Below are 72,089 nucleotides of genomic sequence, written 5' to 3' on the forward strand. Positions count from 1 at the left end.
CTTTATATTATTATTGTTAGGTCGGCTAGATTATATTGTGACTCCTTAGACTCCTATATATAGAAAGGAGGTTTTGTCATTTGAATCATCCAAGAATTGTTCATTTATGTAATGTAAAGGAGGTTTCCCCCTCGAAGAGGTTGAATTCTAAGGCGTTGATCTATCTTTTCTATCTTTTCTTGAGCTGGTTTCATAACATTTGGTATCAGAGCTTTGGATTCTAGGGTTTCGCTGCTCCAAACAGGTCATCGTGGAATTTTCGCTATAACTTTTTTTCTGTGACGTTTCAGAAGTCGCAAAAAAAACCCATTTGAGAAGAAATCGCGCTGAACCTTGGGTGTGAATTTCAGAGATTTTCGCGTGCTATTTGCGGAGATATGATTTGAGGAAGTTGGTCTTTTTGAAGACTCCTGAATTACATTTAAAACAGTTGACCTGGGGAAAATCATCATAACTTTCTCTCTGAGGATCAAATTGAAATTTCGTAAAAAGGTACAGAAAGAGAACAGACTGTAGTTTCTTTGTATATATTTTTTAGATCCAAAGGTTGAAATAGTGACACGTGGTACTTCATACAAGTTTAATCTTCTGGAAAGTTCTATAATCAGGTCATCTTGGGAGATTGTGTATAACTTTTTCTTAGAGAATCCAATTTGGATCAGACTAGTGGCATTGGAAAGAGGACACAGAGGGCTACTATAGCTCACAATTTTAGAACTTAAAGATCCAAAAGTACAGAATTACAGTCGTTTCAAGGTCGAGCTCCTAAAATCAAGAAAAAGCAAGATGAGGAAGTTTGATGGCAAGGATCCGATAAATTGGATACTTCAGATGGAGCAATATTTTGATCTACATGGTGTACAATTGTTACAAAAGGTATGTTCTGCATCTTCATATTTAGAACCAGATCAATTTTTATGGTACGAAGGGCTTTGTTCTCGTAAACAACTTGTTACGTGGTCAATTTTCACGGAGGAAATGATAGCACATTATGAGGATACAAAGAGCAACACCTTCTTTAGAGCAACACCACAACAATTGGAAAGAGTAAAAGGGCTTTGTGACATAGTGGAAAGCAAAATTATGGAAACCAGGAAGTGTACCCCTCACAACTATAAAGATGGAAGTGTTGTTTCTCCTAGCCTTCCACAACCTACAAGGGTTACACCACAACAATTGGAAGAAAAATGAGAAAAAGGGCTTTGTTACAATTGTGATAGAAAATGCACTAAAGGTCATAAGTGTGCTGAGAAGAAATTATTTTACATAGAATATGAAGAGGAGGAAGAAAAGGATCAAGAAATATCAAAAGAAGAAGATATACGCCAGGACCCCACCCCAGAGAAAGAAGAAATGAATCAAACCATATCTTGTAATTCATTGTTTGAAATTACCACTCAAACTATCAAGATAGAAGGACATATCAAGAAGAAAAATGTTCAAGAAGTGAAAGATCACATCAAGCATCAAGAAATGAATCCTACCATATCTTGTAAAGGATTGGAAGAAATTACCACTCCTCAAACTCTAGAGATAGAAGGACATATGAAGAAGAAAAAGGTTCAAGCAGTGAAAGATCACATCGGGCATTAACAACAAGTTCTCCAACTTTTAAAGGATAATGTCACTTCGGTGCAAAATCAAACGAAACAACAGGTAGATCAACATCGTAGTGAAAAATGTTTTGATGTAGGTGATTGGGTATTTTTACTGCTACATCTCAAGCAAGCTATTTATGAGAAGGAAATGTTTGCAATACTACATGCACATAAAAAATGGCGACCTTACAGAATGGGAAGACTCTTCAAGGATGAGGATGTGGAAGCATTGTTTTGTGCTATTTATATTATCCAACCAGATTGGATAAACGAAGCAAGGCAAGAATGGAAGAAGGATGAAGAAGTATGGCCACTTATTCAAAAGTTGCAAAAGATCCCAATTCAAACAATATTGCCAGAAATTGAAGAGGAAGGAAAAATCATATTAGAACCTGGAGCAGTCACAGAAACAAGAACTCGGCAGCTACGAAATCGATCAATTTCAGAGTATCTCATCAAGTGGAAGAACTTACCCGCTAAAGATTCCACATGGGAGGACAAGAATTTTATACAGAAGCATCAAGAACTACTCAAGCGTTGAGGACAACGCTTTTTGAAGGAGAGGGGCATGTTAGGCCCCTATACTACTAGTGTAACCCATTATTTATATTGTTGTGCCCCTATTACCCCCATATTGTTATTTCTGTGCCCCATAGAATCCATCTATTGTTATTTTTGTGGCTTTATATTATTATTGTTAGGTCGGCTGGATTATATTGTGACTCCTTAGACTCCTATATATAGAAAGGAGGTTTTGTCATTTGAATCATCCAAGAATTGTTCATTTATGTAATGTAAAGGAGGTTGCCCCCTCGAAGAGGCTGAATTCTAAGGCGTTGATCTATCTTTTCTATCTTTTCTTGAGCTGGTTTCATAACATTCATCATATCCTGGAAAAATCCAGTGGCAAGTACAAACAACGCCATTATTAGCATCGGGTTCCACATAAGTTTCAAGTGGGTGACAAGATGTGGTTTCATTTAAATAAGGAATGCCTTGTCGAATCCCATTGGAAGCTTTGAATACTTTGTTATGGTCCTTACACCCTCACAAAGGTTGTGGGTGACAATTCTTTTGAGCTAAGTACCCTCCCCCATTCCTTGGTCTACACCCAACATTCAATGTGGACCACCTTTGGCCATACTTTCCACCATTATTGGACACATTAGACATTATGGAGTAGCTAACACCAATAGAGCTTAATCCATATTGCATTGAACATTCCACAACTAATCATATCATGGAACCATAGACTAAGAACACTCACCAACAGAGGATGAAACTATATCAGATTATCGAAGTTGGTTAGCTCCTGCACTAAGGAAAGTGGTTCACTAGGGACCAACTTCAATAGATGTTTCCCCACCTCATGGAGGCACTCGATGCAATGGGGACCATTCTTCCAAAGGGGGGAGGATTGATCCAAGTGGATATTGGTAGCCACTGACCTATTCCACTTGGATCCCCAACACATTTTCCTTCTATTTTTCTATTTTCCAACATAGTTTCCTATTTCGGTAGTTTTCTATTTTTGGAAAATTTTCAGCTCCTCAACTTCTGGATTTTTTTGAGGCCCTAAACAATTTTTTTTTGGAAACAACCAAACATGAGACTTCGACCAATGTTTGTAGTTGAAATTTTTTTTCCTTATATATACCTTTCTAATGGGCTATCGTGCACACAAAACGAAGATCATATGACAAATTTACGACCCTGGGAAGTTGATGTTCCAACTAACCCCATCAGAGCCCATACCTTTTGGCGCTTCATCTCCTAGGGCTAGGTTTTTGGATGCTTATAGTTTCTCAATATTTATTCATGATAAAAAAGGTATATGAGCATCCTTATAACACAATTCAGAAGTCATGTAGTTATCACATCTCTTATCACAAATAAGATACAATCACTCGAGCTGGGTTGTTTCCTTTCTTCATGTAAACAATTTTCAACAATTTTTATTTATTAATTGAAGTTTTGTTTCACTATATCTTTTTGTTTTTATTTAAATATGTATTACATTTTGTTCCTTAATAAATCTATATAATATGGGACAAATCCCGAATCAAGGCTAAGAACATAACCCGTAATAGACTTTTGATCATTAGGGTCGCTAGCCCAATCTGAATCAGTGAAACGCAGCAATAAAGAAATCTTCCTTGAAATATAATGTATACCAAATTGAACTATACCTTGAATATATTGAAGGATCATCTTTGTTGCTTTCCAGGGACTTTCATGTGGTGTTTTCATATAGTTAGAAATAAGCCCAACAAAAAAGGAAATATCACCATAGGTATGAGTCAAGTATAAGAGGATACCAACTAATTAATGGTACAAAGTGACATCAACCTCGAGTGTAGTGTAGCTGGCAGTCAGTTTAACTCCAGAATGAAAACAAGAAGAAGATAATTTACAATATTCCATGTGATAATGGTGAATAACATCACATGCATAATGAGACTGGGAAAGAGACTTCCATCCCCAGTTTTCAATACTTAGAGGCCAAGGAAATAATGAAAACATATTAATTCTATCATTTCAACCTTATTCTTATGGATTTAATTCATTGGGTTAAAATATTAGGGTCACTAAAAATTAGGACAAGGTCGCCAACGTAAATAACAAGGATTATGAGATGCCTTCATACTTTCTTGGTGTATACGTTGGGGTCAAAATGACATCTAAAGAAGTTGATGTTAAGAAGAAATTTATCCATTTTTGCATACCAAGTTTGAGGAGATTCTTTAATACAATAGAGATATTTCTTAAGGTGGAAAATAAGACTCAAATAACTTTGAACATAGCTAGGATGTTTTTCCATGGAAATTTCTTCTTATAGTTCCCCATGCAGTAAGGTGGATTTAACATCCATCTGATGGACCTCCCATCCATGTGAGGCAACAAGGGCTAGAATAAGGGAGATGGAATTCATTTTGGAGACGGGCGCAAATGTTTCATTGTAGTCAAATCATTCAACTTAAGAGAATACTTTAGCAACTAACTACGACTTATGTCTTTGAACACTTCCATGTATTTCATACTTAGTTCTATATACCCATTTACATTTGACAAGTCTTCTTCCTTTTAGAAGAGGTACAAGTTACCAAGTGTCATTCACCATCAAGGAATGATACTCTTCATTCACTGTTGTTTCCCAAATTGGATGGCCTGAAGCTTCTACAAATGTTTCCTAATAATGAGTCCGAGAAACTTAAGTAACAAGAGATGAGGCTCACTGCAACTATGAATGAGTATGACATCGATCTATAGGATCATTGACAAGGTCACGAGCTAACTAACTTGTTGAATCAACCCATTTGGGAAGATATGGCATTGGTGAAATGTGAGTAGGTAGAGGTGGATTTTCATCTTTGATGTCATTATTTGAAGAAGAAACTAGAATAGGAAGACAAGGTGGCCTAAATGATGAATATGGATCACAAACCAAAGAGGAACAACTTTAAAATTAGTCTTGTATTTAAAGAAATTTTCATTAAATTTAACATCTCTTTTAGTGATTATTTCATTGGGGTGAAGTTGAAGAACTCCCTAACCTTTTACATCTTCATAATAAATAAATAAAAATACACTTCTCATATTCTAAGTTCAACATTTGGGACAAGTCATCTCAAAGGAAGGTGTAGCTATGGATCCTTAAAAGATTAAGGACATAATGGAGTGGTCGACTCCCCAAAATGTTATGGAGGTTAGATCCTTCATGGGATTGGTTTTAGTTACTGGTGGTTCATTTGATATTTTTTGAATATTGGGCATCCACACACAACCCTACAGTGGAAAGGCATTAAATTTAAATGGACATCACAGTATGCATCTAGTTTTGAAAAACTTAAGAAATTGCTCACATGTGCACCTATTTTGAGGATAGCAGACCCTAAAACATTATGGGAATATTGAGGTTAAAATTGGGCCTTAAAACAAAAAATGTACCAATAGAATTAACTTTAAAAGAACTAATAGGATTCAAGATGATGATGTCATCCCCAAGGGAGAATATTTTGGAGGGTAAAGAAGAGAAATACATTTTTTAATTGTATTTTTAGCTTATCTCCCTATAGGTTTACTCAAATGTGAAGTATACACACTTGTTAGATATAGAATTAAATTCTACATCCAATGACTAACTACCCTACATACTTCTGAGTAAAACCATATCAAAAAAATAAAATACATGAAAAAAGTGTGTTGAACATGTTTTTTCATGTATTTTCAATTATTCTTGGCGTGGGTTTACTCAAAAGTATGAAGAGTTGGTACTCATTTGATCTGGAATTTAATTCCGCATCCAACGAGTTTCTACACTTGAAATTTGAGTAAAATCACAAGCAAGTAAGTCAAAAATACGATGAGAAAAGTAGTGTCCTCTCTTTTTCTTTAAGAAATCATAATTCTTTATTTTATTATTTTCCTTAGGAGGCCCAATTTATACCTCATAATTCTCATAATGAGGAATTATTGCTTTATAAAAACGCCTATATGGAATGACTAGACAATGTCTTGATGCAAGGACCCTAAGTCTATTATGAATCAATAAAACTAAATGGGCATGAAAAGAACTATGTCACCCATGAATTGGAAATAACAACAATCATGCATTCCCTAAAGATGTGGAGGCACTACTTTCTTGTAAGAAAGTTTGTGCTAATGACAGATAATGTAGGGTTGAAATACTTGTTTGATTAGCCCAAAATAAATGCAAGACAAGCTATATGGATAGATCTAGTCAATGAGTTTTATTTTTAGATCAAGCATATTAAGGGTCGGGAGAACAAAGTGGTATATGACTTAGTAGAACTTTACAAGTGGCTCAGTTGAAATCCATGAGAACTTGTGAAGTTGACATCAAAGAAAGAGTCAAAGAGGCATTGACACATGATGAAAATTTCTAGCATGTGAAGGAATTCTTACAACAAGAACCAAAGGGAACAATCAACAAGGATTACAAACTCAGTGATGATGGTATGTCCTTGTTTAACTGTTGGAGCAAAATATTGAGGAGGCGTTTTGGGATTTGCACAGAGGGGCACCACACAGAAGGGGTCCATGTAGAAGGTTTAGGGAATGGTCAGTGTGTGGAATGCGGGAAAGACTTTAGAATATATTTTGGGTTTTGACCCATAGTATTAGGAATTTCCCATGGTAAAAGTAGGTTTCTATGTTATATTTGCACCCTAATGTAAAAATATAAATAGATAAAGCTACAATGTAATATGAGGTGAGATTTAGTAGTGTTTTTTTATGCATATACGAAGGTGGACTTAGAGATCAAATGTATGTTTCGTGCTATACCTTGATGAGTTAGGTTGGTGAGTCATAGAAGTTGAAATGTAATATTAAAGTATTTTTTGATGTTATACAAATATATGTTCATTTAATTGGTTGTTATTGTGTATTATGTTATGAATTATTTGATTTATCTATTATCTATCTATTTTCCTCTATTAATGATTTACTCACTGCATGAATTCATGATATACTTATTTTCTTTTTTGTATTGAGAATGATAGCAATAACATAGGCTCCATGTCTCCTTCACCACTGTATAACTATCTCAACTCCTGAATTCCCTCATATGATGCCTTAAGTGGGACTTCACCTACTTAGGGGTGATGCCCAAATGGTTGGTTTCTGAGGAGTTTTGTTGGATGTTTCATTTTAAGCCCAAGTTTTCCCTCTGTGCACCAGCAGATGGTTCCATTACTAGGAATGGGATATGTGATTGAAGGGGTAGTGGAGGCTAAATAAGAAATATATATAGTAGTGGATATAGACAAAGTGTCACTAATTTGTGGCATAACAAACTAGAAACTAATGAATTGATCCTCAAAAGTGGGTACCAAGTTATGTCTTTTACAAACTTGCATGATTTTTTTTGTTGAGTTTCTTGTGATTCTAGCTGAGTGGTTTCCAAGACTAACAAAGAACATCAAAAAATAGTGCATTGTGGTACCATATAATTGGAATCTATAACTGATCTGAAGAGTAAATTTGGTAGAGAATAAAGTCTCATGTGTAGTTAATTTCTGGTTGAATAATGTACTAAAGGGGTATATTGTTGAATTCATGATAAAATCTACTTAGTCGTATAGTGAAGCTGAGAATAATTTTTTAAAAGGACCATGTGGGAGATTTGTGAAAGTGATATTTATATGGATAAAGATGTTATATGATAGAGGAGTGATGACATTTGAATCTGATACAATGAGAGGCTATATTGTTTTGCCTGCAACGGGGAGATTGAGGGATAAATAGTGGATAGATTGAAGAAGTGAAAGCTAGGGATATAGGAGAGTAAATGAGGTGGACTAAGGATTCCAAGACATTAGAGGTATAAAAGAAGAGAGGGTACAAGAAGGCTTAAAGCACAAAAATCAATGTAGGAAGAGAACGCGACAAAATAACTTAGCATAGTATTGCACAATGGAGCAATATTTTGGCATTGTAGTGAAGTGAGAGAGAGGTTTGCATCAAAATCTATGAAAGATAGAAGTGCAACAGTAAGGGATAGAGAAGGAATGAGAAGGTAACGCAATAGTGAAAATTGGGAAGAAATCCAAGTTGACCACCCGTTTGATGAAGCTTCACACCTAGAGGATAACGATAGACTACACAAGGAAATATGAAACGACACAAAAATAGATCCTCAACTTAGTTTGGAATGAGAGGAACTAGTGTATTCCATTGACCCTGCTTAGGCAATACATATTGTCGAGCCCACAACCTTATGCGTGTTACTAAGTTAGGAAGTAAGATCACCTAGTAAGTTGTTGCAATTAAATTCAATTAGTAGTAGTTAAAATAGTGGAAATAGAGAGGTATGACCAAAGGTACTAGGAAATAATCCAAAAGTATCAAAAAACATATCTACATACAAAATAATGACAAACATTGAGCCTTCCATATGAATGTCAGTCTTTCATGGCACTGGATTGGAGGATCTTGAGAAGCACCTTTTTGTGTGTGAGGTAGTTTGGAATGTCAAGAAGGTACAAGATGAAAAAACAAATGTGGAACAAGTAGAGACCACTTTTAGGGATTACGAGTTAACCTAGTATATGAAATATAAGAACACTGTAGTAAGAGGACAAGGTAGAGGATTCGGGGAGATCAAGTAATCATTTTTAAAGGAATTCCATAATCTAAAATCAGTGTATCAATGTATGATAGAGATTATGGTAATTAAATAACATGTTGGTGAGACAATATGGGACTTTGATCAGAGGTTCAAAGTCTTGTTGGACTATTTTTCATTCCTGATCCTAGATGCACAACATTGTGAACGGTTTATTACAGGTCTATTGCCACATATATGTATTTTGTTAACTTAACAGAAGTTTTCGATGTAGTATGAAGCACTAGAGACTACCATGAAGCTAAATGCATCCCCTACAGGTAGTAAAGATAACATATTGAATGGCACAAATCTTGTCTGAATTAATAACATTGGAAATACAATTTTAAGACCTAGAAAAAATAAATAAGTGTACAGAATTATAGCACACTATATGTAGAAAGGCGGGACAACATAGAAATGAATACCAAACGATCACAAAATACATGGATATGATAGTTGTGAATCCATTGGCGCAAGGTAAGGGATTTTGGTGTGAGGTTTGTAGAGTTTAGTCACATATACCCATGTCTTTCCCAATGATGCAAACGTATCAAATCATAGTGATTTTATTATTATTATTATTATTATTATTATTATGGCAAGTCTATAGGGCATGACATACATACATGTTGTGCACTGCACTTATTGAGAGAGAACATTACTAATACATATAGGGTGTAGGAAGCTAAAGGTTCTAAAGTTTCTTTGCCAATGTATAACACACCTAAAGGATACAATTTAGGAAGAGAAAAGGGATATATGTAAAAGGTAAGAGATTTACAGGTAGAGGCAGAGGAGGATTTGGAAGAGGCTAAGGCCCAATCATTTTTTATAACTGCAAGAAGCTAGGACATTACACGTGGGACTTCCAAACGCCTACATGACCTCTACCTATTGTAAGAAATTGGACCATGTTACTAAGGATTGTCCTTAGTTTATTGGAAATTTGCGGGAAAATAAAGGACCAAATGTGTAGATGATAACCACTAAAGAGTGCATAGATTGACCATAAGTAGGAACACTTATGTGTAGAGGAGCAAGGATGGGAGAAAATGTCAGTGGACTAGTGAAGCAACCATACCAATGGGTGAGAAACAATGTGGAACCACCTCCCAAGTTCAATGCAGTGAGGGAAAATGAAACATACAAATAAATAAGAAGAGATTTGGTTATAATGAAATGGGGTTCATCAAGTTTTACTGCATATCAATAACAAACCATATTTTATATGCCACCAATCTATGACAAGTTTTCACCAAAAGGAGGAGAAGGAAAGGTAAGCATAATCAATAGTTTCTTGGATAGATGTTTATACTTAATAAAAGATAGATCTACTTTAGATAACCTACATATAATGATCGACCAATGTGCACAAGGGTAGGAAGGGCCTATAAAATCGGACCCCAAGTGAAAATTTAAGTGTGTTATGCAGGACAAGCAAACGAGCAGGGAGTTCAAAATCAATGCACATATTGGTGCATATGATATGGACTAGATTATCCTAGACCTGGGATCAGGTGTGAACATTTTTCCAAAGAAAACATGGGAGATGATGGCAAGCCTGAAGCTGATTTACTCACGTATTAAGCTAATAATGGATAATTAGTTGATAATATTCCTTATTGGCACGTTGGATTGATAGAGAAAAAAAAAATTTCTTATTTTGAGGTAATAGAGATTGTGGATGACACTAAAAATTATCCAAAATTACTTGGGATTGACTGGTCCTTTGACAATAAATTTATAATCAACCTTAATAAATGGTAGATGACTTTCAAATATGGAGACTTGAGAGTGACAGTGCCATTAGATCCAATGGAAGGAGATTGGTATGTGGGGCCAATGATATGATTTTATGAATGGAATGAAATTAAATACAAATTACTAACCAAAAACATAGAGATACAAAAAAATTTGACTTCAATTAAATAATGGAAAACTAGAAAATGTATACAAGTAGAATGAAGCAAACTAGCTTGAATGGTGGTAACTTATCTCCAAGAATACATGTGATGATTATGCACCTTCTTGAATGGTATTACAATGAGGCTATGAGGAATTTTTATCATGTATAATCAATAAGAAACCCTAAACATAAAATAACGTAGCCGTAGGAGATGAAGCACCAAAATTTTATGGGCCTTGATGGGGTAAGTTATGTTACAAATTTTATTCGACCCCCAATTGGGAACAAATATATGTTGATGAATCTACATTGAATGAATATATGAAGATGAATCTATCCTGAAGAGCTTGTAGGAGTTGTGGAAACTAGATGAACATCACTTCCTTGCAAATTTCCATCAGACTGTCAAAAAGGAGAGACAAAAGGCTTGGAATGATTGACATATTAATTAGAAAACATTTTCTATTGGGGATCATGTGTTACTCTATGAAAACAAATATCTGAAGCATCCTAGTAAGCTACAAATGCATTGCCTTGGCTTGTTTTATGTTGCAGAGATTCGGGAGCTGTCAAACATACTTAGTTGGATGGTATCCTTTTGCCTGGATGGGTGAAAGATGCATGCCTTAAGCCCTACGTTGGATCATAAGCTTTATTTTTAAGGCACTCTTTGAAAGGGGAGTATTAGTTAGGTTTTTAGGATAGTTGAGTCAATTTTTAGTTAGAGTCTATTTCTTTTGTCAATTGTATCAACCTTAGTTAGAGTCAGTCTAATTTGTTTATTGTGTTAATAAATGTTTTTGGTTGCGACCCACCACAAGAAATTATGGCCAGGGAGGTCTTGATATTTCCTGTAATTGTATTTACCATTAATACCTATATTTTCAACCATTAAGTTTGGTCTTGTCATAGTCGATTCATAATTTGATTTTCTCGTATTTCTATAAAATTTTAGTTAATTCTTGATTTTGTTTGTCAATAATTTAAGTCTTTCAGGAAATTTCAGGGATTTTTTCATAATTATGAGGGATTTCAGGTCCATAGAAAATTTATGGGGTAACAATTAAGTCATTTCAAGCTTTTGTCGTGCATTTTTATATAACCGTCACTATTTTTCCTTGGCATGTCATTCCACCTAATAATTTCTAGAGTTTCCATCCCATCTTCTGTGTTGACCTCCTCTTTATCTCCAACTTGTTGTCACCCCACTATTCACCTCATTTATAGTCATCGTTTCACTGCTATGGGTCAACCATCTAAAACTATTGTTTCTCTCTTTCCTATAGACTCTCGTATTCACACCACTGATGATCTCCTCGAGAAGTCTGATAAATCTACCCTAGTTGATAATGACCTATCAAACTATGTTCCCTTCCCTTCCCTCCACACATATGTATTCATGTAATCTAATTTTAGACTTGATGCCCACTCCTCTCTTAAAATAAAAACCAAATTCCATTTGTTGAATCAACCATCCTTGTTAATTTTGCATGAATTGCTATTTTTGGTACCATAGGAGAGGTCATGCAATGCACTAATTTCTTAATCAACCGACTTCATCAAGGTTTTTTGTTTTTGGATCAAGCATGCCCAATCTATGTCCATGATATTCACAAGCTCATAGGATTGTGTGCATATGGCTTCGATGTTGCTATAACATTCTAGAAGGTTTCGAAGTGAGGCAAGAAATTTGGCACAAATAACCTTTATACCAAATATAACACTCAACTAAAGGGCCAAGAAGTAGTCATTGACTTGATAATTAATCAACCCATCAAGCTCATCTATCATATTATTGTTAGCAAGCTAATGTGCCACTATACAAGAGGGGAATTCTTACTCGATGGCATCTCTGTTGTAGAGACCTGTGTGAAAGGAGAACTCAATTGGTATAGGTATCTACTTAACGAGTTATTTGAAGTTGGCAAATATGTTCATACATGGAAGAATTATTTTATTTTTTGGTATTTTCTTATTTGTCTTGATATATTTAAATGGTGCCCACTTGAATGAAGATATCTAACACTCGTTGCTAATTATGAGCTTCTCGCTTATGCTTATGCCCCATGGCACAATTCTAAGGATTCAATGAATTAAGACTTTAATGAGCTTACCTTTGAGAACGGGTATAACAAAATTGCCACCATCACCCAAAATGTCCCTAGAGTGCCCCTTCCACTGCTCGACCACTATTCTCATAAAATTTGGTTTGGGATTAGTCACGACAATTCTTATGTTCGACTGCGCACATCAATCTTGCAACCTTCCCAATGCAAAAATTACCATTCTATCTCATTGAGAACTCCTTCCATAATGAGTTCCTTTCAAGGCTTGGGATAATAGTTATGCAGTAATATGGTGAGGCTTTATATTCATTTGATGCTATTCACCTTAAGGACTCTACTAAGAATGGCCCATCTTCATCTCGAAAATGATTTGCTGATACTAATGAAGGCATCTAGCTGCCACTGAAGAAGGTCAAGGAATGTATCTCTTTGACAAATATGGCTTGCATAGAGGTAGGTTCCATAGTCTTTCAAGCTACTAATTTTCATGCTATTACACCTATGTTTGTTGTGCCACCAACCATTTCTTCTACTCTTCCACCATTTACCATGCCCACCCCACTTTCCCCTCACCAGCCCCATAAAGGTCCCAAACCAACCATGTATGGCCTCATTGATATCATAGAGTAGGGCATTACAGCTACCACTGATTGGGTTGTTCCATTTACTAAATAGAAACCCCCTTGAATACATTATACCCCTAATGCATCGTCAAAAAATTCTAAGGAAACCATTTTTTATCGACCTAATTCTGATGTCGATTTTGATGAAACTACTGAAATGGACATTGAACTAGCTGTTATTACTTCTATCATCCCTTTTTTGTCTACTTCCAATACTCCTCCTCCACAATCGTTATCTTTTGAACCGTTTGTTCCCACGTTGTCCATTCCCTCATCACCACCTAGTTCAATCCTCTCCACTGACTAGCTTGCTACCTTCATTAGTGACCCTGAGCATTGTCAGAAATTTCTTTCCCTCATTGCAAAGTAGCACAGCATCATGCCTCTTCTTCTAGAATCCATCATGTTAAAGCTTCGCCATAATATCTATAAGGAGCATGGATAGGAGTGAGAATATTATCCCCATGGTTAGTCAGAAAAATAACTTTCTAGTGGAAAACCAATGCAGGCTAGGTTTCCAATGTCGAATATCCTCATGATATATGAGCTTCATACATGGTCGCACCCAAAAATCTTTCAATTCATTCGCGCCTCTACCACACAACTTGAAGACCACCTAGTGTTTCCAGGAAAACTAGTGTCTTTTCGATCTGCTAGTCCCACTAGGATTGGCAACTATCCTAGAAACAAACAATCAAAGCAATTTCTAATTTCCTCTATGTATGATAGATAAGAGAGAAGCAAAGGGACCAACCTGGATCTTCCACTGGACTCCTTGCTTGATTTCTGCCCCCCTTGATAGAGCTTGCAACTCCTCTCCTACCTATCCCGCTTAGAGAATACCTGTAGAAACAAAGTAACAAAACACCATCAAAGCATCTCGATCTATTATATCATAAGCAATGCATAATCAAAAATACATTGAACATACAATAGCATTCACAAATAACAAGATTCACAAATACACGATTGTATGGAGGAAAACTCAAAGAACTTTATTAAAATAGAAGGGAGAATTACAACCCAGCTGTCTGATCCAAGATCATCCTCCTAGCATCAAAGCCCTCTTCACCTCATGAAAAGCAAAATCACCCAACAATACAATGCTCTTTCTCAAAGAAAAACTATCAGCACTTCCTTACAAATTACAAAATTCCAGCCTCTAGATCTCTTAGATGAGGGATCCATTTATAAATGTCTACAAGGGTGTGAGTCATCTCTGGGTTTTTTATTAGTGTCATTCCACTTGTTGTTCTCGGTTCCACTTGGAGATTTCTTGGATCTCTTACTCATCCCTGGGAAAATTCAAAGAGGCAAGTATCATATGAGAAGTTTCTGGAAGATTCCATGAGCATCCACTTAGCAAACTATCTTCGACATTTGTCCATCCTCACTCATCACAGCCCATAGAAGGCCTCTTCAGTATGCATTGCACCTGGCTAGTGTAGAAATCAGTATGCATCACACCTTGATAGTGAAGCAATCAGTATGGTCCAGTTTTGGCCAGTTTTGAGTGGTTTTTCAGGTGGAACTTTTGGGGAATGATGTAATCAGTTGACCATTATCCTTTAGGGTATGAAACAACACTTTTAGGGGTTAAAGAGCCCTTGGTTTATTGACATATAAGATTGGGGTTTCAGTGCCCAAATATGTCTATAACACCTAGTTCACATGGCATCACAGTGGACAAATATTTCTACTACATGTGATCAACTTTAGCCACATCTCGCCATGGTTACAAGTGAGCATGATTAGTTGTGGTTAGATTAGGCCTAGTTGGTTAGATATGAGCGCTAAATTTTAGTATATGTGGCCGATCCTTGCCAAGTTTGTTAATGAACGACCTAAAGAATTTGTCGCATGTTCCCCTGCTGAACTTTGTTTTGTTGAAGTGGCTTGTTTGAAGTTGGTTGTACAGAATAAAGAATTACAGGCTATTGTCAGTAAAAATTAACCCAACTTTCATGTTTCTGCAAGTGTGCTTTCCAATTTTTTTAGCTCCTCATATCCCAATATTTAAATTCCTGTCGCATTCAGGTTTCCAATGACCTATTTCCAGTGGCTTTATCCATTAATCCTCTGCAACTATTCTGCAGGATTGTTTTCCATATTTCACTAAAAAATGAAGGACCCAATGTTACACTAAAAAATGTCACCATGGCTATTTACAGTTAGTATGGCTCTATCAACAGTCATGCTATCCTCCTGGGCAAGTCTTATGCCTCTGCTCTCCATGTCAAACTCCAAAAAAGAGAGAAAGTCTTTGTAAATGTGTTTATCTCTGGGTATGCAGATTCTCTCGGCCTTACCTGCGTATACGCACCTAATGTTCACAAAATCTGCGTACTTGTACGCTCTGTATGTAAAGGGACAGGTGCGTACCCCTGTAAAGGTCAAAAGGCGCGAGTTTCATCTTTAAAAAGTTACTTGTGGTCATTTCTAGAGCATTCTAGAAGGTTGTTCGACATGTATTGAGCGCCTCCAAATGGTTCATGTACCCCTATGAAAGAGGAACTTATCCCATCAAGAGAGGAGCTATCCCATCCAAAGAGGGGATTATCCCATTGATGGTGGACCTGATTAACTTCCTCTTGAGCACTATAAATACAGGCATTGGGCCAGAAGGAGGGGAGGTTGAAAGCTAAACATTTCTAAGGGTAGATGTTGCAGGAATTAGGACTCCCATTTAGAAGCTTGTGAGGAGAGATTCCCATCCTTTCTTGTTTCATTTGGAAGTGGGTGAGCTTTGTCAAAGTAAAGGAGAACTCTTGATGGACCCTGGGAGGGACTTGCACAACACCAAGGCTCAGGTTGTAGTTGTTCCTTTTGTTTCCTATTAATGCAAATGAGTCCATTCTTCTCAATAACTTGTTATTTATGAGTTGTTTCATGTACTCCTTGGTCTATATGTTAAATATGTTTTATTTTATGAGATTATCAAGTGCTATTTAATCATTTGATTGTTAGTGAATGCAGGTTTCGAAGTGAAGGAGGAGCTCATCCGGATCAGCGAGACTGGACTACTACAACAGTGTTGGACTACAGGTAGGATCTAAACACTTGATTTCTTGTATGGTAAATGCATGTTTAGAGAAGGATTGCTCTTGTTTGTCTTGTTTGTCACTAGAGAGTCTTAGACTCCTAGGGAGGTTGGTTGTGTCCACACTATCGACTCTTTCCGCCTGACAAAATGGCGACTCCATTGGGGACTCGATTGATGTGAAAGTTTTTTTCTTTGTATGCAACTTTGATCTGAGAAAAGTCATTTATTTTCTGGTTTTTGGCTGTGTGACTTTGTATTTGGGTGGGCTAGCTTAGGGTTAAATTAGATTTAGTTTTTCTTGGTCTTTCCAGTAGTATGCACCCTCTGAGTATTGCACAGTGCGTACTTGTACGCACTGTTGCTGTGTGCATAGAGCGGGCCCGCACCTGGCTTAACAGGTTGCCTGCGTACCCTGCTAAAAATCAAGAATTTTCCATTTTTTACATTTTTCCTCTTAGATTTTGCTTTTTCTTAGTTTTTACTGCCCAGATCCATTAGTCTCCTGTCAAAGATTTTCACCTGAACTTGTTTCGATAGCATTGAGTGTTTTAGTGGATTTCATAGAAGTTTAAGCCCTAGGGTTCGATTTTTTAGTAGGTCCTGTAGTGAGTTTGGCGGTAGAAGTTGTCAAGCCTTAGATCTCTCTGGTTTTGTCAGCCTTCTTAGGAGTCGGACCTGTCATAAAAGTCTACCTGTGAGAGCGACTTACCTTTGAGTTGTCTCTTTGGCGAATTTCGAAGTGCTTGTTGATTGAGTATTGAATTCCATTTTACAAAAAGAACAAAAAGATTTGAGTTTTGTTTTGACTGGTTTTTTGATTCTGCATTAGCTGGTCCTTGGCTTGATTGTGGTCAAGTAAAACAACCTAGAATCATCCTTGTAGGCTTTTGCCTCGTTAGGTTTGCTTTAGAGTAAATTTCCTTTTGATTTGCTTGTGAGTCAATTTTTCATAGATTTTATAGATTTTGAGATTGTTTTTTGTTAAAATAGATTTATATGCTTAATTAAATAAGGAAAATACAAAAACATCTCCTTTGAAAAGTTTTGTTTCAAGTAGCTTTTGGAGTATTTTGAAAGAGAAAGAATTTTTCGTGCACGTAATGAGTGGTCATGTTTGTATGCTTGGAAAGATAAAGAGTTTTATTTCTCTGATTTTCGTTGCCAAGAGAGTTGTTTTTATATAAATTTGCATTCTCTAAACTTTCTTAGCTAAGAATTTCATTGAAAAAGAAAAGTAGTGTAAATCATCCTAAGTGCATCTTTGTAGTGGTTTGAGTCGAGTCTACACACCATTGGTTTCATTTCCGCTACCTTTTGTCTTTAAAGAAAACCATAAAAATTAACGCTTAAAGTAAAATCAACATAGTAACTTTTTCTTTTACTAGGGCTCTGAAGCACCAATATAGATCAGGCTAGTGTCTTGGAGTAGGAGAGTAATTAACTCTCCAAGACAGCAAAACCAAACAAGTAGCTTATCTTGTGGTAGGATAAATCCAACTGTTGCATTTATACTCTGGGAAAGCTCCTCTTAAAGGAGAAGCACGAGCTCGTGTCCGAACCAGTGAGGGGATCAATCCTCCCTCGTTGGGAACGACGCCAGACACGCACGTATTACAAACGGTAAACCTCGGATTAACCATTGTCGAGGAGCCAGGGGTCACTTATCGGTAAACCTTGGATTGTTGTCAAGGAGCCGGTAACGGGATTGAGCTTGATACTCTGCCCTTGCGTGCTGTCGGAGTTTAGACTGTTCCCCCAGGTGTATTTGCCGCTGTTGGTAACCTTAGTGGCCATAATCTTAGGATTCTACCCAAGGTGATGGTGGAGGGAAGATCCCATTGTACCTGGAGCAGACATCGGCTAGACTCACTTGGATTTTCCGGGGGGTTCACTTCACTCGAGACGGTTAAAGTGGAGGAACTTGTGCCAGTCTATTCATTAAGCAGGTTGCCGGGGTAACTGTTCCACCCTCCACTTCTGTACTGAATTCGGCGATGTTGGGTTTCATCTCCAACTAGTGTTTTCGGTCTGGAAGGCTACTGTTTGTGCATGGTTTGACGCCCTAGATTCTTTAGGCGTGTGATTCAAAATTTGTTTGGTTCTTTAGCGACTTTAGGTGGTTTGATTTAAGATTTTACTTTGTTTTCGTGTGTAGTAGTTAAAAGTTTTTAGCTGTGGCGGAATTACCGAGACAGTCCCGTAGACTTCGGGGCAAGTCACCTGAGATTGTTACCAGAACTGATTTGTTGAGGAAACTCCGTAGATCACGGGGTGGACCTCCTGAAGACGTCCCGGGTCAGTACGAAGGATTGAAGGTCCTTGTAACTCCTCCTAGTGGCAGTAGAGTAGGATCACCTAAAGAAGGAGAGTCTTCCCTGGTAGTCCATCCAGATTACCAAAGTCTAGAGACAGGTTATAATCTCGAAGTTGTTACAGTTTCCGAGCTTGCTGGTAGTTTTTCATCTACTAGTGATTTAGGTGAGGAACCTGAAATATCTGAGCCTGTTACTCCAACTTCTAGTGTTCCAGATTCACCAAGAGTAGAACGAGTTATCACCGAAAATCTTCCTACTGGTTTGATTGCCATTGAAGAACTTGCTCCAGAGGAAGAAATAGGCGTCTCTAACCTTGAAGATCAACTTACTATTGATCTAAGGGAGCGTGAATCTATCTTTTACAGTCCTCCTAGAAGTACTACTTGGTACCTTTCGTTAACTAACTATTTAGACAACTCAGGGTTAAGTTTTTCTCCACCTCGTACTCCTTTTCCACCTGGAGGTATCTATACTCCTGTAAATATGTCTGGTCAGTCGTCCGTGTTCACTCAATCTTCTGAATCTTTCTTACACGGCGGTCCTTCTGTTCCCACCGGGTATCAGTCACTTTATGGTACCTTTGCGTGGGCATCTCCTCAACCCGTTGATCATGGGTTATTAGCTGGAAACAATGGTAATAGACCGTTGGGTGTAGGGGACATTTACATGATGTCAGGATCAGTTCCCGTTTCTCAACCTCAAGGTGGCCAATTACAGCCTGGGGGGCAGCCTCAATTAACGCCTGGGGGGCAACCTCAAGGTACACAAATTGTGTCTGGGGGGCAACCTCAAGGCCAGTATGTACCTATGGTACAATACATGCCTCAAGGTCAACCCCAGCCTCAATATGTACCCCAGGGTCAACCTTAGTATCAATATCAACCTCAAGGGTATCAACCTCAAGGTCAAGGTCAACCCCAGTATCAGTATTTACCCCAAGGTTATCAACCTCAAGGTCAATACTCGAGTCAAGGTTATCAACCACCTCAGGGTCAGTCTTATGTTCAAGGTCCAGGAAATGTACCTTTCAATTATCAACCCTACCCTCAACCTGGTTACGGATCTCAGTATCCTCAACCTGTTACGGGTCAATACCTCGGAATGATAGTGTGGGATCCATCACAAGGTCAACAGGTGTTGTAGCCAAGTATACAGTTGTTACCTCAAACTAGATAACCCGTAGTTTCTGGTCCACCCCAGCAACAGCAACCTGTCCAGTCAAATGTTCAAACTTCTGTAACTTCGGTAGTTACTCAGCCGCCAATTGCACCTAGTACTCCATCTCAAACGGCTGCTACAACTACCGCAACATCTGCCGCGCTTACTTCTGGAGTATCGACAGCTCCTGTTTCTACTGTCTCTGTAACTACTCCTCAGACATCTTTACCCTTATCTGGATCTACGATTCAAACTACAGTTCAGATGCTTGTAGGTCAGCCTGGTATCAGTACGGTTGTCACTACTCAGCCACAATTTGTTCATCAACCGTACCAGGGACAGTACCAATATGGGCAAGCTGTCCAGCAGCCAGTTTACCAGTATCAACCGTATCCTGGGTACACTTATCAACAACCTCAACAACCCCAGTACGGTCCGGTTAATCCTGGTTTTCCAGGAGGATACAATATCCCGAATGCAATGCCTATTCCAAGTTATCCTAGATATCCCCCTCCTGGGGCTGGTGTCATGACTCAGAGTTTTAGGGATCCGAACCGGCAATTGCCGTTTATCGCAACTTTGGATTTACCAGACTTGTCGCGCCTAACGAACGATCCAATCAATTATCTTCCGTTCTGGCCACCAATGCCAAATAAGTTGCCCAGCGATATACCCAAGTTCAAAGGTAAGTCTGGAGAGGACCCGTCGAATCATGTGATGACTTACCACCTCTAGTGTGCTTCAAATTCTATCTTGGATGATTCGATCCGCTTACGTCTTTTCCAGCGTACACTCATTGGTCTCGCGGCCAAGTGGTACATTGAGTTACCACGGGCCTCTTTTTACAATTTTAGCCAGTTAGCTACCTCGTTCTTAACTCACTTTCAATTGCTGGTCAGATACGATAACGGCACGGAGTTATTAACTTCACTAAAACAATCGACGTCCACGTATATTTCCGATCACATTCATGAGTGGAGACGTCGAAGAAGGTTAGTGAAATTTTTTATTCCGGACCAAATCTTCGCTGAATGGTTTGTTAAATCATTATTACCGAAGATTACTAAAGATGTAGCTAAGGCCGGAGTAGTTACTGAGGAGCAAGTCATTGCTCAGGCGCAGTACCTTGACTTAGTTTATACTCAGTCGGGTACGTTACACAAGAAGATCCCAGATCTTCCAAAATCAAATCAAATCGTTGCTGCTCCTTCGGGATCTCATGTCGCTGATGGTATGATTGGTATGGTGGACACAAAGAGCAAGAATAAGTCTTCCAAGAATTCTACTACTCCTATAATCACCTTGCCTGATTCCCCGACAGGAGAGTCTTCTCCTGAACTTTCCGCCGATATTCACGCTGTAGAGTCATCTACGGCCAAATCAAAAAACGGTGGAAAGAAGAAAGGAAAGAAGAAGGCTAAAGCAGACAAGGCTCCGAAGGAGAAAACGGAAAAGTCGGAAACCAATGACGAAAAGCGCAAACCTCGATATCCTTGTATTATTTGTGAAGAGGATCATTTTACAAGAGATTGCCCTCATCGGGCCGAGGTTGTGAAAATAGTCAAAGGTTCTCCCACTCCTGCTGTGTTGAAAGATCCATTTCCAAAGCAGGAGAGTAAAATGATAGGTTCTTCCTCAACTGCCAGTGAAGAACCCATTTTGATGATGTCTCATGTGAGGATTGCGACTCGGTCGCAAGATTATGGTAGTAAGAATCCTGTTGATGGTAAGGAAGCAGAATCTTCTCATTCTAATCCATCAACCTCAGCTCCTGGTCCCGATCCACTACAGATCGAAAAACCTAACCCGGACTTAGTAATCAAACCGCCCGCCAAGGGTGTACTTCGAAGGTCTACTTTCAATCCACATGCAAGAGCGGCCTAGAATTACAACATTGTTGAGGACTTAGCTGTTTCACCCTCAGCAATGTCGGCTTTAGAAGTGCTGCAATCATGCCCAGCACAACGGAAATTACTTTTGTCGACTATCGGAGCTGTTGATGTTCAGGACTCGAATCTGATAATCTTCAATCTAGAAAATAGTACACCGCGCCTACCCCATCAAATGGCTTTCCAGATTCCAGTGATAGTAAAAAACAGGCCTATTCATCGGACTGTAATTGATGAGGGAGCTTCCACGTGTATTATGTCGATTCAGTGTTGGAGATCGCTTGGTTCTCCTTCGCTGAACCAATCCCCGACCATCCTTAAGGCCTTTGATGGCCGTGGGTTCCGTCCGTTTGGTATTCTACAAGAATTGCCTATAGGGGTAGAAGGTAAAACCGTTAGTCTGGATGTGGAGGTGGTTGATGCCCCTCTAGACTACAACCTTCTTTTGGGTCGAAGTTGGTCATATGCTATGACAGCGGTCATTTCATCGGTCTTCAGAGTAATAAAGTTTCCACATAACGGCAAGATCGTGACAATTGATCAGTTGACATACTTTTCATCCGACCCAGCCTCTTCAGAGAGTATCCAGCATGTCGGTAAGACGACAATCCCTTATAGGGACGTTGGCGTAGGTTTAGTTAAAGATTCCGGTTTACTGGGAACTTTTCCTTTCCCTCCAATCAACGCAGACCCTTCAATTGCATCAATTCATATGATTACATCAGACACCATTATTTACGACGATCCTTGGATTGTCCCATCTGAATCTGAGATAGACTCATTCGGTGATGCTATGCCTTTGAGTCCATATGAAATTGCTTATGAAGCCGTCGTGTCTTTTACCGACTCGCGTTCAACCCAAATCGACCAAATGAATGTGGTCAGTGAGGAATCACTTTTCACACCAACCTCAGAACGGATAGCATTTCCCGAAGTCGTGTCATCTGACGAACAACTTCGCGAAATCCTAAGTGTAGACGATCTACCATGGGAAGATCTCCATCATAGATCTTCATTTTTACCTGAGGGTGATGCTTTTGAAAATGATTTTTCATCTATTTTTACCGCTGAATATGTCAAAGACGCTCAGAATCCAACGAAACATCCTGATTCAGAGTTGAATTTAGGGAATATTTCTCGCACTATTCCCATTGACATTTCAGTGAAGCCCGGAATTAAGGAAAACATTCATATAGGTGCCTCATGTACAGAAAATGAAATTCAAACTTACAAGGCCCTATTCCAAGAATTCCGCGATGTGTTTGCCTGGTCTTACGAGGAAATGCCAAGAATCGATCCTGCCATTGTTGTTCATGAAATAAAGACCTACCCGGACGCTAAACCCGTCCGGAAACGGTTGCGTCAGATTCACCCTCGAAAAGCAGCTGCGATTAAAGCAGAAGTCGAAAAGCTATTGAAAGCAGGTTTCATTTATCCAATCCCGTTAACGGATTGGGTATCGAATATTGTTCCGGTTAACAAGAAACAAGGAACAATAAGAATTTGTATCGACTATAGGGATATAAATCGAGCTTGTCCAAAAGACAACTATCCTACGCCCTATATCGATCAAATAATTGATGATTGTGCCGGAAGTGAAATGTTTTCCTTTATGGATGGTTTTTCGGGCTATAATCAAATCAATATTCTACCCGCCGATCAACCAAAAACGGCATTCATTTGTCCATGGGGGACATTTGCTTACTGCAAATTACCTTTTGGGCTTAAGAATGCCGGAGCCACTTTTCAATGGGCGATGTCTTATGCATTTCATGACATCAAGCACATTGTGCAACCGTACCTCGATGATTTTCCTGCTCATTCTTTACATCGAGCTGATCACCTTGTCCACTTACGAGCAATCTTTATGAGGTGTCGGCATTATCGTATTCGGTTGAATCTGCACAAGTGTGTTTTCTGTATAGAAGCAGGTCGATTGCTGTTTGTTGTTTCAAAAGCCGGCATTCACGTCGATCCCTCGAAGGTCGAAGCCATCATCAAATTGCCTCCTCCTTCGAGTTTGCGCCAACTCCAAAGTTTGCAAGGGAAAGCAAACTTTTTACGCCGATTCATTCCAAACTACGCCGAGGTCACTAAGGGTTTTACACGGTTGTTGAAACAGAACGCTCAATTCTTTTGGGATGAGATTGCCCAACAATCTTTTGATGCACTTAAACACGCGTTGACCCATGCACCGTTGTTGCATCCTCCCAACTACAACCAGGACTACTTCTTATACCTCGCAGCTTCGCATTCCACTATTGGAATGGTGTTAGTCCAAGAAGATGAATTTGGAACGGAACATGTGATATATTATCTTAGTAGGACGTTAAACCCCACTGAGCTAAAATATTCGCATGTGGAGAAATTGGCCCTGGCAGCCGTTCAAGCTGTCCAGCGTTTTCGTCACTACATTCTTCTCCGTAAAACTACAGTTATTTCGGATTGCAACCCTATGATTTATATTTTGACTAAACAACTGCTAGGGGGCAAGTACTCTAAATGGATCGTTATCCTGCAAGAGTTCGACTTGGAGTTCGAGAAGTCCAAGTCTAAGAAATCCTTAGTTTTTGCGGAATTGATGTGTGATTTCCCGCGTGCTGACACAGAAACTGTGGCAGAGGAGTCCATTGCGGACGAATCTTTGTTTCTTATCAGTACTTTAGATCCGTGGTATGGGGATATAATCATCTATCTCCAAACCCAAACCTTTCGGCCTGAAACTTCAAAGTCGGAGCGTCGAAAAATTCGGTTTCAATCCCAACAATACAGAATTATTGGAGATACACTTTATCGCCGGGGGGCAGACTCGGTTTTTCGACGTTGTTTAACTCACGAAGAGGCTGAGAGGGTTTTGAATGATTTTCACTCTGGAGCGTGTGGTGGTCATATGTCTGGGTATGCCACAGCTCAGAAGGTGTTGCGTGCTGGCTATTTCTGGCCATCCATGTTTAAAGATTGTATCATTGCGGTCCGAAAATGCCACAACTGTCAAGTGTTCGATCGCAAGATGCGCGCACCACCTGCTCCTCTCCATCCTATAATTTCCGTTGGTCCTTTCGCCAAATGGGGTATCGATTTTATTACTTGTAACCCTCACTCAGCCGGGGGGCATGCGTATATCATCCTTGCGGTTGATTATTTTACTAAATGGGCCGAGGCGATGCCTACATTCGACGCAAGTGGCAAAACAGCTGCAGTTTTCGTATTCAATCACATTATAACTAGGTTTGGTGTCCCGCAAGCGATCATCACTGACCATGGGAGCCATTTTCGAAACATCATGATGACTGAGCTTACAAGCCAGCTTGGTTTGCGCCACGATAGCTCTACTCCTTATTATCCGCAAGCCAACGGTTTGGTTGAGTCTATCAACTAAGTTCTGGTTATCATGATCCGACGAATCATTGGCATTCATCGGTCGAATTGGCACAACATGTTATTTTCAGCGCTATGGGCATACCGAACTTCAGTGAAAACTTCAACAGGGTTCACTCCTTTCCAGCTAGTTTATGGCTTGGAAGCTGTGTTACCCATTGAATGCGAAATCCCATCACTTCAAATGGCTGTCGAATTACTCCCAACTACTTTCGAAGAGGAGAAACGTTTATTATACTTAGCTCAATTGGATGAGACTCGACGTGACGCTGCATTGGCAATCGAGACTCACGCGAAGCGAATGAAAGCTCAGTATGATAGAAATGTGACCCCTCGAAGTTTTTCGGAGGGAGACCTAGTGCTATTATATGATCAAGCTAACGATAAGCTAGGTGCTGGAAAATTCGTTCCTATGTGGCATGGACCCTACATTGTAAAGCGAAAGCTAGCAAAAGGGGCCTATGAGCTGGTAGATTTTGATGGGGACTCTTTGGGTAAACCCAGAAATGGACTTTACCTCAAGAGGTATTATGCTTAAATGATGGGTAATGAGAATTTTTAGTTAGGTTAGGTTTTCTTTCTAGCTAGTATGTTTGTTAGTTTAGATAGTGTGCTTAGCTTATAAAGTGTGTTTTTCGTCGTTATTCTGTCTTATCTTGGTTTTACTCTTGATATTGCAGATGTCGACGCCTCTCCAAACGTACATTGGATTTGCCGATGGTGCTTGTCGTAGTACACGGAATATCTCTTCCGCAGCTTGGGTTATCTATTCGCCCTCTGACGAGTTAGTTTCTATGCATGGGGTGAGCCTCAGTCAAACAACGAACAACATTGCAGAATACAGTGCAGTGGTTGAATTATTGTCTGAATCTATTTCATTTGGAATTCGACGTTTGATAGTGAGGTTAGATTCTGAACTCGTTGTATTACAGCTTAATAGAGTATATGCCATTAGAAATCCTGTATTATTAAGATTGTTTTTGAGAGTGCATCTCTTGGAACGTGAATTTGATTACATTGAATATCAGCATATTCCAAGATCTTTAAATACATTAGCAGATGCAATTGCTTCTCGAATGTTGGACAGACATTTGCGATAATCATGCAAGTAAATTTAAAAAACATTTCATCACATATGTTAAACAAGATAAGCCGGTAATAATGATATATATATATAGATAGGAGTGTGTCAAAAATATACATCGTCTTCGATCATAGGTTGAAAAACACCTTATGATCGGCAAAAATGATAAGTACAAAAAACCAAAAATGTCATATGTGTCTACAAAAGTGACTAGCCAATCACTGATGGTGCTCTCTATACGAGACCACTGCCCGCGCTACCCTACACAGGAACCTCCTGAAAGGTCCTGGGACTGCGACCACATAGCACTGAAGTCGAATAGGAATGTCATCTATGGTGGTCTCTGGTATATCCGCCGTCAGACGCTCTAGATCCTGTTCCAACTCGGCTAAGGTCTCTGCAGCCGCATCCTGTGGGGCTGGTGCTGGTACAGCTGGTACTCTTCTCTCAAAAGCCTGGAGATTGGCCGGACGCCGCGGACCTACATCTGCATTTTGGAAATTTTCCACTGTCAGTTTTGAGACGATATATAAAAAAAAAATATATAAATTAAAAACTTGTGAATAATGAAGTACCTCTGTCATCCCACTGTTCTCCCTGTGGAAGAACCATGTCCGGATCATTCCGAAAATCCATTCCGGCATAGGGAAAATCCTGAATAGCAAAGACCTGGCCCTCTAGCCAGTGAAAGTAACCATCAGGAAATCGAACAACTGCCGCGCCCTCATCAGGATGCTGGGCCATTACCGCGACCCATCTCGTCAACTTAGGCTCCCGAGGAGCCCCAACTGGGACAGTAAGATGCTGGGGGATCAGCATTGGAACTCTCTCTAGGGCAAAGCTCACAACCAAAGGCCCATATCCAAAGGTCTTCAATCATCCGGTCTTTGCCCTAGTCAGTTGGCCCTTCATATTGGCCAACACAGCATCGCACTAGTTGAAAATGGTGCCTTGGAAGCAATCTATCGCCATCCGCATTTGGGACCCGGTGGCATTGTGCAAGGCGGCTGCGCCGCAAAGTCTGGTAACAGTAAAGGCTATCACCATAAGTTCAGGTCGGGATATGTATTTGATTTCTATCCCCTTCTCCTGGTTTTGATTGTTGCACCACTCTAGCCGGAGGCTAGCAAGGGATTGGCCACCCGGCCTAGTCCCGGACAGAGTCAGTTGCTCGCCCCTATTAGGCAAGCCAGTGAGAAAATATATGTCGGAGGACTCTATCTCGAGCTGGTTCTCTCCGATGTAGAAGCATTGATCCTGAATGTTCCACCTTTCAACCAGCCACTCAAGGAATGCCACCTGGCCCCTCATGCCAGGTATGGCCCAGTATTTATACAGACCGCATGCTTTTAACGCATCAATAGAAGGTTGATGATTTATTGCGGCCAAATCAACGTCCTCGTGTTCTCTTTCTCTCCAATCTAGCATGGTGATTGCCCTACACACCAAAAAATAATAGTTAGAATTCATTAAATAAAATTTGGTTGGTTGAAATTGGAGTTTGGGGTTTCAAAGTGCGTGTTTCACGGGGTACGCACCCCGCGTTTAGGACACAGAGCGGCGGTACGCAGCTGGTCTGAAGGCAGGCTGCGTACCCCGACCTTTTCCCTATATACGAAAAAGGTCGGGGTACGCAGGTCGCCCATGGGGCACCTGCGTACCCTAAGAAACATATCCTAAAACCCTAAACCCCCTAAAAAATCAAACTAAAACTTGAAATGAAATTCTAAATGGATGAAATTGAAGAGGAGTATGTTGTGGAATACCTGAAAGAGACGGCGCTCGATTCTGACGGTCGGATTCTCCGCAATGTCCACGGGAAGTTTCTTGCCAAAAGCCCTTTTCTCAACCTCAACAGTAAAATGGTAAAAATGATATGGTAAAAAGTCTTTTTATAGGTTTTTTGGATGAATGAATGCTAAGTTTGTTTATTTTTCACCATGAAAGGATATTTTTCAATGTATTTTTGCCTATCTTAAACAGGTATGAGTAATGTGTTGTTTTTGTGCAGGACAAAAGGATTTAGAGGGAAAATTGTCATTTTTCACGAACCAAAACATTAGAGTCATCTTTTAAGCCCTTTTCTGACTCCTAAAATATGAAAATATTGCCGAGCGTTTCTTTTACACTCGTTAAAACGGAATTAAAAGACGGTCCCCTTATAGCCCTTTTCTGACCGTAAAAACAGGAAAAGATGGCTGGGTTTTTGTCGTTTCAAACTCGATACTGGAAATAAAACGACGTGTCCTTGATCGCTTTTTACTTTTCAGGTCAGTGACACTAATCATGAAAGTACTCCTTGGTCGCAAGATCAAGCGGTTCTCCCAGGTATTATTTTATACTTTTTCGGGCTTGGGGGACACAAATTTACGAAAAAGTTCAATCTGGAGTCTTCTTAAGTTTTTCAGACTCTCTAAATTTGAAAAACGCCGAGTTTCTCCTATACTGGGCTCGTTAAAATTTCACAGTAAAGGGCCTGTTCAATTACAAACAGGAACGAACCACTCCTTCCTAGGGTTCGAATCAAAACTAGGTTGGACTCATCCGAAGGATGAGCTTATAATCAAGCATATGTTATCCTCCTCAAGCTTGTAAAAAATAAAGAGGTACTTGCCAGAAATGGTGGGGGAAAAGAGAGAAGAATGAGCTTATTTGTTATCCTTTGTCTCAGAAGAAACCTTATTACCACTCTTGAACACGACACTTTTCATTCACCTGGGTTGGGAAATCCTTTACCTCACAGTTGATCAAATCACATTGAAAGTCTTCAGCCGGGTATCGGGGATTAACTTTGAGTCATTCGTTACCAAGCCATCTGTTGTGTCGTTATGTGTTCAAGAGGTCTGCAAATAAAACTTTCATCTGCAAAATACTTGTCATCCATTTTGACCATCCCTGAGTCAGTCCTTACAACAACATTTTCTCCAACTTGAACAATGATTTCGTGTTGTGGGCCTGCCTGCAACGGGTCGCTTTCTATCGACATCAGCACATTATCTAGAGAGATGACTTAGAAATCGTTAGTACCTTGAAATCTGCATGCATCAATGGCAGGTTTCTCGCCTTTGACGTCAGTTTACATCATTGACTTTCGATCGAAGGATTCCGTGAAATGTTCGACATCAACTCATTCATTCACATCTCATGGATTGTACTGGGTACTTTGAGAACCATTGACATTACTGGTGGTCTCTCTCACACTTGTTAACAGTTTACATTATCGACTGGTAATCAAGTGGTTTCTACCATGTCGACATCAACTCATTTATTCGCATGGCTAGAATCGTACCAATTCGGGAAGTAGAAATGAAGACCCTGGATCTAGTTCCCACCATCCAGGCTGCGAGGAATTTTGTATTCATTATATAGTAGACCAATTATAAACAGATGGCTGCGTCCATACTGTGTCTACGGAAGTCTATGATTATGATGTACTGCAAGATCATTCCTGTATCAGAGTAGTTAGTCTGTTAGTTAAAGTTTTGATCTGAGTATGGGAATGCCTACCTCAGCGATGATATAATCTTATACATGTATTTTGTGTTGAAAATTGCAGGTTCTGACCAGGCTCTCCATGAGATAATCCTTGAAATGATAAAGCGCTTCACCCTTCCTAGATAATACAAAACCCTAATCTACTACAGGCTTCGCACTTTAGGGGGCAATCTGTTACACTAAAAAATGTCACCATGGCTATTTACAGTTAGTATGGCTCTATCAACAGTCATGCTATCCTCCTGGGCAAGTCTTATGCCTCTGCTCTCCATGTCAAACTCCAAAAAAGAGAGAAAGTCTTTGTAAATGTGTTTATCTCTGGGTACGCAGATTCTCTCGGCCTTACCTGCATATACGCACCTAATGTTCACAAAAGCTGCGTACTTGTACGCTCTGTATGTAAAGGGACAGGTGCGTACCCCTGTAAAGGTCAAAAGGCGCGAGTTTCATCTTTAAAAAGTTACTTGTGGTCATTTCTAGAGCATTCTAGAAGGTTGTTCGACATGTATTGAGTGCCTCCAGATGGTTCATGTACCCCTATGAAAGAGGAACTTATCCCATCAAGAGAGGAGCTATCCCATCCAAAGAGGGGATTATCCCATTGATGGTGGACCTGATTAACTTCCTCTTGAGCACTATAAATACAGGCATTGGGCCAGAAGGAGGGGAGGTTGAAAGCTAAACATTTCTAAGGGTAGATGCTGCAGGAATTAGGACTCCCATTTAGAAGCTTGTGAGGAGAGATTCCCATCCTTTCTTGTTTCATTTGGAAGTGGGTGAGCTTTGTCAAAGTAAAGGAGAACTCTTGATGGACCTTGGGAGGGACTTTCACAACACCAAGGCTTAGGTTGTAATTGTTCCTTTTGTTTCCTATTAATGCAAATGAGTCCATTCTTCTCAATAACTTGCTATTTATGAGTTGTTTCATGTACTCCTTGGTCTATATGTTAAATATGTTTTATTTTATGAGATTATCAAGTGCTATTTAATCGTTTGATTGTTAGTGAATGCAGGTTTCGAAGTGAAGGAGGAGCTCATCCGGATCAGCAAGACTGGACTACTACAACAGCGTTGGACTACAGGTAGGATCTAAACACTTGATTTCTTGTATGGTAAATGCATGTTTAGAGAAGGATTGCTCTTGTTTGTCTTGTTTGTCACTAGAGAGTCTTAGACTCCTAGGGAGGTTGGTTGTGTCCGCACTATCAACTCTTTCCGCCTGACACCCAACACTACCCTTCTTGTATTTTATGTTAAAATGAAATTGTTGCAAGTATGTTGACCATTTCTAAAGATGGCTATTTTATAACAACCCTTGTGTCTACATAAAGTGAATAGGCCTTTGATTGGTGTGGATGATAATCTCCTTCCCTAGAATATAATGTTCCATTGCCAGTATACCTACACAATGGAATATGTCTCCTTATCGTATCTCCAGACAATATCAAAGAGTGTTTCACTACGTTATACTACCAGATGTCCTTGCTCAATGAGTACTACACCAATATCATAGTTGGAGACATCTTTCTTGATCTCAAATAGTTTTTACATGTTTGGAAGGGTGAGGACTAGTGTGGAGAAAAGGTAGTGTTTCAGCTCACTGAACATCTTCTGTTGCGATTTAGAGAAAATAAACTTTTCTTTTTCTCTTCCTTTGGTTACTTGACTTAAGGGCCAAGTCATATGAGAGAACCCTAGCACAAACCTTTGGTAGAAGTTAGCAAGGCCCAAGAAGATGCAACGCTATATTAAAGTCATCGAGGCCTTCCAATCCTAAATGACTTAGATATTGGCTAGCTCTAGATGCACTCCCTTCTCATCAATAATGTAGCCCAGGTAATGGACCTTGTCCATGTTGAAAGATTATTTTTTTGAGTTAACACATAGCTTGTACTATTGTAGAGTATGGAGGACCTATTCAGTATGTTGCAAGTGTTCTTACCAACTCTTGTTGAAGATAACGATATCATCTAGATATACAAACGTTGACATGTTTGTGAAAGGCCACAATATATCATCAATCATTCTCATGAAATTTGTTGAGGAATTTGTCAGACCAAAAGGCATGACCAACCATTCAAAAAGATCCTCCTTGGATTTGAAAGTAATATTCCACACATCAGTTGGTTCTATTGGGACTTGGTGGTAGCTAGACTTCAAATCAATCTTATTGAAATAGTTTCCCCCCTTGATCTAGTCAAGAAGGTCATCAATATGAGGAATCAAGTACTTATTCTTGACTATGATTTTGTTCAAGGTCCGATAACCAATGCAAAGCCATCAAGTCCCATCTTTCTTTTGCACAAGTAGAATTAGGCTTCCACAAGGTGAGGAAGTTGGTTGAATGTGCCATTTTTGGAGTAGTTATTAAATATGTCATTGATTTCCTCATTCTTCACGGAATAATGATGATAGATTGGCCCATTAGGTAGTGGTGTGCCAGGGGTCGGGTTGATTGAATGCTTCACCTAACAATTTAGAGGTACCCCCGTGGGTGAGGAGAAGATGCCTCTATACTCTTCCATGATCGTATTCAATTGTTGTTGCTTCTTGGAGGAGCCCTATGTGGAGCTTGTGGATGTGGCCACAATATTCCCATTAATTTGAAATAAAATTAGGAGGAAGACAAATTTCCCATTCCATGAGATGATCTTACTGCATTTCTTAGCAGAGATCAATGAAATGGAAGTAGGCAGGGTTACCTCTGATATTTTATATATTTTTCTAGAAAAATTAATAATAACACTACAAACTCTAGACTCATACACAACATGTCGTTTCCACAAATATTGTTGGCCTAACAAAACATCACAAACTTCAAGGGGAGAAACATCACACAATACCTCTTTCATGAAAGGCTTGATGTTGTATGGTAGGTGACATTATTAGATAGCGTGGAGATCTCTCCTTTGGTGGAGCCACCTGATGTTGTATGGATACGAGGGTGGAATTGTTGCCATGCCCAACCACATAACGAACTCTACTAAGACGAGGTTCTTTTGACTCTTGCTATTGATAATGAAATGCAGTGGAGAATTATTCACCCACATTTGTGAGTGGAAGAGGTTTTTACCTTCCTCTGAATCTTCAAGCTCACTTTGCTTGAACCTATAAGTGGTAACTGTGGCATTGGGTGTCACATCAATGATCGTTTTTACCTTATCTAGTTTTGGTTTAGAGTTAGAACCTACATCTGATTTTGAAGATTTTATCTCGGCCACCAACAACTACTTTGTGTGGCATTCATTAGTGTTATGATTGGGGCTCTTGTAGAAATTGCACCACTTTCCCATTTTTTTCTTCATTTTCCTAGTAACATCATTTTCTTATGGATCTGAGGCATTGTATTGGGGTGGTCTGACTTGGATTTATCATTTTTTATATGGTTTGGGGATGCCCTTTCCTATTTTTTCTATAAGCATTTTGCAGATCCAAATTTTCGCTTCTTCTATTTAAATTTTTGCTCAATTTCGATGCCATATCAATATGTTATGCCAAATGAGGAGATGTCAAAGAAATCCATTTATTTTTGGATGTACTTGTGTAGACAACCATGGTACCTGAGCACTATATGTCACTCAGAGTCTTTAATACCGAACTTGGTGCATAAGGTGTTAGTGTCAGTGATTCACATTTCCATCAGTGATCAAAATATGCTCTTTTGCATTTCATAGTAGGAGTCCCATACTGATGACTTTTCATTCCATTAGGTCATGGATTCACTGATGGTAGGGTTTACTTCAATTTTCCCTCATGATATGTACTTGCTGATCCTCTTCCATATATTTCAGCCATGGCTCATGATCCCTTTATAATTCATTTCATTAGGTCTTAGGGTTTGGTCTCATTACGTTTTAGGGTCCCACCATGGTCAAATCCAATAATTACATGCCAATAATGATCAGTAAGGACATGAGGATGCCAATAATTATTAGAAAAGACATAATTTATCATTTTGAAATCCTAGTGTAGTTCTCACCTCAAAACAGGTGAAAACAAGATATTTTGTTTTTATCTCCATTATTTATGTAATTTTATGATTTCATATGTAATATTGGTTCCCATCTTCTCCTAAACATCTTGTGATGTTGCCAAGCACCTGCCATTGCAAAAAATTAGGTTATCATGAGCACAAATCCACCTGCAAAAGCAAAAGAGAACAAGCACTAAACCCTAATTTCCTCTCCCACTGAGCTAGGGTTGGCTATGGGATGAAAGATATCTGAGAAGGGGATGCATAATGGATATCAGAAGATATCAGGCCATTTCATATCATCAAACATCAGGTCTCCATCATCTGTTGAGAAGTCATTCCAAGGAATAAGCCATTCACCACACATAAGGGATGGTTTTTCTTCAAACTATGTTTCTAAGAAAGAAAAGATGAATTTGACAAATGTGAGAGAGCTTTTTGTTCACCATAGACCTAAGAAGAAAAACCTTCTTCAGTTTATACAAAGGTCTCATGGTTTTAGAGAAATGTCAGAAATATAGTTGCTACGAGAGAGTTGATGCACTTCTGGAGTGACATTGGGGAAATCCCAATTTCACCTAGCTAAGGAGACCAAATGAATTTCTTGTTGAGTCAAATGATAATAATACACAAAGATATTTCCTATGAGCTATCATGAGCTCAATTTTGAGTTCAGGAAGACCTCCAAACATTGATTGAAACAACACTATATAGTTTGGCAGCCTCATTCTACACATTTTGAACAGTCTTGGGAGAATAGACTGTTGATAGGGAAAATGAACTCTAAATTGAAAAATTAAATATGTTCTAGAAGGTAGACTCGACAAGCTTTCCAACGAGCTATCCCACACCTAATTTGGACATCAGGAAGACCTCCAAAAGTTGCCTAAAAAAGGAATTGCGCTTAGGGAGAAGGGCACAACACTTAGAGCCTAGCGCTATGCTTAGGGGAAAATTTCTCAGTAAAATTTATAATAGGCACTGCGATTAGAGGGTGGCACTGCACTCCTAGGTAGTGGTGCTACGCTTAGGCCAGACAACACCAAAAATGCCCCAAACTTCAAATCTTTGCTAAATTTCCTCCAAATTTGCCTTGTGCAAGTAAGTATCAGTCCTCTCCTTGCCATTTAGTTTGCATGTGTAAAGATCTTCATGGTTTTCAAATCTCTATATAAAACCATAATTCTCACTATAAACCCTAGTTATTTGGTTCTCCCCATTACTCAACCTCATAACTAAACCCTTATCCCCATCACTTTTATCATATTCTACCACTCATTTATCATTCCCTAAACCCCCTCCCTCTTATGTTTTGCTCATAGTTTCCTACATTCACTCACACCCATCCCTACAAGCCATTGCACATACCATTCATCTCATACATTGTCAAAATTGTGCAAACTATCAAAGTGATTAAACCATGGACAAAGGAAGTGATTTTGAGTATGATGAGGAGGAAAACACAGGCAATGACACCTCAGCAGGCAGAGCTAGGCAACAGAGAAAACCACACAAGGGAGGAAGATAGACTCAAAATGTTGGCAAAAGCCTCCTTGGCCAACCAAAGCACTTGATGATGGTGCTCCATGCCAAATTTGGGCAAATTTTGAGGAGTTTTTTCATTTTTGAAATTTTGAAATTCTTAACACAGAGAATTTGCCGAGAAGAGCAGCACCACCGGCGTTGCGTTTATTCCTGGGGCATCCATTGGATAAAAAGTTGAAATTTTTGGATTCAAAATGATGAGGACATGCACCCTAGAAATTTTCAGAAGTTTTGGAGTAGATCTGGTTCAGCAAAAGGTCCAAAAACTACCCAAAAAATGATCTTTCTGCCTCTTTTTCGACACACAGAAATAGTCTTGGGAGATTCAAGTTTTGAGGGGGGAAATGACCTCCAAATTAAAAAATTCTAGGTGTTCCAGAAATGAGGCTTGAAGAACTTTCCAATGAGCTATCATGGGCTCAATTTCTCTAAGCGGAAGGCCTCCAAAATTAGGTGGAAAGTGACGCTGCACTTAGGGCCATTTTGCTCAGGGAACTAAAATTCGCCTGTTTTGACTGTGAATTTGATTTCTCTCTCCTCATGGATGATTTCACTGATGTAATTAATGACATGGAATGTAAATGTAATGGTAAAAAAGTTTTAGAGGATATATTCATTAGTTAGAGGTGGTTTTAAGGCAAATGAATCAGTTTCCCCTCTTTTAGAGGTAAGTTGTTTGACTGCCTATATTCCAATTCTTTGTTGGGAAATGGTCGAAATAGCCCCTCTTCTCATGGATTCGATCCCTAAAGGTCAGTATGAGTAGTTTAGATGTCTATATTATGTGTTTTCTTCGTCATTTGGTGGGGTTGGACTCACTTGGATGCTTTGAGCTTGATTGTACACCATTGTAAGCAGTTTGGCAAGGAAATTAATAGGAATTGTAGTGATTTTTATGGGATCCCTGTGGTATGGTGTTTTAGCATAGTTTCTTATTTTGTTATCAGTTGTTTACATATTTTATGTATTCCATCATCTATTTTACTTCTTCTAATTGAATGATATCAAGATAGATAGGTAGAATCCATTGTTTGCAGTGCTCTACCTTGGGAAATCATTCAGTATTCTATGCTTTCTGTTGTTTGAGAAGGATCCATGATTGCCACATGCCCTTGTCAGCTCTTCACTGGTATTAGACACCTAACCTCACTTAATTTCAAGTGATAAATCCTATACCTACCTTTCCCCATAGAACACCCTGCATTCTGACCTAATTTCCCAGACCTAAACTGCCCAACTCCATCTAATCCAGCAAACACCAACAAATTCAATCAAAAAATTTCGAGCTACTATACCTAACCTAAAATCCCTATCTAATCCAGTCACCTTGACTGACATCCTAAAGGAGAGAGCCCTCTCTCGACCTTGTAGGGCTAGCTACGAGGTTAAGTACTTTGTGGTTACCCTGGATGCTTGCCTTCTATAGCCTGAGGCAAATCTAGGTGATAACATAGTGGCAACCATACTGGGGAACATAGTTTTATGTTCCTCAGCAAAATGTATCAAGTTTAGATCTGATTGTTGATGGCAGACAGTGATCAGACACCGAAAGGCTAAAATCATTCACCTGGAAACTCCAAATCAGTTTCGAGATCAGATCCAAGGACTCCACTGGAGTATGAACCCGACCAGCAAAAACATGAAAGGAAAATATGGAAATATTAGGTATTCAAGTTGGAATTTCATCCAAGAAATTATGTTATTTGTTATAAATTATTTCTTCTCTTTTCTTGAGAATTTTAAGAAGGCTTTACAAAGTATAATATATTTGAGAAAAGATCCTAGACCTGCATTTGATTCTTTCCTTTTGAAGATTGCAAATACAAAATATTCACATGCCTTTGATCTTGATCAAGACCCTTCTTCTGAATCTTATGAAAATAGTCTTCAAAATGATGAGCCTCAAGAGACCAAGACTGATTCTACACCTTCTGCACATATTCCTATACCTTGTGAAATTCCAAATAGAAACAAGCCTCTGATTTTACCTTTTATATCCCATGCTTTCCCTAAAAATCGTTACCTATATCTACCAAGATTTGATGGTGACTATGACAACATCATTGCTGAGAGATATGTACTGAATTTTGAGTCTTTTCTTGATCTTTTTGAGGTTGATGAAGAAGATGTTAGTATTAGGATTTTTTCTCTTTCTTTGCAAGGCAAAGTCAAGAGTTGGTTCAAAACCCTGCCGGATGCAAGTATCTTAGATTTCCAACAATTCGTCAAAGTGTTCCTCGATAAGTGGGTGGTCAGATAGAACCCTTTCTTGATTCTAGAAGAGTATAACAAGCTGAAAAGACTACCAAGGAAGACAGTACAACAATTTTCTGCCAAGTTTAACCAAGTCTATTTTTCGATGCCAGTTAATATAAGGCCTCCTCCTGGATTCGCTCTCTTGCACTACCCGGATGCCTTTGATCTGAAAGTGGAGTTTCAGCTGAGAGAAAGGAACCTTGCAACACTTGAAGAGATGCAAAATAGTGCAGCAGATGTAGAGGCTAATCTGCTGATCAGAAGCACAACGTTGAAGGAAAAAGAGATGAAGAACATAGATCTAGATGAATCGACATCTTTAGAGGTAAAGCTCGAAATTTTGGTAAGTGCAGTGGAAGAGATAATGCAAAATATCACCAAAAGGAATGAGTATGATTTTCAAGACCATGGCTCACTGATTGAAGAAAAAGAAGTGGCTGATCCAAAACATTTTCTTTCTTATCCCATTTGTCACAGATCTGATAATGATTTTTTTATAGATCATCTTGGGGAAGAGATATATGTTGATATGACATGTATGCTTGATGATGTGTTTTATACTGATTGTTGGAAATAATACTGGGCGGGGGTGAATCAGTATTATCAGATCAATATAACTTTTCACTTTCCATATTAAGATTCATATGTGATGCAACAAGTATATATCCAGTAAACATATGATAGTTAGTTGATCTCTAATGAGTGCATCAGAACATTATTAACCATATGAGTAGTAAACCAGAGCAGTAAAATAGAACAGATCATCACACACAAGAAGCACACATGAACACCATGATGTAAGGTTGAAACCCAATGTGGGTGAAAACCACCTGCTGCAAGTCGTCTCAATCTTCTTTTATAAGAAATACCTTTTACAATAGTTCTGTACTGGTGCAGACTTATACTAGTACATAGGCTTCTACCTGCAGAAGGCTACAACCTTCTCTTGTTCTCCTAAAAGGGAGCTAGAACCCCCTTTGCTCTTGTACTAGCCGATCTATTTACTAGTACGTAGGCTGCTACCTGCTGAAATACTCCAACCTTTACTTGTTTTCTAGCTGCTACTAGAAGGGAGCTATCACCCCCTTGGCTCTTGTACTAACTGATGTACTAGTACGTAGGTGTTGACCTACCGAAGGCTACAACCTTCTCTTTCTTCCTCCAGGTACCACGTTTCATCAATTTTCAGACTGGATACACTGAAGCATAACATCATAATATGAAAGGCCACGTTTCATCCAATTTTCATACTGGACCCAACAACAACATTGAAGCAAAAGAACAATCACTATTGCAAAACCCATCAACTACACTTGCATCATCAATCTCTGATTTATCCAATACTGTAACACTGTCAATCAACACAATCACATAACAGACAACAAAACTCTGCAATAATAACCAGATCCAACTGTATCATCAAAAACATGCATCAGAGTGCATACGCTACTTGGAAGTGCTGAACCTGCATGTATACGCAACTTCACCAAAGTGAACTAGCGTATATGTCATCAATTACTTACTTATAACTTGATGCACTTCCTGACTTCAGAAATATCCAGATTATTACTTGTACAAGGATAATATGTGTGTTAGCAACCCGATCTAGTCCATTAGATCACATAAATATGAGTCATTATGATCCTGATCCATTATTAGATCTCATCCATCAACACAATCAATCAAACTGAATATGTAGAATACTGACACCATTAAACAGTCATCAGAACACATCCACAACCTAAACCACCTGTAACTTTAAACATCATAGCTCAAATGGTATATGCTACTACAATGAACCAAACCTGCATACATACGCGCTTTCACCAAAGCCAACCCATGTACAGATCTATAAATATTCAATCATGATTGGCAGCAATTTCAAACTTAAGTTATACCCAGTTCAAATCATTACAAGCGTCAGTATATAGATCTAGAATAAGCATAATCAACTATATAGAGATAGTTCATTTTAAACCATTTGATCCTGATCTATCCTAAGATCTTGTTCTCCATCAACCGGTGAGATCCCTCTTTAGCTCAGATCCAGATCTGCACCATAACCCAATCACAGTATTCCAGATCTAGCACTTTATCAGATATTCAATAATTCATATGATGCTTTGCCAAATGATCTCCTTCCTCTTTTATAGTCTTAGGCCTTTCACAATACCGCGGTCCAAAACCATAATAACACAATACCATGGACCCAATACTTGGGATCAACACTTTTGGATGCAATACCATGGACCAAAACCATAGGATCAAAAACTGTTGGACTAATACCATGAACCAACCATGAAAGTGTGTGAGATCAACACTTTTGGATGCAGTACCATGGGCCAAAACCATAGGATCAAAAACTGTCGGACTAATACCATGAACCAACCATGAAAGTGCGTGAACTTTTCTCTTGCATGAAGGGAACATTTCTCTGCATGAAAGTGCGTGAACTTTTCTCTATATGAAAGAAACTTTTCTCTGCATGAAAGTGCGTGAACTTTTCTCTACATGAAAGAAACTTTTCTCTGCATGAAAGTGCATGAACTTTTCTCTACATGAAAGAAACTTTTATCTTCATGAAAGTGCGTGAACTTTTCTCTACATGAAAGAAACTTTTGTCTTCACGAAAGTGCGTGAACTTTTCTCTACATGAAAGAAACTTTTATCTTCATGAAAGTGCGTGAACTTTTCTCTACATGAAAGAAACTTTTATCTTCATGAAAGTGCGTGAACTTTGTTGCACTATAGTTTATCATTTGAGATTTGTCATACTGAGAATTGTCATCTGATTCCTTTGAGCTGTCCTGCATCCTATGTGTTCTGTCACATCTGATATCATTTCCATAGATTCATCTAGATATATATAAGTGAGTTCATCTTCTACGAGTTGGTTGCCACCAAGTACAACACATGCATCATAATGCCAACACTGATGATTTCCCTAAGTTTGATTAGTATGATGATGATTATGTTCTCCAAACAGAAGCTAATCTTGCAGAAAAATCAGCAGCTCATTTGTGGAAGGAGGAAGTTCGCTTTCAACAGCTCGAACATAGTGATCAACCAATGGATATAAACTATGGAAGTGAGGAGGAAATTGTAGCAAATTTTGAAGTGAAGGATCTTTGCCTTTTTGTTTTAATTTGTTTCAGTTCATCAGAGACAAATTTCGTGCAATCATAAATCAACCATTGATAAGTTTTGATCTGGACCATCTAGAGGGCAATGAAATCCTTGTTCAAGCCTTCTCATATCTAGATTTGCGGCCCCCGAATGCCATTGAATTTTGGGTTGCAGATGATGACTTTGAAGCTGGAAAATATGATCAAATGATGCAAGATGATTCCATACCATTATGTTTTGAATCATTTTAGTTTTTGAAAGGAATTTTGCATAGTATATCTTCAAGTGAGCAACCTGTACAAAATCATGCAATCTCATTGGAACCAATAGAAAATGGGTTGCAACAGTCTTTCAAGTTTTTCACGATCCAATAGCTAATGTGTTGGATGATGTTTGCAGTCAAAGTCCTCCATTAGCTAACTTTGAACTTGGAAAAAGTATTGATACAAACTTGATCCCGCAGTCAGTTTCTTTGTCATTTTCAGCAGGAGTCTCATCACAAAGCTTAGATGAAAGTTTGCATTCATGGTATGAGGAGAAGCAAAGTAATCTATTGGATGAGCTAAGTCCTAGTGCATATGAATTTCAATATCCTTATGCAGTATTTTTGGAGTCAGATAGAGAATCCATATTATTCAATTTGGGAAAATTTGGATCTGTTTACAAGTTTTCATGGGAGTTGCCTTTCAGTAGTTCTATCTTGTTGTTCATAAGCAAGCATTTGCGGAAAATTCACACAATAGTTAGAATGCTTACTTGGTTGCATTGGTTTTTTCATTTTACCTGATCAGGTGATGAATGGAATAGTTAGAGTAAGTTTTATTTAATAAGATCCATTTTGAGCATATTTTTCAGTTTGTCAATTGAGTTTTAGTATCGAGTCAGTTTTTAGTTGAGTAAAAGTCAGTTTGTGTCGTCAAGTCGTCAGTTTTTAGTCATGAATTTCGGTTTGATTTTTTGACTCTATGCGTAGTGGATAAGACTGCTTGGTCTATGGTGTTCTTGGCACCTCCAAGGAGCTACCATCCCCATTGGAGCCAATGTTAGTGTTAGTGTTTCACACTGCCATTAGTGATCAAAATTTGCTCTTTTGCATTTCATAGTAGGAGTCCCATACTGATGAGTTTTCATCCCATTAGGTCATGGATTCACTGATGGTAGGGTTTACTTCAATTTTCCCTCATGATCTGTACTTGTTGATCCTCTTCCATATATTTCAGTCATGGCCCATGTTCCCTTTGAAATTCATTTCATTAGGTCTTGGGATTTAGTCTCATTAGGTTTTAGGGTCCCAACATTTTCAAATCCAACAATTACATGCCAATAATGATCAGCAAGGACATGAGGAGGCCAATAATTATTAGCAAAGACATAATTTATCATTTTGAAAGCCTAATGTAGTTCTCACCTCAAAACCTATTTTGACATGAAAACAGGGTATTTTGTTTTTATCTCCATTATTGATGTAAATTTATGTTTTCATATGTAATATTGGTTCCCAGCTGCTCCTAAACATCTTGTGATGTTGCCAAGCACCTGCCACTGCAAAAAATTAGGTTATCATGAGCACAAATCCACTTGCAAAAGTAAAAGAGAACAAGCACTAAACCCTAATTTCCTCTCTCACTGAGATAGGCTTGGCTATGGGATTAGAGATATCGGAGTAGAGGAGGCATAAGGGATATCAGAAGGTATGAGGCCATTTCATCTCATCAAACATCAGGTCTCCATCATTTGTTGAGAAGTCATTCCAAGGAACAAGCCATTCACCACACATAAGGGATGATCTTTCTTCAAACTGTGTTTTTGAACAAGAAAAGTTGAATTTAACAAAAGTGAGAGAGGTTTTTGTTCATCATAGACCCAAGAAGAAAAACCTGCTTCCATTTGTACATAGGTCTCATGGTTTTATATAAATTTGAGAAATATAGTTGCTACAAGAGAGTTGATGCACTTCTGGAGTGACCTTGGGGAAATCAAAATTTCTCCTAGCTAAGTTGACCAAATGACTTGCTTGATGAGTCAAATCATAACTAGATACAAAGCGATTTCCAATGAGCTATCATGAGCTCAATTTGGAGTTCAGGAAGACCTCCAAAAATTGACTAAAACAACACTCTGCAGTTTGGCAGCCTCATTCTGCACATTTTGACCAGTCTTGGGAGATTGGACATTTGATAGGGAAAATGAACTCCAAATTGAAAAATTTAGGATGTTATGGAAAGTAGAGTCAACGAGCTTTCCAACAAACTATGACATGCCCAATTTGGACACCAAAAGGCCTCCAAAAGCTGCCTAAAAAAGGCGCTATGCTTAGAGCCTAGCGTTGCGCTTAGGGGAAAACTTTTTAGTGCAATTTATAACAGGCACCGCGCTTAGAGTGTGGCACTGAGCTCCTAGGTAGTGGTGTTGCGCTTAGGCCATCCAACACCAAAAATTCCCCAAACTTCAAATCTTTGCTAAATTTCCTCCAAATTCGCCTTGTGCAAGTAAGTATCAGTCCTCTCCTTGCCATTTAGTTTGCATGTGTAAAGATTTTCATGGTTTTCCACTCTCTATATAAAACCCTAATTCTCACTAAAAACCCTAGTTATTTGGTTTTCCCCATTACTCAACCTCATAGCTAAACCCTTATCCCCATCACTTTTATCATATTCTACCACTCATTTGTCACTCCCTAAACCCCCTCCCTCTTATGTTTTTCTCATAGTTTCCTACATTCACTTACACCCATCCCTACAAGCCATTGCACATACCATTCATCTAATACATTATCAAAACTGTGCAAACTATCAGAGTGATTAAACCATGGACAGAGGAAGTGATTTTCAGTACGTTGAGGAGGAAAACACAGGGAGTGACACATCAGCAGGTAGAGCTAGGCAATAGGGAAAACTACACAAGGGAGGAATATAGACTGAAAATGTTGGCAGAAGCCTCCTTGGCCAACCAAAGCACTTGATGGTGGTGCTCCATGCCAAATTTGGGTAAATTTTGAGTTTTTGCATTTTTAAAATTTTAAACTTCTTAATTAGAGAAAAATTTGACATTTTTGGATTTAGAATGATGAGGACATGCACCCTTGAAATTTTCAATAGTTTTGGAGCAGATTTGGTTCACCAAAAGGTCCAAAAACTACCAAAAAATGACCTTTTTGCCTCTTTTTGGACACATAGAAGTAGTCTTGGGAGATTCAATTTTTGAGGGGGAAAATTATCTCCAAATTAAAAATTTCCAAGTGTTCTAGAAACTATACTTGAATACCTTTCCAATGAGCTATCATGGGCTCAATTGGCTAAGGGGAAGGCCTCCAAAGATAGGTGGAAAGCAGCACTGCGCTTAGTGATCTGATAATCACCCTATGAGTGACCTCAGTTAAAGATTTATTGAATAATGGTATTACAGACTCCTGTGTTGGTGTGTGTGTCTATGTTATTTAAGCAACAGATCGATCAGATTGCAAATACACAGACACTTAAATGGAAAGACAACAGAGAAATATAGTAAGCAAATACAAGAACACAAGAAATTAATAAGGAGTTCACCCTATCCTCCAGGGCTACATCTCCAGTCTAGCTTTCAGTGGTGGCCTTATTTTATTGTGTCTTAAGTAGAGAATTACAATGCAGCAGCTTAATATGAGTCACCTGAAATAGTTTTGCTTGACAGGGTGGTTCTTGGATTCCCCAAGCCACTAGAGTGCACAGACTCTATTGCCTACTAGCTCTGTGACCTTCTGGTCTGCAATGGAGAGAGCCCAATGTGGTGCTCAGTCCGGATAGATCCTCTCTAGGATGGCTTGAATCTCTCAAGCTCTCAAATTCTTGATGCTGCCTTTGGTCAGCTCAGCCCTCTGTCTTCCATTCTGCTTTTGCTTCATTGTCTTCTTCTCTTTATGTTCCCTCCTCCTCTCGGTGTTCTGGTCTCTCTGTCTCTCACTCTCTCTGTCCCTGTTTCTTCTGTATATGTTCATGGATTTAAGGCCATTCGAGCACAATAATATTCAGTTCCTCTATTGAATCACCTTCTACAGCTGTGCTTGGAGTTCCCTGGCTTGGTGTCATCATCGGCTCACAGGGAGTGGCCACATGTCCTCCTGTAACACGCCAACTTTCTTCGTTGGTTCAATTCTTTAGTTACGTCATGGAATGAGTCTTCCTCCACCATGGTGGTCAAAGTGGACTTCAAATCCTTCTAAATTACAATTCATTCCGTCATTAAATCTGGTTTGGTCATCAGGCGCAATATCAACCGTCAGATCTGGACCCCCAAGATCCAACGCCATCTACTCATTTCGCGCGTTGACTTGCTCGACTGTTAGCACGCAATGAGAAGCGGTTTTCTCTCTCCTTCACTTGCCATGCATCAATCGCTGAGTGGGATCACTCCACTTCGATCCAAAACCGCTTACCTTTCAAGGAGCCCCAATTAATACCGCTGGTTTTGGAGTAGGTCCTGCCTTTAGCTTTTAGCCCTTTTTCCTTTTTCATTACAGTTCTCTAGCTCCCCACGCGACCGAGTGCTCAGGGCTTCCCCATTTCAAGCCTTTTCGATTAGCGATGTGCGAATCGCGCTTCAAAATCCACCTCCATTTCCCAATCTGGGTCTCCCAGGGCTAATTCAGCCTCCCGCGTAGTCTCCATGGGCCTTGGTCAGCGTGCTTTGACCGGGGTCCTCGTCGTTCCATGTTGGCTACCATTGCCACTGGTCTTGGGGTGTTTTTTATTACGGTTTTGATTTCTTTGATGTTCGTCACAACCTAATATAGTCATGGTTTCTTTGACAGTTCTTTATGGATCCAATTCGGATCACGGCCTTCCCACTGAAAAAGCTTTTGGACCACCAAAAGTTGGTTTTCAAGCATTGACTAAGTGAGGGTATTGTTTTCTCACTTGTCCAATCTCAATCCACTTTGTATTGCTCTGCTTTGAACCTTTGAGCCCAATCCTGAGGTACTCTACATCTCCCCTGCGTGTTGTCCTCACCTTCCTATCTAGCACAGTGTCTTCTTGAAATTCATTAAGATATTCAGGTAGTAGGTCATCATTAGAAGGCAATTGACTCTGCTCTTCAGGGTCCTCAATCATTGAAGGTTCAAACAATCTTAAGCAATCTGCATTTACGACTGAGTAGATGTGCATGTAAGCTGGTAAATCAAGGTGAAAATCATTTTCAACAATCTTCTCAAGTATCCTGAAGGGTCCATACCTAATAGGCTTTAGCTTTTTACCTTCATCTTGCATTCTATCCTTGATGATATACATCCAGACCTGGTCACCAACTTGGAAACTATGCTCCATCCGATGCTTGTCATGTCTAGCCTTGTACTAGGCTTGGCTCTTTTCTAGTTGTTCCTGTACTGCCTAGTGGATCTCCTGGATCTGTTCAATGAACCTAGTTGCCTTGTCCACATCACTGTGTCCATCAACCATGGTATCTTTACCAAAGACAAAATCCAAAGGAGACCTTTGTGTGAAACCAAAACAGGTCTCAAAAGGAGATCTCTGTGTAAAAGAATGCTTTGCGCTATTGTAAGCATGCTGCACATAACACAAGTGTTCATCCCAAAGCTTAGGATATTTGCTACAATAACCTCTCAATAACTGGATCACTGTCTTGTTAACTACTTCTATGTGGCCATCTATTTGTGGATGAAAATTTGTGCTTTTCTTCAGTTTGGTGTCCATCAGTTCCCACAGACTAGACCAAAACTTCCCCACAAATTGGGTGTCTCTATCAGATACAATGGAAGTGCGTAATCCAAAATGAACCCATACATGTTCAAAGAACAATTTTGCAGTCTGTTCAGCTGTAATATGTTTATTACAAGGTATCAAAATACACATTTTGCTAAACCTGTCCACAAAAACACATATATAATCACGACCTTTCCTAGATTTAGGTAGTCCTCCAACAAAATCCATGGAAACACTTTCCCAAGGGTGAGAAGGAATTGGCAATGGAGTGTACAAGCCTCGTTTTCTGTTATTGGGCTTGCTTTTAGCACACATAGCACACCCTCTTACATATCTAGAAATTGTCTCATACATTTTCAGCCAATAAAAAAATCTTTGCCACTGTGCAACTGTTTTACTTACCCCAAAATGACCTGATATCAGAGAAGTGTGTGCTTCCCTAATTATCTTTACTCTCTCAGTTTGTGGAATGTAGAGTTTCCCACAATGATATAAGAGTTGGTCCTTCACATGATAGTCCAATTCTTATATTCTTTTGCCTTGACTCAAAGTTGCATATACATCTTTAAAGTCCATATCCTGAGCATATTGTTCAATGTAGCTTTCGTGTAGTACAGAATTATGCTTAAGTAAGGTAGATGCATTTATAATGGGTCTAGATAACATGTCTGCAACCTTGTTATGTATGCCCTTTTTATATCTTATGACTTAATGAAACTGTTGTAGAAAACCCATCCATTTGTAATGTCTTGATTGTTGCAACTTAGTTTGGGAGTGTATATATTGAAGTGGTTGATGATCAGTATGTATTATTGTCTCTTTGCCCATTAAGTAATGTTTCCACTTTTTCACACTCTAAACTAATGCATATAATTCTTTATCATATGTAGGATAGTTAACTACTGTAGGATTAAAAGTCTCAGAATGATAACATATGGGTTTATCGTGTTGTATCAACATTGATCCCATGGCATAGTCACTGGCATCAGTTTGGATCTCAAATGGTCTTTGTAGATCTGGTAGTGCTAGTATAGGTGTTGTACTAATATTTTCTTTCAAGGTGTCAAAGGGTTTCTGATGTTTGCCTCCCCACTGAAACACCTTATTCAATCTTGTTAAAGCATGTAAGGGAGCTGCAATTGAGGAGAAGTTAAAAATGAACTTTCTCCAATATTGTGCTGCTCCTAAGAAGCTTCTCACTTCTGTAGTAGACTTGGGTTTAGGCCAGTTTACAATTACTGCCACTTTAGAGAGATCTATTTTCAATTCACCTCCCCCTACTACATGACCGAAGTAGTTCAAATATGTTTTGCCAAATTCACATTTTGAAAGTTTAACATAAATTTTTTCTCTTTCCAAAACATCTAGTGTCTGCTTAACATGCTTTAAATGTTCTTCCCATGTTTTACTAAAAATCAGAATGTCATCTAGGTACACAATAACAAAATAATCAAGAAAAGGTCTGAGTACATCATTCATTAATCTCATGAAAGTAGTAGGAGCATTAGTTAAGCCAAAAGGCATAACCGGCCACTCATACAATCCATGCTTTGTTTTGAAAGTAGTATTCCATGCATCTTGCTCTGCAACCCTGACCTAACAGTATCCACTGTGCAAATCCAACTTGGTGAAATAAACAGCTTCCTTCAATTAATCTAAAAGATCATCTATGCGAGGAAGGGGATAACGATTTTTTATTGTTATCTTATTCAGTTCTCGGTAGTCAATGCACATTCTCCACGTGCCATCTTTCTTTCTCATCAAAACGATTGGTGACCCACATGGTGATGTGCTAGGCTTGATGAACCCTTTCTCGAGCAACTCCTACACCTGCTTCTTGATTTCAGCATTGTCTAAAGCAGACAACCTGTACATTCGAATGTTAGGCAATGGAACATCTTGCTGCAAAAAAATATCATGTACTATTCCCTTTTTGGGTGGAAGACCTTAGGTTCTTGAAATAAGACATCATACTCTGAAACAACCTTTTTTATATCAGCTTGTTGTTTAGTATTACAGCGCTCAAATACATTGGTTTTATCAGGTTTCTTTTCCTTTACAACCATCAGTAAGAATTGTTTACATGAATTTATCATTATTTTCATCTGCCCTGAGTTTATGAGAGTATAATTATTCTTGAGCTTATGAGCTCTTACAAAGTATTCGATTCCATCTTTAACAAGTAGATACTTGTTCTCAACTCTATAGAAAATAGCCTTTCTATCATACAAGTAAGGGCTTCCTAAAACAATTCCACATATACCCAAAGGAATTATGTCTAACTCAACCTCATCTACAAATGTTGACCCAAAAGAAAACTTGAGCTTGCACTGTTTAGTCACTTGTAGTTGTGCTTTATCATTCAACCATCCTAATGGGTATGGTTTCTTGTAAGGTGTAGTTGCTAATCCTAATTTCTTTACAATTGCTTCAAAAATTAGATTTACTTGTGAGCCACTATCAAACAAAGTATCAATCTTTTTATTTTTGGAAACAAATCGAATATGGAAAAGCTCATGTATTTTTCTCTCATTTACTTCATCAATAACAGATTGAGTAGAATTACTAGTAGATGCTTCAGAATTCTTACCTTTTATACCTGTGGCTACAATAGTTATTTCATCTCTCGATTCTAACCCCAAATCTTTCTAAATAGCTGCAACAGTCTTCTTCTTCTTGCCCTCGGACTTCTTAGGTCTCAACTCTGGATGCAGAACCCAACAATGCTCATCATCATGCCCATCCTTTTTATAGTGAGTGCATGAAGCTTTACTTTTCTGTGCATTGTTAGCCTTCCTTGCTTTCCACTTCTGCTTTCTTTTCTCCTTGCTCTTGCTTGTAGTGGGTTGGGATGATCCCCCAACTTCTGGATGTCCATTCCTTCCTCTAGCTTCTAGATGAGTAGCTTGTACAAATACCTCATCTATACTAATGGGATTAAACACGAGGATGGTATGCCTCATATAGTTGTGTAGAGCACCAATGTACTTCAAAAGAGTCTTTGGTGAGTCTAATGAGATACCCAACATCAATTCTCTCTTTCTAAATTCTTGAGTATACCCTTGCACACTTTTCCCTTTCAACTACCGAAGAGTTTTCCAACTCATCATGGCTTGTTGCATGTAGGACAATGGATAGAACTAGTTTTTGATTGCAGAAGCAAATTCACTCCAGACAGAGATAGTCTTACCATGTCTTTTCATATCAGCTTGGGTTCTTCCTTCCCACCAAACCAAGGTAGTGCCTCCAAGGCATAGGCTTGCTAGCTGAATCTTACTCTTGTCTGAGTCTATGTTCTGTACCCTGCAATACACATCAATTTGTCTAATCCAATTGTCCAACTTTTCAACATCTGGCTCTCCATCATATGTAGGAAAATCAAATTTAACATCTAACTTGATCAAAGATGCTTTATTATTATGCACAGGGCTATTAGGAGGTGTGAGAAAGCTTTCCTCTTTCCCTTTTCCCTTGGAGTGTTCATGGAAATGAGACTCATCTTCTTCTTTATCTTGTTTAGGACTTGATGAATCTTCAACGTTATGCTTTCTAAAGTCCCTATACATTTCTTCTACCATAGACTTTATAACTAGGAAACTTTCTATGAATTGAGGGTATGGCTCCAGAAAACCTTCCTCTGACATTGTCTTCCGAGGATAGACTCTCCCAATTTCAGGATTAGTTTCCACCAACTCTCCTTCTCCTAATTTGAGCTTTGATCTAGTGAGTATTCAACAGCTAAACCAACACAAGCTTGTCTAACCTTACAGCCTAAAGCTCTGATACCACTTGATTTGATAATCACCCTATGAGTGACCTCAGTTAAAGATTTATTGAATAAAGGTATTATAGACTCATGTGTTGGTGTGTGTGTCTATGTTATTTAAGCAACAGATCAATCAGACTACAAATACATAGACACTTAAATGGAAAGACAGCAGAGAAATACAGTACGCAAATACAAGAACACAAGAAATTAATAAGGAGTTCACCCTATCCTCCGGGGCTACATCTCTGGTCCAGCCTTAAGTGGTGGCCTTATTTTATTGTGTCTTAAGAAGATAATTACAATGCAGGAGCTCAATATGAGTCACCTGAAACAGATTTACTTGGTAGGGTGGTTCTTGGCTTCCCCAAGTCACTGGAGTGCACAGACTCTATTGCCTACCAGCTCTGTGACCTTCTGGTCTACAATGGAGACAGCCCAATGTGGTGCTCAGTCTGGACAGATCCTCTCTGGGATGGCTTGAATCTCTCAAGCTCTTGGATGTTCGATGCTACCTTTGGTTAGCTCAACCCTCTGTCTTCCATTCTACTTTTGCTTCACTGTCTTCTTCTCTCTGTGTTCCCTCCTCCTCTTGGGGTTCTGGTCTCTCTGTCTCTCACTCTCTCTGTCCCTGTGTCTTATATCTCTGTTCATGGATTTAAGGCCATTTGAGCCCAAAAATGTTCAGTTCCTCTATCAAATCGCCTTTTGTAGCTGTGCTTGGAGTTCCCTGGATCGGCGTCATCATTAGCTCATAGGGATTGGCCACATGTCCTCCTGTAACATGCCAGCCTACTTCGTTGATTCAGTTCTTTAGTTACGTCATGGAATGAGTCTTCCTCCACTATGGTGGTCAAAGCGGACTTCAAATCCTTCTAAATCACGACTTATTTCCTCGTTAAATGTGGTCTGGTCATCGGGCGCAATATCAACCGTCAGATCTGGACCCCCCAGATCTAATGCCATCCGCTCATTTTGCGCAGTTGACTTGCTCAACCATTAGCATGCGATAAATGACAGTTTTCTCTCTCCTCCACTCACCATGTGTCAGTTGCGGAGTGGGATCGCTCTACTTCCATCCAAAACCCTTACCGTTCAAGGAGCCCCGATCAATACCACCGATTTTGGAGTGGGTCCCGCTTTTAGCTTTTATCCCTTCTGCCTTTTGCCGTACGGTTCTCCGGCTCCCCACGTGACCAAGTGCTCAGGGCTTCCGCATTTCAAGCCTTTTTTCCCAACGATCAAAATCCACCTCCGTTTCCCAATCCAATCCTCCCAGGGGCTAATTCAGACTCTCGCGTAGTCTCCATGGGCCTCGGTCAGCGTGCTTTGACTGGGGTCCTTGTTGTTCCACGCTGGCTGCCATTGCCACTAGTTCAGGGGTGTTTTTTATCTCTGTTCTAATTTCTTTGATGTTTGTCCCAACCTAATACAGTCATGGTTCCTTTGACAGTTCTTTATGGATCCAATTTAGATCACTTAGGACCAGTGGTGCTGTGCTTAGGGCCATTTTGCTCAGGGAACTAAAATTCCCCTGTTTTGACTATGAATTTGATTTCTCTCTCCTCATGGATGATTTCACTAGTGTAATTGATGACATGTGACATGGCATGTAAATTTAATGGTAAAATAGTGTTAGAGGATAGATTAACTAGTTAGAGGTGGTTTTGAGGCAAATGAATTAGTTTCCCCTCTTTTAGAGGCAAGTTGTTTGACTACCTATATTCCGGTTCTTTGTTGGGAAATGGTTGAAACAACCCCTCTTGTCATGGATTCAACCCCTTAAGGTCAGGATGAGTAGTTTAGATGTCTATATTTTGTTTTCTTCGTCATTTGGTGGGGTTGGACTCACTTGGATGCTCTAAGCTTGATTGTACACTATTGTAAGCAGTTTGACAAGGAAATTAATAGGAATTGTAGCTATTTTTATGGGATCCCTGTGGTATGGTGTTTTAGCATAGTTTCTTCTTTTGTTATCAGTGGTTTACATATTTTATGTATGCCATCATCTATTTCACTGCTTCTAATTGAATGATGTCAAGATAGATAGGTAGAATCCATTGTTTGCAGTGCTCTACCTTGGGAAATCATTAAGTATTCTATGCTTTCTGTTGTTTGAGAAGGATCCATGATTGCCACATGCCCTACTCAACTCCTCAACCATCTTAGACACCTCACGTCACTTAATTTCAAGTGCTAAAGCCTATAACTACCTTGCCCCATAGAACACCCTGCATTCTGACCTAATTTCCTAGACCTAAACTGCCCAGCTCCATTTGATCCAGCAAACACCAACAAATTCAATCAAAATCTTTTGAGCTACTATACCTAGCCTAAAATCCTTATCTGATCTAGTCACCTTGACTGAGATCCTAAAGGAGAGAGCCCTCTCCCAACCTTGTAGGGCTAGCTACGAGGTTAAGTGGTTTATGGTTACCTTGGAAGCTTGCCTTCTTCAGCTTGAGGCAAATCTACATGATAACATAGTGGCGACAATACCAGGGAATGTAGTTTTATGTTCCTCAGCAAAATGTATCAAGTTTAGATCTTATTGTTGATGGTGGACAACGATCAAACACTGAAAGGCTGAAATCATTCACCTGGTGACTCCAAATCAGTTTCGAGATCAGATCCAAGGAATCCACTGGAGGATGAACTTGACTAACAAAAACATGAAAGGACAATATGGAAATATCAGGTATTCAAGTTGGAATTTCATCCAAGATATTATGTTCTTTGTTATAAATTATTTCTTCTTTTTTCCCAATAATGTCAAGAAGGCTTTATGAAGTATACTATATTTGAGAAAAGTTCCTAGACTTGCATTTGATTCTTTCCCTTTTGTTGTGGCCAGCAACGACCCCTCTTCTTATTCAGTTTTATCAATAATACTAAATAAGTGGGGACCCTTATTCAAAAATTTAAAAAATCGATTAATGCTTGTATGTCTGTTTCCAATAAAACTTACTATCATAAACTTAGGAGAATACCCTCAAAAAATCTAAAAAGGCTTAAGTTTTATGATAAGTTAGAATAGAATCACTCCTTAAAATGCGTTGCATCACAAAAAGGGTAATGGATGCCTTCCTACAAGCGGAATTCTAAAAATGCGAAATTGCAATGCGAAATCACGCATCAGAAGATCTTCATCGCATTACATGCCTGAAACAACACTTACGCTGAAATGCCTTAAACTACTGATATGTGATAGCGCATCTCGCAAATTGCATTTTACAAAAAACACATTGACGGATGATTACCACACGCAACGATATTGTGATCTGCGATTTGCGATATTGCAATATTGCGATTTGTGATATTGCGATTTGCGATATTGCGATCTACGATTTGTGATATTGCGATATTGCGATCTGCGATACTACGATCTGCGATATTGCGAAGAAAATCGCAGAATTGCCTTATCACAGATCTGCAGGGCCCATTATTCGAGAAAGTTTTTTTTCACAAAACCAAGGCCTGGTTATGCGCATTAATGTTAATTAATGAGTTAGTTGGCAATCATTAATAAAATATGGTTTTGATCTTATCAAGGAGCCAGTTCACGTAAGGTGATATATTTTATATGTTTTCTGCATTTAAAGCTTTCCCGTCACCTTTTTCTTATCAGCATTCTCACCTCATTTGTAAATTGCAGGAGCGAAGAGCAGAGAAGTATACAGAGTAGAGTTCAAGATATTATGGGAAAGAAGGTTAAAGATCCCAGTTCTGAAGATAAAGAGATGACTCCCTTGTACACAGACACCACCTGTAACAAAGATGTCGATATTACTACTTGGGAAGGCATGTATAGTTTACTTGAGGAAGAAGATCCCAAGGTAATGGAGGTTACGGCTACTGCAGGCTCACATGGGTCCTTTGAGGCGTCTATTACGGATCTAGAATGTTCATTCTTGCACAGGATAGTGGCGAGGCCCAAAATTCTCCCATATACAGACATGGTTAAATGGATACTAGATAGTGTTGATATCACAAACAGACAATTCAAGACTCAGGGTCAAGGACTCATTGGCTCGTTCACTCCACAAGATTTGAGGCTCATGTATCATTTACCAGAGCCACAGGCGACTTATAACAAATAGTTCATGGAAACGTTTGCTAAAGAAAATGAAGATTTAGTAGAATGCACCAAGGACTGGTCAAGAAGGGACGAACCACTAAAAAAGGATAAGCACGGTATGTATAGTACTGGTTCTCTCACTTCCCCATATTGCTTTGCTGCTGCTATGCTCTGTAGACTTTTTGGAAGGCCAAACATTAACAAATTTTCATCCGAATGGCTACCATTATTGGATGCCGCCATTAATGCTACTATTGTGGATTGAGCTAAGATATTGTCCGACAATTTTGCCACAGCCATTCTGAGTTTCCAGTCTAAAAGGACTATTTCTCAGAAAATTTATCCCCCTTTCTACTTATCTGTATATGTGATGGATGCAATCTGTTATATTTCCAAGTTTCCTCTAATGGGTTGGAAATGGACTACTCAAGATCCCTTATCCATTCATTTTTATCACAAAGAACTATGGGATTCCAAGTTCACTCCTTAGTTCTACAAGATTAGTCATGGAATCATGCTGCCTCTGTACAAAATGTTGTATGATAAACATCCTCCAAGATTTTATCCTGAAGTAGAGGTCGATATGCTCCCTATTGTGAGATGGTTTGGAGAAGAACTTTTCACATATGTTATGGTATTTGGAAGTCTCGCTTCCCCTCATGTCTTACCTTTATATGTTCCTGATAAACTATTGGCATGGGAGATTTCCTATCAGACCTACGGAGAAGGAGGTATGAGTAAAGAGTTGAAGGACAAGAAGAAGGCCATTTGGCCACAATTTCTTGTGGCCTGTGGGGCCTTTTCACTATTTGATGTAGGCCATGCATTCAAAGAAGTAAACAACATGTCATGTCTACGATTGTTCAAATTTCCAGGAAGGTCATTCAACCCTTCTGATATTGTTAAGAATTTCACTACTGCAGTCAAAATAAAGGTGCTTTCTAAAGAAGATGATATGTTCCAACAGAAAAGTACACTTAAAGAAGTTTTGCATTCTACCCAAATACGATTCCCTCGAGCAGAATTTCAAGAATTCAAAATATACAGAGAGAGGATGTTAGCTAATATCCCTTTGGATAAATTACGCTTGGAACCTGTGAGGGAACCAATTCCCAGTATCAGTCTTAGTGGATGTTCTAGAAAAACAAGTCTAAATCTAAGTTCGAGAGAGAAACGTCAAAACACTCCAAGAGGTCTGAGAGTGACCATAATAGAAGTGAAGGGTTAGTAAGGGATACTGCCCAGTCTAAGGAGCTCCCAGAACAACAAGTTTTGACCTCTCCACAGGTATATCCTCCCCCTCTCATCGTCCAACCACCATCACTCAGAACAGAGTTGGATAAAGAATGGGAGAAATTCAATGACTTAATCAATATTGAAGGACAAAGCACAAAAAAACCTGAGAGTAATGTATAGATGTTGAATGATATAGTCACAGGAACAATCAGCAATGTCCCAGAAATGGAACATATTCCCATTACCCCATCCTTTGAACTTATGCTCAAAATAGAGGAAATTCCCCCTCTTGATGTATTTTACAGCCTACAGCATAAGGCTATGGTGAGAAGACAAAGAAAGAAAAGGAAATTGGAAAGCGTGCTTTCTCATGATGTAGAACAATTAGACATCCTTTGGCAAGATCCTACCACTGATCCTACTGAAAATCTCACTAAATTATATCAGATCATAGGAGCATATGCTTCTGCGACGATTGATAAAGCATCCGAAGTACAGAAAATACTAAAAGAAAAAGAAGATAAAATACAAGTTTTGCAGCAACAACTACAACAAGCAAGTGTGAATAACGAAGCACAAAAACAGCTTGAAAAACTGCAACAGGACTTTCAACAGATGCAGATAGGATACCAGAACAGTTTGGTTGAAAGAGAAAAATAGTTGCAGGTTATGTAAGAGATGCACAAGGATGATCCTAATCTTATAGAATTCGTTACAAAATCCATTTCCTTAAATGATCAATTGCTACAACGACAAGAAACATTGTGCCAAAGAATACCACAGTGGAGATCTTATTGCGAAACAAGCGACAGAATTACTAATCAAGTCGTGGACTTGCGACATGATTACGATTTAATTGATAGAAGAGTTACTGAATATTTGGCTTGGTAGGAAACAGAGGAAGGGAAAAAGGCAGGCGCACCAATAATCAATGACACCCACAAAGAAATGCTCTTTAATAAATGGGATGCACAGATCAGGAAAGCAGAACAAGCGGTAGAAGAAGCAGCCACAGCAGCAAATAATGTCATTGACTGCATCAATGAAAATTTACACAGGGAAAATCTAATCTCAGAGACCACTCCAGGATATCTACCAAATGTACAACATCTACAAACAAGCTGGAGACAGAAGGCTCAAGAAAAGGCAGAGTCAATCCAAAGGTTAACCAAGTTAAATTGGGATTCTTACTGGGCGTACTTGGTAAAACCACACAGCCAGTGCATGACTCTCAAATGTATCATCAATTCTGCCGAGAAGATGGCACCAACTCTTACCGATTCTGTTTTCGCAAGACAGCTAAAGTTGAAAGTCGGCCAACCAACTCTCCTCAAACAAATTATGAACCCTTGCGATTTCAAAGAATAGATACATAGATAGTTAGTTATTAGTTTTAGTTTTAGATTTAGTTTTAGTTTTAATTTTGCTTTATTTTTTCTTGAAATGAGGACTGCCATTTAAGCCGCATCCTACATTTTTGTAATAAATTATTTTTAGAATTAGTTAGTAGTATTTAAACCCTTCTCATGCATTTAGAGAAGAGTCTAGAAATTTATCAAAAACTTGTCCTCAGAACATGCACTTTTTCACCCTCTGAGGAGGTTTTAATGAATGAATGGAACAAGATTTATTGATATCTACGTTTAATATCTACTATTGATGTTGCACTTTTGTACTCTTAGTGGATGTTGGATTAAGAAGAGATAGATCATTATTGCTAGAGCTCATGAGTAGAACTAGTTATAAATGGTACTTTTATCTCTTAACTATTTCTACTTATGTGTTATGGTGATATTCATGTTCAGTTATTTATATATGAATGCTTAAATGCTTGAGTTATCATTTGGAACTTTTGTACAGTGATAGCTATTTATTTACGCTTAATATATGAGTAGCTTATTGTGCAATATGTTTTTCACAACTATTTCGTCTAACTTTTTATATGAAATGGTTTATCTTTATTGAATTCTTTTCTCATAACAATTGAACGATATTTATTACCATCTGTTATTTGAAATCATTTTAGATCACATAACGGAAAGATTACAACCTAGGTTAGCTTAGAATTAGATATTTCTATTTATTAGAATACAATTGCATGTTGTTAGATTAGATTTAGAATAAAAAGCATTTTACTTGGGAATCATTAGGAAAGAAATATTAATTCTCAACACACACACACATATATTGGGAAGCTTGTCCCATATCCCCAATACGACCCACTATACCAAACGGAAAAAGAGCTGCTAACCAAGGTCTGGACCGAGTGGGTATCCCCCTTGTTGTAGACTCGATTTTTGGGGCTGCAACACCTTTGAAGATTGAGAATACAAAATATTCACATGCCTTTGATCTTGATCAAGACCCTTCTTCTGAATCTTATGATGATCATCTTCAAAATGATGAGCCTCAAGAGACCAAGACTAATTCTACACCTTCTGTACATATTCCTATACCTTGTAAAATTCCAGATAGATACAAGCCTCTGATTTTACCTCCTATATCCCATGATTTCCCTAAAAATCATTACCTATATCTACCAAGATTTGATGGTGACTATGACAACATCACTGCTGAGAGACATGTACTGAAGTTTGAGACTTTTCTTGTTTTTTTTGAGGTTGATGAAGAGGACGTCAGTATTAGGCTTTTTGCTCTTTCTTTGCAAGGCAAAGTCAAGAGTTGGTTCAAAACCCTACCTGATGCAAGTATCTCATATTTCCAGCAGTTTTTCAAAGTGTTCCTCAACAAGTGGGTGGTCAGATAGAACCCTTTCTTGATTCTAGAAGAGTATAACCAGCTGAAAAGACTGCTAAGGGAGATAGTACAATAGTTTTCTGCCAGGTTTAACCAAGTATATTTTTCAATGCCAATTAAAATAAGGCCTCCTCCCAGATCCGCTCTCTTACACTACCCGAATGCCTTTGATCTGGAAATGGAGTTTCAACTGAGAGAAAGGAACTTTGCAACACTTGAAGAGATGCAAAATAGTGCAGTAGATGTAGAGGCTAATAAGCTGATCACAAGCACAAAGTTGAAGGAAAAAGAGATGAAGAACATAGATCCAGAGGAATCATCATATTTAAAGGTAGAGCTCGACATTTTGGTAAGTGTAGTGGAAGAGATGATGCAAAAGACCACCACAAGGAATGAGTATGATGTTCAAGACCATGGCTTTCTGATTAGAGAAAAACAAATGGCTGATCCAAAACAGTTTATTTCTTATCCTAGTTGTCATAGATCTGATAATGATTGTTTTATAGATCATCTTGGAGAAGAGAGATCTGTTGATATGACATGTATGCTTGATGATATGTTTTATATTGATGATTTCCCTAAGTTTGATCAGTATGATTATGATTACGTTCTCCAAATAGACGCTAATCTTGTAGACAAATCAGCAGCTCGTTTATGGAAGGAGGAAGTTCACTTTCAGCAACTCGAACACAGTGATCAACCAATGCATATCAACTATGGATGTGAGGAGGAAAATGTAGCAAATTTTGAAGTAAGTGAAGGATCTTTTCCTTTTTGTTTTACTTCATTTCATTTCATCAGAGACAACTTTCGTGCAATTAGAAATCAACCATCGATAAGTTTTGATCTAGACCATCTAGAGGGCAATGAAATCCTTGTTCAAGACTTCTCATATCTAGATTTACAGTCCCTGAATGCCATTGAATGTCAGGCTACAGATGAAGACTTGGAAGCTAGAAAATATGATCAAACGATGGAAGATGATTTTGTACCATTATGTTTTGAATAATTTCAGTTTTTGAAAGGAATTTTGCATAGTATATCTTCAAATGAGCAGCCTGTAAAAAATCATGCAATGTCATTGGAACCAATAGAAAATGGGTTGCAACAGTCTTTTCAAGTTTTTCATGATATAATAGCTGGTGTGCTGGATGATGTTTGCAGTCAAATTACTTCTCCATTAGCTAACTTTGAACTTGGAAAAAGTATTGATACAAACTTGATCCCGCAGTCGGTTTCTTTGACATTTTCAGCAGGAGTGTCATCACAAAGCTTAGATGAAAGTTTGCATTCATGGTATGAGGGGAAGCAAAGTAATCCATTGGATGAGCTAAGTCCCAGTGCATATGAATTTCAAGATCCTTATGCAGTATTTTTGGAGTTAGATAGAGAATCCATATTATTCAATCTGGGAAAATTTGGATCTGTTTACAAGTTTTCATAGGAGTTGCCTTTCAGTAGTTCTCTCTTGTTGTTCATAAGCAAGCACTTGCGGAAAATTCACACAGTAGCTAGAATGCTTACTTGGTTGCATTGGTTGTTTCATTTTACCTGATCAAGCGATGAATGGAATAGTTAGAGTAGTTTTTATTGAATAAGCTCCATTTTGAGCATATTTTCCAATTTGTCAGTTGCGTTTTAGTATCGAGTCAGTTTTTAGTTGAGTAAAAGTTAGTTTGTGTCGTCAAGTCATCAGTTTTCAGTCATGCATTTCAGTTTGAGTTTTTTACTCCATGCCCAATGGATAAGGCTACTTGGTCTATGGTGTTCTTGGCACCTCCAAGGAGTTACCATCCCCATTGGAGCCAATGTCAGTGTCAGTATTTCACACTGCCATCAGTGATCAAAATATGTTCTTTTGCATTTCATTGTAGGAGTCCCATACTAATGAGTTTTCATTCCATTAGGTCATGGATTCACTGATGGTAGGGTTTACTTCAATTTTCCCTCATGATATGTACTTGTTGATGATCTTCCATATATTTCAGTCATGGCTCATGTCCCCTTTGCAATTCATTTCACTAGGTCTTAGGGTTTGGTCTCATTAGGTTTTAGGGTCCCACCATGGTCAAATCCAATAATTACATGCCAATAATGATCAACAAGGACATGAGGAGGCCAATAATGATTAGCAAAGCCATAATTTATCATTTTGAAAGCCTAATGTAGTTCTCACCTCAAAACCTGTTTTGAGGTGAAAAGAGGGTATTTTGGTTTTATCTCCATTATTGATGTAATTTTATGTTTTCATATGTAATATTGGTTCCCAGCTACTCCTAAACATCTTGTGATGTTTCCAAGCACCTGCCACTACAAAAAATCAGGTTATCATGAGCACAAATCCACCTGCAAAAGCAAAAGAGAACAAGCACTAAACCCTAATTTCCTCTCCCACTGAGCTAGGGTTGGCTATGGGATCAGAGATATCTAAGTAGAGGAGGCATAAGGGATATCAGAAGGTATGAGTCCATTTCATATCATCAAACATCGGGTCTCCATCATTTATCGAGAAGTCATTCCAAGGAACAAGCCATTCACCACACATAAGGGATGGTTTTTCTTCCAACTGTGTTTCTAAGAAAGAAAAGATGAATTTGAAAAAGTGAGAGAGTTTTTTGTTCATCATAGATCCAAGAAGAAAAACCTCCTTCATTTTGTACACAGGTCTCATGGTTTTAGACAAATGTCAGAAATACAATTGCTACAAGAGAGTTGATGCACTTCTAGAGTGACCTTGGGTAAATCAAAATTTCTCCTAGCTAACGTGGCCAAATGACTTTCTTGATGATTTAAATAATAACTAGACACAAAGTTCTTTCCAATGAGCTATCACTAGCTCAATTTGGAGTTTAGGAAGACCTCCAAACATTGAATGAAACAACACTCTGTAGTTTGGCAGCCTCATTTTGCACATTTTGACCAATCTTGGGAGACTGGACTTTTGATAGGGAAAATGAACTCCAAATTTAAAAATTCAAGATGTTCTGGAAATTAGACTCGACAATATTTCCAAAAAACTATCACACACCAAATTTTGTGTTAGGTAAACTTGACTCGGGATAGAGTCAAAGTTGACCAAGTTAAACAGTGATGGTTTTGGGGCACATGGTATTGTGCACCCATAGTATTCTGCCTGTGGTATTATATGTAATGGAGCTTATAAAAGGCTAGAAGGACTTCATTGTAATGCAAGACCTGGAGGTGAGCGGTGAAGGCTCACTTGGTTGGATTGGCCAAGGTTTTGGTGAATGCTAATAAGATCTTATTAGGTTGGGTTTTTCCCAGGATTTGGGTTTTCCCGGATAAACATTTTTGTTTATGTGTTTATGGTTGTTGCTGGCTATTTTTATATTTATTCCTCTCAGTAATTATTTATGTTATGTAGTAAGAAATACCCTGGCCAATCCGACCAAGTGAGCCTTCACCGCTCACCTCCAGGTCTTGCATTACAATGCAGTCCTTCTAGCCTTTTATAAGCTCCATTACATATAATACCACGGGCAGAATACTATGGGTGCACAATACCATGTGCCCCAAAACCATCACTGTTTAACCTGGTCAACTTTGACTCTATCTTGAGTCAAGTTTACCTAACATTTGGACTCTAGGAAAGCCTCCAAACGTTGCCTGCAAAAGGCGCTGCACTTTAGGAGAATGGCACTGCGCTTAGGGGAAAATTTCTCAGTACAATTTATAACAGGCATTGTGCTTAGAGGGTGGTTCTATGCTCCTAGGTAGTGGTGCTATGCTTAGGCCAGCCAACACCAAAAATTCTCCAAACTTCAAATCTTTGCTAAATTTCCTCCAAATTTGCCTTGTGCAAGTAAGTATCAGTCCTCTCCTTGCCATTTGGTTTGCATGTGTAAATATTTTCATGGTTTTCCACTCTCTATATAAAACCTTAATTCTCACTATAAACCCTAGTTGTTTTGTTTTCCCCATTAGTAAACCTCATAAGTAAACCCTTATCCCCATCACTTTTATCATATTCTACCACTCATTTATCACTCCCTAAACCCCCTCCCTCTTATGTTTTACTCATAGTTTCCTACATTCACTCACATCCATCCCTACAAGCCATTGCACATACCATTCATGTCATACATTGTCAAAGCTGTGCAAACTGTCAGAGTGATTAAACCATGGATAGAAGAAGCAATTTTGAGTGTGATGAGGAGGAAAATACAGGCAATGACACCTCAGCAAGCAGAGCTAGGCAATAGAGAAAACCACACAAGGGAGGAAGATAGACTCAAAATGTTATTAGAAGCCTCCTTGGCCAACCAAAGCACTTGATGGTGGTGCTCCATGCCAAATTTGGGAAAATTTTGAGGTTTTTTTGCATTTTTGAAATTTTGAAATTCTTAGCATAGAAAATTTTCCCAGTGGCGCTGCACTTTTTCCTGGGGCATCCATTGGATAAAAAGTTGACATTTTGGATTTAGAATGATGAGTACATACACCCTAGAAATTTTCAGAAATTTTGGAGCAGATCTGGTTCACCAAAAGGTCCAAAAACTACCAAAAAAGTCCTTTCTCCCTCTTTTTGGACACACAGAAGTAGTCTTGGGAGAATTCAAGCTTTTAGGGGGGAAATGACCTCTAGATTCAAAAATTCTAGGTGTTCCAGAAACTAGACTTGAAGACCTTTCCAATGAGCTATCATGGGATCAATTTGGCTATGGGGAAGGCCTCCAAAATTTTGTGGAAAGCGGCACTGCGCTTAGGGCCATTTTGCTCACGGAACTAAAATTCGCCTATTTTGATTGTGAATTTGATTTCTCTCTCCTCATGGATGATTTCACTGATGTAATTGATGACATGGGATGTAAATGTAATGGTAAAACATTGTTAGAGGGTAGATTCATTAGTTATAGGTGGTTTTGAGGCAAATGAATCAGTTTCCCCTCTTTTAGAGGCAAGTTGTTTGACTGCCTATATTCCAATTATTTGTTGGGAAATGGTTGAAATAGCCCCTCTTCTCATGGATTCGACCCCTAAAGGTCATGATGAGTAGTTTAGATGTCTATATTATGTGTTTTCTTGGTCATTTGATAGGGTTGGACTCACTTGGATGCTCTGAGCTTGATTGTACACCATTGTAAGCAGTTTGGCAAGGAAATTAATAGGAATTGCAGCTATTTTTATGGGATCCCTGTGGTATGGTGTTTTAGCATAGTTTCTTCTTTTGTTATCAGTTTTTTACATATTTTATGTATGCCATCATCTATTTCATTGCTTCTAATTGAATGATATCAAGATAGATATGTAGAGTCCATTGTTTGCAGTGCTCTACCTTGGGAAATCATTCAGTATTTTATGTTTTCTGTTGTTTGAGAAGGATCCATGATTTCCACATGCCCTCCTCAGCTCCTCACCGGTCTTAGACACCTCACCTCACTTAATTTAAAGTGCTAAAGCCTATACCTACCTTGCCCCATAGAACACCTTGTATTCTGACCTAATTTCCCAGACCTAAACTGCCCAGCTCCATCTGATCCAGCAAACACCAACAAATTCAATCAAAACCTTTCGAGCTACTATACCTAGCCTAAAATCCCTATCTGATCCAGTCACCTTGATTGATATCCTAAAGGAGAGAGCCATCTCCCCACCTTATAGGGCTAGCTACGAGGTTAAGTGGTTTGTGGTTACCTTGGAAGCTTGCCTTCTTAAGCCTGAGGCAAATCTAGGTGATAACATAAGGCATGAAAGATATTTGTGAACTATAGTACTGCTTGGTCCCTTTCCTACTATAGTGTGGCCCATCTCATGTATTTATCTTCATAGTTTCCAATAGGGAAATATTGTTCCTTAACAACATCTCTAAAAGAGTCCTAAGTGGGTGCAACTAAAAATGGTGGGACTTCCTCCGTGGCCCTTTTCTCATAAAATTTTAACCAATACATGACATGGGGAATGGCCTTAAGGAGTGAAAAGGTAATATTTTGTTAGAAAATGATATCTTACGGAACAATGGAACACATAATATATTGCAGAAATATAAACACGGAAAACACATAAAACAAGAGAGACATAGATATACGTGGTTCACCCAATTTGGGCTACGTCCACCCGAATAGCCAGTCCTTCCTTTCTATTATCCAGCAAAATGAAGAGACACAACCTACAGTAGATCCGTTGTAATATCCTTTGTTTTCTCTCACAGTCTCAACTCACTACTTCTCGCTCGGAGAATACACATATATTACACAGATTCAATATAATTCCCTCATACAAAGAGAGAGGTTGCCTTCTAGGAAAAAAAAAAAACCCTAAACTAAACATAAGTTCTACCGTCAGATCATCCGCCTAATGAACAGCCTAGATTGACTAGAAATTACTATACTTTTACAAGGCAATTTTACATCTGTTTTTAGCTTCAAGGGTATCACCACATTGGACCCCCCTGTAGCAAATATTTTACGGGCACCATTAGCCCCATTTCGAACTGGGGTCCAATGTGGTGATACCTTTGAATATAGAAGATAATCAAGCTCCACACCCAACAATCTCCCACTTGGAGACTAATTATAGCAACTCCATCGCTGCTTCATTTTCTAGAAAATGACTCCTCTTTGGACCTGGTTGTTTCTCATCTTCATCGTCATCCTTGAAGACCAATTGAAACTAAGAATATTCTCAGTTTCTCCCTAGTTACAACTTTTGTTAGCATATCTGTAGTATTCTGGCTAGTGTGTATCTTTTCCAGCTTCAACTCTCCATCTTCCAACACTGATCGTATGAAATGGTACTTGAGCTGTATGTGTTTAGTCTTGGAATGAAATGCTGAGTTCTTTGCAAGATGAATGGCACTTTGGCTATCACTGTATAATGTGCCCATATCATGCTCCTTACCCAATTCACCCATAAACCTTTGTAACCAAATCATTTCTTTACTAGCCTCTGTAGCAGCAACATACTCTGCTTATGTTGTTGAAAGTGCAACAACACTTTGGATTTTTGAAACCCAATTGATAGTTGTTCCACCAACATTAAATACATATCCTGTAGTGCTCCTCCTGTTATCTCTGTCACCTGCCATATATGCATCAACATATCCTTGTAGAGAAATGTTTGAACCACCAAAGCATAATGCTTGATTTGTGGTACCTTTCAAATATCTGAGAATCCATTTCACTGCCATCCAATGTTCCTTTCCTAGATTGTTCATGTACCTACTTAAAAATCCCACTGCATGTACAATATCAGGCCTTGTGCAGACCATTGCATACATTAAGCTTCCAACTGTTGATGCATATGGAACTTTAGACATATAATCCATGTCTTCTTGGGTCTTTGGGCACATTTCTTTACTAAGTTTGAAATGGCTAGCAAAAGGTGTACTAACTGGTTTTTCATTGTGCATATTAAATCTTTTCAACACCTTTTGTATGTACTCATTCTAAGACAATGTTAATTTACAATTTTTCCTGTCTCTAGTTATTCTCATACCAAGGATTTGTTTTGCAGCTCCCAAATCCTTCATTGAAAATGAATTTGCCAATTTTCTTTTCAGTACATTTATTTCCTGCATGTTAGACCCTGCAACAAGCATGTCATATACATACAATAAAAATATAATATAGCTGCCATCATTTTGCTTTTTCAGATAAACACAATGATCAGAGTGATATCTAGTATAACCTTGTTCAGACATAAACTTGTAAAATTTTAGATACCACTGCCTTGGAGCCTGTTTTAAGCCATACAAGCTCTTCTTCAACCTGCACACTAGCTTCTCCTTCCCTTTCACTTCATATCCTTGTGGCTGTTGCATATATATCTCTTCCTCCAAATCCCCATGGAGAAAGGTTGTCTTTACATCTAACTGCTCAAGATGCAAATATTCAACTGCCACTACACTTAAAATAGTTCTAATTGAAGTCATTTTAACAACAAGAGAAAATATTTCATCAAAATCAATACCTTTCTTCTATGCAAACCCCTTCACCACAAGTCTAGCTTTGTACCTCTGTTTTCCTCCATCTTCTTCCTTCAGCCTATAAACCCATTTATTCTTCAATGTAGTTTTTCCTACAAGCAACCTGACTAAGTCCCAAGTCTGGTTATGCATTAAGGAGTCTATCACTTCTTCCATGGCTACCTCCCACTTCTTCCTTCTTTCAACCTACATTGCTTCTTCATAACATTCAGGTTCACTAGAATCAGTCAACAATAAATAATACAATGAAGGAGAATATCGTTCAGGGGGTCTACTTATCCTGGTAGATCTTCTAACACCACTTTCAGGTGTTTGGGGTTCCTTTTGCTGTTGTGGTGGTTGTTGATTATTATTATTTCTAGGCACCTTTACTTTTTCATTGATTTCATCAAGAACTGCGTATTCTTTGTTTTCTTTTTCTTGTTTCTTTTCTTGCAACTGATTCTTATATAAGACCTTTTCATTGAATATTACATCTCTACTCCTAATGATTTTGTGATTTTCGTAATCATATTAGTGATAACCAAAATCATTAACACCATATCCAATAAAGGTACATTTCTTTGACTTTGCCTCAAGATTTGTTCTATTTTCTTTATCAATATGGACAAAGGCCTCACAACCAAAAGGCTTTAAAAAAGAGTAGTTTACCTTTTTACCTGTCCATGCTTCCTCTGGAACACCACCATCCATGGAACTTAAAGGCCCTCTGTTTATTAGATAAACAATAGTGTCTACAACATCTGCCAAAAATTGTAAAGGCAATCCTGCATGCAATCTCATGCACCTTGCATGCTCCATGATTGTTTAGTTCATCCTTTCTGACACACCATTTTCTTATGGTGTTCTTCGAACTGTCTTCTCTCTATGAATTCCATGCTCTAAACAGTACCTATCAAACTCTTTGCTACAATATTCACCTCCATTGTCTGATCTGAGACACTTTAATTTCTTTCCTGTCTCAATCTCAACCAAAGCTTTCCATTTCTTGAAAGTATCAAATACATCAGATTTATTCTTAATACAATAAATCCAAGTTTTTCTAGTTGCATCATTAATAAAAGTAACATAATAATGATAGCTACTGAGAGATGATACTTGAGCAGGTCCCCATAAATCTATATGCACAAGCTCTAATTTTTCGCTCTTATTTTCTTTCCCAACTCTAAGAAATCTGACTTTCTTCTGTTTTCCATAAATACGATTCTCACAGAAATCCAAATCAACATTCTTCAAATCCAGCAACAAATTCCTTGAGGGAAGAATCTTCATCCCCTTTTCACTCATGTGTTCGAGCCTATGATGCCATAATGCTGCATCTACTCCTTTGGAAGTTAAAGCATTAACAGAGTTTGAAATACCATTGCATAAATACAATATACCAACCTTTTCACCTTTTGCTATTACCAGGGCTCCTTTGGTAACCTTCCAAGCTTTATTTGTGAAAGTTATCACACAACCTTCACTGCCTAACTGCCATGTTGAAATCAGATTTTTCTTTAGATCTGGAACATGCCTTACCTCCTTTAGTAGCCATTGGTTTCCATTCTACTGTTTTACAAGAACCTTACCCATTCCAACAATTTTATAGGGTTTATCATCACCCAAACGAACTTGTCCAAAATCTCCTTTAACATAGTCATGAAAGTATTTCTTATCAGGTGTGGCATGGAATGAGGCCTCTGAATCTACCACCTAGGAATCAGTAATATTTTCGAAAGAAAGAATCAAAGCATCTTGTAACACTTCACCTATCACATTTGCTTCATGATTGTTTTCTTACTGTGCATCTCCTTCTTTTCCCTTCCGAGATCTACAGTATTTCTTTAGGTGTCCTTTCATTTTGCATTTCCAGCACACTATCCCTGATCTAGACTTGGATCTACCTTTCCTTGATTTACTGTGATATCCTGAGCTCTTTCCTCTTTCCATTTTTCTTCCCATAGACTATGCACTCAAAGCATTACCCAATGTCTCACTGGAGCTTTTCCATCACATTTTCTCGCTAAGGATAGCATCGACAACATCATCAAACTTTAAAGTACTAGATCCAGAACAGAGTTACTAATGGCCATTACTAAACCATTCCAACTTTCTGGTAATGAGCACAAGAATAACGGAGCTCTAACTTCATCATCAAAGTTTACCCCTACAGAACATAACTGACTTGTAACAATATTAAAACCATTTAAATGGTCTACAATAGATCCACCTTCTGACATCTTCATATTAAATAATCGTTTCATAAGAGATACCTTGTTTGAGGCCGAAGGTTTTTCATATAGTTTCTCCAATGCCTTAATCAAACCCTATGTCGTTGTTTCCTTAAAAATATTGAAGGCGATCGACACTGTGAGGCACAACTGTACTATTCCAAGTGCCTTTCTATCAAGAAGGTTCCATTCTTCATCTGTCATTCCCGTTGGCATCTTTGTTTTTCTGCCCAATGGTAGGTACAGATATTTCTGATACAGATAATCTTCCATCTGCATCTTCCACAGCGAGAAGTTTTGGCCGTTAAATTTCTCAACCCTAAACTTACCATCTTCTGCCATCTCTCCCACTTGAATGAGGAACCCTTATTTCCTACGATTTATCAGTCAAATAGACCTTCGGCTCCGACACCAGTTGTTAGAAAATTATATATTACGGAGCAATGGAACACATAAAATATTGCAGAAATATAAACACATAAAACAAGAGAGACACAGATATACGTGGTTCACCCAGTTTGGGCTACGTCCACAGAGAAATAACCAGTCCTTCTTTTATTATATTATCCAGGAAAATGAAGATACACAACCTACAGTAGATCCACTGTAATATCCTCTGTTTTCTCTCACAGTCTCACCTCACTTCTTCTCGCTCGGAGAATACACATATATTACACAGACTCAATACACTGCCCTCATACAAAGAGAGGGGTTGCCTTCTAGGGCAAAAAAAAACCCTAAACTAAACATAAGTTCTACCGTCAGATCATCCGCCTAATGAACGACCCAGAATTGAGTAGAAATTACTATACTTTTACAAGGCAATTTTACATCTGTTTTTAGCTTCGGGGGCACTGCCCCCGAAACCCCCCGCCAGGGAGGGGGGCTCCCCAAAGGTCGCAGTCGCCCCACTTGGACCCCTCCTACAATGAATATTTTACGGGCAACGTTGCCGCCCCATTTCAAAATGGGGTCCAATGTGGCAATACCTTTGAATACAGAAGATAATCAAGCTCCACACCCAACATATTTTCTCTGTCGGAAAAATGTAGACCGAAAAATACCATTATTATAGATTTAACCTTTTTTCTAGAGCATATGTGTGAATCTGACCTTTAAATATAATAATATCAAAATCAAATTGTACCTTAAAGGGGGTTGTGCCTCTGAACTGGCCACTTGATGAAGGTGTGTCACCTATTGGCATCTATCGAAGGATTTCAGAAAATTTATCCATAATATCATTCCTTTATTGCTCGAGAGCTTCTTCGTGGCTTCTTTAAGCAATAATTTAGTATGATCTCCTGCTCCATATTTCTTTTCTTCAACATGGGAGGCTATCGGGTTTGGTGAGGATGATCTTGCAAGGGCTCAAAGAGTTCAAGTCCCAACTCCTTATTCCCTGACCTCATTTGGGGTATGCACGAAAAACACAGAAAGTACAAACCTCTCTAATACCATTAATATGTTTTTATGAAGGGAAAAAAATAAAATAGAGCTTAATAAACAAAAATAAAGATATACAACAAAACTTGACTTCAATTAAATAATGGAAAATGATGAAAATTGTTTACAAGTAGAATGAAATAAAAATAGTTTGAATGATGGTAGCTTATCTCTAGAAAGAGAGGTGATGACTATGTGCCTTCTTGAGCTATATTATAATGAGGATCCCAATAATTTTTATAATGAAGATCAATAAGAAAACCTTAAACATATAAAATCCTAACCCTAGGATATGAAGTGCCAAAGGCTTATGGGTGTCGATAGGTAATTTGGAACGCCAACTTCCAAGGGGTCGTAACTTTGGCATATGCACTCCATTCGGCACACACAATAGTCCATTGGAAAGGTATATCAAAGGAGTACAATTTATTACTATTAGTGTTAGTAAACAACTGTCGTAAGCCCAATTCCCCAAAAAATGCCATTTAGGGCCTCAAAACAATGATAGAATTCTAGGATCTAAAAACTACAAAAAATAGAAACTACCAAAATAGGAAATTGTGTTGCAAAATAGGAGATTGTGCTTTGAGCTAGGTGGAACAGGTGGCTGGCCATCGATATCTGATTGGATTAACCATTGAGGGATGAATTCAGTGTAGAAGAACTTGATAATATTTACAACATAACAATGCACAGGGAAGATTATTTTAATACAACTACCAATGGAGTGCTCAGTTGGTGGTGATATCTCCTACATATTAGATTCAAATGAGGCTTTTGAAAATTGGTAGCATATGTTACATGAAGTATCCACCAAAAGATGTGCCTATATTACCCATGCAATTCACTAAATCTAAATAGAAGTATGTGATCTCCCGAAGTATGGTGGAATGATCAATACATGTGTCCTTGTAGATCTTAAGATGTTAAAATTATAGGTAGCATAGAAATAAAATATGGTATGATGGCAGGACACACACAAATATAGGATTGGGCAATGGAAGGAATCTAGACCCTTGATGCATATATCACGTAACACATAAGATGAAGAATTTTGTAGTACCATGCATATCTATTGAAGTGGGAACTAGTTGCCAGACACTAATAAGGAGGAAACAATGGGGAGTACAAAAAGGAAATGATAACCAGAAAGAATAAATGTCCCTAAAAATCCAATATCCAATTCATTAATATCTTATCAAGCACCCCATTCACCAAATCCTTCTAGATTAGCAAATCTAGCTAGAACAGTTGTGGAAAGGACATTATCTTGACTTAGTTCACTCACCAAGGCAAAAATCGCCTAAAGAAATAAATATGAATGGATATCGAATCATATCTAATAAATTGGGAGTTATTTCATCTAGAAAGTTGTGTAGTAAGGTAGCCAAGTATAAGAGGGGGAGAAATGACCAGTGAAGCTCATTTTGCCTCTCGTATTTGAAGCATGTAACGAAGGGAGAAGCTATGAGATACACACTAGTTATAGACCCAAGAACCATGATATTTTTTAGAGGAGGAACTTACACTCCAAGATGGAAAGTGAGGATCAAGACACCAAGGGTGCCTCTGACCCCTTCACAGCTAATAGAAATAGTAGAATCAAATTATTGGTAATAGGGAAGTTTAAAATAGAATTTATACTACTAAGAAAAGACATTGCAAAGCTTATACATCTCAAAAAGGATGTTAAGTACCCGCTAGTGATGCCCCATATCGCAACTACATCAATTGCTGAAGGGGACATGCTTGGAACAATCGAGAACTTAAAGCTTTCAGATCATGACATCACTGACAAAAATAAATTTCTAGAGTTCACATGTGACAAATACCTTAGGAATTACAAGACCTCAAATGAATTGATTATCATAATGGAACCATAGGACTGGGTGCACAGAATACAAGAACCATTTAATTTAAACTTGTTTGAAATCCTACATTTTGGAAGTAGAAAAGATATTAACATATGTTTTAAACACCTATTGAGTTTCCTTCATGGAGGATTCCTATGGTTGGATCAAATAGTATCCATCGACATATAAGTTATTAGAAAAGTTACAGCGCTGCTTATAGCAATCGAAGATCCAAAACTATATTTCACCGATAATGGCAAAGAAAAGGCACTTGCTGAGGAAGTCAAGATGAAGTATGGCACCCATAGGGTTGAGAGAAAAATTAAAATATCCAAACTAAATGATCATGTCATTAGACTTACAACATAGGCGCTACCAAGTAAGTTACTAAATAATGTCGTAAGGATGTTGTCTTAGCGGGATTGATCGTAAAAACAACCAAGTGCGCCTAAGGGGTCTTGATGAATGGAGGCACATTTCTACTCAACTAATTCCTCATTGGCTATTAGGAG

The sequence above is a fragment of the Pinus tabuliformis genome, chromosome Q, assembly GCF_031772625.1.
Source record: "Pinus tabuliformis cultivar Carrire ecotype Pingquan chromosome Q, CPIR1, whole genome shotgun sequence".
NCBI lineage: Eukaryota > Viridiplantae > Streptophyta > Pinopsida > Pinales > Pinaceae > Pinus > Pinus tabuliformis.